Source organism: Ceratotherium simum, chromosome 17 (genome assembly GCF_057802395.1).
Source record: "Ceratotherium simum simum isolate JZ-2026a chromosome 17, ASM5780239v1, whole genome shotgun sequence".
Classification (NCBI taxonomy): domain Eukaryota; kingdom Metazoa; phylum Chordata; class Mammalia; order Perissodactyla; family Rhinocerotidae; genus Ceratotherium; species Ceratotherium simum.
In genome coordinates this window covers 60,486,340-60,540,937 of record NC_141916.1, presented here as the reverse complement: position 1 = coordinate 60,540,937, position 54,598 = coordinate 60,486,340, and the positions used below count along the sequence as shown (strand labels likewise).

Genomic DNA, 54,598 nt, shown 5'->3' with positions numbered 1-54,598 from the left:
CTCAAGGTGCGTGAGGAATGCAATCCAAATGGAAAGTGTGCTTCTGGGCACCAGGACCTCACTGGTGGGGGCCACTCTGCTGCCAGGTAGAGCCCTGGCTCCAGCAAGGGAAGAAACCATCACAGTATTCCACACTCTGAACATCCAACAAGTGCTTATTGGAAGCTGGGGAAACGTCACAGGAAGCTGGGTAGGCATCTGGACCCAATGACACCCACCTCCAGCGTTACTGGAGAAGAGAGATGGAGCCCGAGAGGCTGGTGGCTGGAAGGGCTCAGTTCTTTTCTCTGTCTTAGTCTGTTCCGGCTGCTATAACAGAACATCATAGACCGGGCAGCTTATAAACAATAGAAATTTATTTCTCACAGTTCTGGAGGCTGGGAAGTCTGAGACCAAGGCGCTGGCAGATTTGGTGTCTGGTGAGGGTCTGCTTCCTGGTTCACAGACACCATTTCACTGTCTCTTCACATGGCAGAAGGGCCGAGGGAGCTCCCTTTCTAAGGGCACTAATCCCACTCATGAGGCTCCACCATCAGGATCTAATCATCTCCCAAAGGCTCCACCTCCAATACCATCACACTGGGGATTACGTGTCAACTTAAGAATTTGTGGGGGACACAGACATCCAGTTTATAGCCACGTACTGTCTGGGACCAAGGCCTTGACAGCCCTGCTGCTACTGGGAAAAATCTCAAGAAAGAAAGAACTGCACAACTAGGAACTTCTTGACGTATGGTAACACGTGACTCAAAGTAACTACGAGGAATTCTTAGCAGAGTTAACAAATTTATTCATTCTTTTATTGATAATCTCTCTTTTATGTATACATATACATGCGTGTATGCGTGCACACACACGTACACCCGTGATATTTGGTTTCCTCACTTTTCAGAATCCTCTCCTACTCGCTGAAGCTTGGGGCTGCAGTGAAGGACTCAAGTATAGGCAAATGGAGGACATTCAATTGCAGAGGAGGACGGCGTCCCAGTGCACTCTTCGGGACACCCAGATAGACAGAAACCTTCAGTCTCTCCCAAGGAGGCACTTTGGGGACAACTTCTTCAAACACTGGGCCTTAGCATCTCTCCTCCAATGTCTCTGGACCTCAGACTCTAAGTACAGAATGACACACTTTCCTCTCCTATCGAAGGCCTGCCAGATTCTCATGCTCTCCCACTCCCACCTGCCACCCACCTCCCGCCCTGCTGTGGGTCCTCCACATCTCATACTCAATTCACTGTCATTGGACCACAGCTGGAGGGGAGGGCTCTCAGCTCCCAGTGCTTCCCGAGCTCAGGGGCCCACAGCCCAGGGGCTCAGCCAGGCAGCCCGAGGAGCTCCGCCATAGCTCTCCCAGTGACGGACTGCCCAAACGTGAGCTCCGGGTTTCCAAGTTTCCTCCTTGCTGGATGCTGTTAGGTTTCCCATCACACATTTCTATCCCGTCTCTTTCCAAAAATGATCTGAGGTGGCTTCTGGGTATGTTTGGCCCAGCCTTCTCCTCTGCAGGGCAACAGCTCATCATATTAAAGGAGTCCCAGGCCTTTGGGCTGATGTCTCCACTCCCAGCCTGGCCCACAAGGCCTTCCCCATTGGGGCTCTGACTCGTCTCCACCACACCTCCCTCCTTCTACTCCAGGATCAACTTGCAGGGCCCTGAGGGGCCCTGTTGCCACTCACCTGCCAGCCCTCACCAGATGTGCTCCGTGTCCTGGGACTGCCGCCTTCTCCAGCACAATCTCTTGGCCCAGGAAACTAGCTTCTCCTTCAGCTCACACATCACCTCCTCCAGGAATTTCTCCCTGGGCCAAGGGCCCCTTCTGGGTATTTTCATAGCCCTGGGCAGGCCTCCATTCAGCCTTTACATCTTGCATGACCAATCTCTGTTTACTGCCCCTTTCACTAGAGATGAAGCTCCTTGGTGGCCAGGGCCATGTTGGGTGCAATTTATCCTTGTTATCTCATATGCCCGGCATGTAGTACGTGCAAAATAAAGCTGAATGAATGAACGAATAAATGATGGAGACTTAGGGACACTCTGCCATTAGCTCCTGGGAATGGGCTCTGGATCCTTGTGGGGATGGAAGATGACCAGACGGTCACAGAAAGAAAAGTTAAAGGGATACCCTGGGATCAGAATCAAGATGTCTACATTTGAAAGGTATACATTTCACACATGAACATACATACATCTACAAACACACGTGTGCACCTGTGAACACACACATCCTTCTTTCAGCACTCTGGGTTTGGGGGACCCCTACGAGGCCGGCCTTTCCGGCTCCACACTGTCCCAGCCAGAGTTCTTCTGAAGCTCTTGGAAGAAAAGCTGTTGCTGGAGGCTTCTCAGGCTCTGCAGGTCCTCAGGAGAGAGGTGCTCGGCCGACTTCCCCAGGCCCTGCTCTTCCTCGTCCTCCATTTCCGTAAGTCCATCAGGGGGCTGCGGGGAGCTCCTGGAGATGTAGCCCTGGTCAGATTGCACCGACTGCCGCTGCTCCTCCTCGTAGGGCGTGTGTGGGTCTTTGTGGGCCACAGCCGGTCTCTCCCACCCACCCTGGGCCTGGCAGCTCAGACTCTGCTGGAAGAGGGAGAACATTAAGTCTTCAAGCTCCTCCCTTACATCCTCCGGGAGGTGGTCGGGTGATGCCGTTGGGGTGCTGCAGAGAGGGGGGTCCTCTGAGTCCACAGGGAGGAAGAGGACACTGTTCCGCTGAGGGCCACAGCCCTCCAGCAGCGGGCAGGCCTCATCGCCCTCCACCACGGCCAACCGGCTGGCTGCGCTGCTTCCAACAGCTCTGGGGACAGGTTCCACTGCCTGAGCTGGAGGGAGCTTCTCTACTGGGACCACTGCAGTTTGGAGCGTCTGGGCTGCCAGCTCCCCCTGGGGCTGAAGCTGAGGTTCCAGCCTTGACAGTCCTCTTCCTTCCTCGCCGACCAGCAGATCTACCACCAGGCAGCCCTCGGAGGCAGGTTCCCGCACCAGGGGCTTCTGCTTGACAATTCCTCCTCCCAGAGGCAGCAGTGGCTCTTCAAACACCTCTTCGTCCAGGGATGGGAGGTCCTGGTCATCTGCCAGGCAAAGGTTCTCACGATCAAACCAGTCAGGCCGCTGAGCCTGCCACTCCCGGAACCTCTCCACGGCTTCCTTGAGCTGCCAGCCGCTGGGGCTCTGCAGGTAGTTTTCACCTGTGAGCACCCCAACGCGGTGCATCCGGCCAGGTTCAAACATCTCCAGGTCCTGGATCCGGAAGTACACCTCCTCAAATCTGTCCATGAGTGCGTACCTGGGAGTGATGCTGAAGAGGTCGGGGATGTCACTCTCACTGCTGATGTCACTGAAGTAGCAGACGACGTAGGTGCCAAAGCTGGCTGGCTTCTTGAAGTCTGGTAGGATCATATTCATGGCCGCTGTGAAAAGGTCCCCAGCGGGCTTCCAGCGGTCACACCGAAGCTGGATGGTGGGTTCCTCCCAGCCGAGGATGGCCTGCCACTTGGCCTGCGTGCCTCGGGAGCACAGGATGATGATCTTGGAGTTGCTCTCTACCATTTCCTGCTTCTGGCGGCCCACCCAGGTCATGACCCCCACCTCTGAGATGACCTGTTCCTCCAGCAGGTCGAGGGCCACTTCGGTGCCGCAGACAGTGAGCAGGAACTGGGCGAACTTTAGGACCACGTCCACATAGAGGGGGTGGTCGGCAGAGTAGACAATCCAGACCTTCCTGGGCTTCAGTGGGGGGGGCGTCAGGCCAGCAGCAGGCAGGATATCTGAGGGAAACAAGGGGAGCCAAGCCCGCAGGCTCAGGTATGGGTCTGCGCGGAGCCTCACACCACAGCCCGAGGGCAGAGACCCCTGCTGGCCGCCAAGAGGGATCTGGGCCAGGCAGAGCTTGGCTCCCTCACCCAAGAAATGCAATGGGGCCTTCGAAGAAGCCAAATGTTGCTGTTTCGCCCATTTTGCTGCTGAAAAAAGAGTCTGGTGCCTTCAGGAAAAAGAATCTCTCTCCCTCACCTTCTTATCTGGCCTTTGGCCTTTAATTATCCTAATTAAAAAAGAAAAAAAGGCAAAAAAGCCTGCCTACAGAATAGCAATCTCTGTTATAGGGAGGACTTCTTTTCACAAAATATGGTACCTTTACCTTCCTTTCCTGGTCTAAGTGATTAAAAAAAATGTTATCCCAGCCTTGCCATTTGAGGTCCCCTCTGTTTGGGGTGCTAGACGGTGGGTCCTCTGAAGGCGAGGCCTCCTGAAGGGACTCAGGGTTATGTGCAGAAGGCGACCCAACCACAGAGCTCAGGAGACTCCACCCCGGACTTAAGAATACAAACACCAAACCCAGCCCAGCCAAACCAGGAAACACTGACCTGTGTTTTTGGTGTCATTACTGTATTTTTCATGACGAGACCCTGAAAGGAAAGAAATACATCAGAGTGGCTCTTTTGCAAGAGAAAAAGGGACTGGCTGACACAGGCATCTGATGGGAGCACTGCCCCACTGATATTAAAGGGTGAAGGACAGGGAGGGCTGCCCAAGGCAGTGGCTCGCAGACGCCTCTGGCCTCTGCAGGGAGACCCTACTGTGGAGTTACGCCGGTGTGGATCCCAGGTCTGCCACTGTGAGCTGTGTGATCTGGGAAAGTTACTAACGCCTCTGAAACTCAGTTTCTTCCTCTGTAAAATGGGTCTTTGTGTGGGGGATTTAACGAGATCATGTGTGCGAAGTGCCCGGTGCATTGTATGTACTCAGTCAGCTGGGGTCACAAGCATTCTGTGGCACTGACCCAGCCAGTTCCACGCTTCCCCCTCATTACAGTCCTGGTTCCTCCCGTCCCTGCAGTTTGGCCACCCGCAAGCTGACTCCCCACTTCAGGCAAAGCCCCTTCCCAGAAGTGACCCTGCAGGAGGCACAAATCTTTTTTTTTTGTGAGGAAGATCAGCCCTGAGCTAACGTCTGTTGCCAATCCTCCTCTTTTTGCTGAGGAAGATTGGCCCTGGGCTAACATCTGTGCCCATCTTCCCCTACTTTATATGGGACACCGCCATAGCATGGCTTAACAAGCAGTGCGTAGGTCTGGGCCCGGGATCCAAACTGAGAACCCCAGGTCACGAAGGCGGAGCGTGCGAACTTAACCACTACGCCACCGGGCTGGCCCCACCTCCTGGTATTTTTAAGGTGAGGAAAGGTAAGCAACTGCTCCCCTCAGAGATGCAAGAGTCAAGTCCTTGGGGATGCGGATGGGAGGAATGGGACGCACAGATGGCTGAGGACGACATGTAGAACCTCAATTTGCATCCCCACCTCCTGGGTCTTTTCCTAGAACTGTCAAAAGACAGTCAAATCACACGTGAGGTGTGTCCTTCCTCTCTTCACCCCGCCATGTGGGGCGCTTCGGGAAAAGGTCAGAGGTGCAGCAGTAGAAACTAAATAAAAAGCCCCGACACCCACAGAGAACTCCACAGTTTCTCGAGCCCTCACAGAGACGTGAGCGGATTTGACTCTCCCAGTAGTCCCCTGGGAAGGGCCCTCCCAACAGGTCTTCTCATGCCTGGTTTGGAGCTATTTCCACTGCACAATAATTAATAATGCTGAATACCTAATCCTGAGGAGCTGGCTACGTGTGGAAATGACCCCCCGGGTCACTGAGGAGACAGCCTAGGGTGGTGGAGGGGCAGGGAAGGCCCCTAACCTGAGGACCCATGTTCTCTCCTGCTTAGGGCCTGGCCACATACGGCTGGAGGGGAGAGGGAACTGCTATTTATTAACATCCACCAACAAGCCCTTCCTCGGCTCTATCATTTGATCCTCACCACAGCCCTGAGAGGGAGGCATTATTATCCCATCTTACAGAGAAGAAAACCAAACCCAAGGTTTGTTAAGCAATTTGCCTATGACTGCAAACCAGTGAGGCAGAGCTGGGATCCACACCCATGGGTTCCGGGTTGGCCCTGAGCCTTCTCTCTCACATCACGCTGTCCCTTGCTACTCTCCTTGACCTCACATGTACAAGTCTACGGGCTGCAGGATGGGGCCACTCAGGCTGCTCCACCTGCCTGGCTGATCATTCCTGATGCAGGGACACTCCACCCCAGCTCCTTCCAACCTGTTGATTTTAACAACAGTAGCTAAATATAATTGTGGCTAACATACATTGAGCAAGTATCAAGTGCAAAATTCATATGCATTATTTCACTTAATCCTTACAATTATTTTATGATGTGAGTATCATTATAATTTCCATTTTACTAGAGAGGAACCTGAGGCTCAGGGAATTAAGTAATTTGTCCAGATGGTAAGTGGTAGAGCTGGTATTTGGGCCCAGGTTCTGAGTTCTTGACAGCCGAGGTGTGGCCTAAGAAAGGTAATATCTGTACTTAGTATGAGACTAAAGGCTGGTATTGAAGGATGCCCTCCGGAGCACAGTCTCGCAGGGAACAGAGGGGGAAGAGGGGACAGGGAGGAGGAGGAGCAGGGGTAAAGCCCCAGGACCAGCCCCCCTACAGCCCCTGCTGCTTACCAGGGAGCCTCCAAGTCATGCAGACGATCAGCAGGATGACGGAAGCCACCAGCAGGATGGCAATGCCCGTGATGAACCCGTACACCCACAGTGGCATATCTGTGGCGAGCAGAACAGTGGGAGTGACGTGGCAGGGGAGGCCTGCTCTGCCACCCTGAGGTCCCCAGGTCCCACAGCCCGGCCATGGGCCATCCTCTCTGGCCCACACCATGGCACGCTGACGGTCTCACCCTCCCCTGGGCTGCGCCTTGGCTCAGCCTTGCCTGCCTGGCTCCATACAAGGCTGAGTCAGGGACTTCTCGTGTGGCCCCTGAGGACCGTTCCGAGGACTCCTGCAGCACTACGGGAAGGCGAACTGGGCTTACCTGGAATCGAGTCTGCAACGAGAACAAGGGAGAGAAGTATTCTTAATTATTAGCAGCAAGTACAGAACCATCACTGACATCCACTGAGGGCCTGCTGATGACCTTGGCCCTACCCCGAGCACTTCAGGTACTGGTTAAACTTAATGAAACTACTGATGTGAAACACCTGAGTTGTTGGTCTAATAAGAGATGCCCAACTCCCACTGGGGGCGCCAGAGCAACCTCTGTCGCTTTTCGATCAGCATCTGGCTGTAGCCGTATGTTAGACTGCGGACGGCTTCTGAAGGAGAAGTCTTCTGAAGGAGAAGCCGGCAGCAGTGCAGGGGAGGGAATGGGCTCAGGTCAGAACCCATGGCCCTGCCACTTCCTCAGTGTGTGATCTTGGACAAGTTATGTACCATCTCTGTGCTCAGTCTCCTCATCTATGAACCTGGGGGAAGGAACCTCCCTTCATGGTACTACGACTCACAATTTGTGAGAATTAAAAATCAACATGTTAAAGCCTTTGTTTAGTATGTGGTACAAAACTTTAACTCGATGATGATAACAATCCCCATTTTTCCACTCACAAATTTGAGGATTAGAAAGGTTAAGTACTTTGCCCAAGGCTACACAGCTAATGAAAGGCAGTCAAGAGTCCAACCCTCTGGTCTCTTTAAAGCCCCAAACTGTAGGCCTGAATAACTCCAAGTTTAATTAAACTCTGCTCCCACCCTTAGGACCACGTCACGGTTCACTCAAGCTGTTGACTGTCATCCACTCTCACGCCCAAGTATGTCCCAGGACAGCCACATGCTTCCTACCTGGAAGATCTGGGCTTTCTGGGCAGGGCACGGTCACGGAGTGTCTGAGGCAGTCGTTCAGACAGCTCCTGAAGAAGGGCTGGATCTGCGGGAGCGGGAAGAGTGGGCTGAGATGCGGGGAGACATGGGACACCCCCCCCCACTCCCACTGAGGCTTTCGTACTACGGGAGAGTAACAGACCCTAGTTGGCTACTCCAGGATCTCCAGCTCATCAGCAAGAGGGGGTCAAAGGACCCCTGCAAGGTGAGGCTGGAGGACGGGGCGGGACAAGGCAGATGAGGCCTTGTCAGGCAGGGAGTCCCAGACAGTAGCGGGCTGGGTCCTTGGAGAGAGCACGGGTCCCGCAGCTGCCCCCCTTCCCTCCCTGGCCCATCTAGCAGAAGCGCCACCTGTGCACACTCTCCCACCTGCACTTGGTGGCGGCAGCACCAATGAGAGTTGGGTAGGGTGAGCGTGACATTGGCCCGCTGGTGGAAATCCTCTGGTGTGGGCTGAGGAGAGAGGAGAGGACGAGTGAGGCTGGTCGGGTAAGAACCTGCTGTGTCCTGCTGAGGAAGCTGTGAGAACATTACCCCTGCTGTCCAGTGAGCCCTTGGCAAGCCACAGGGAGAAGTGCTCTCCAGGTTTTCTCTCCAGGACTCCGAGGCCCCAGGGCAGGGGCTGCTGTGACTCATGGACATATCTGGTGACTGGCATGCCCCTCTTTGCTTTGGCCGCCAGGGATCACGGAGACAACTCTGTGCTCACGTCCAGCAGCAGGGCACACATTTTCTGCACCAACCGCACCCTGGCTCCATCCTATTTCCTCACCTTTATTTCCCCTTCATCTTAATTTCCACATTTTTCAAATCCTCAAATCCTTTTTGGAATAAGTAGAATAAACCAAGCAAAACCAAAAGGCACATGTGTGTGGTGATGGACTGTAATTAGTCTTTGGGTGGTGAACATGATACAACCTATGCAGAAACAGAAGTATAATGATGTACACCTGAAATTTACACAATGTTATAAACCAATGTTACTGCAATAAAAAAAAAAAAAAAAGAGAGAACAGGAGAGAATGTGGAGTGGAGAAAGCAAGAAGGCCTGAGTGGGGGGCAGGTAGAGACCAACTCCAGCCCATCAGCTGTAGGATCAGCTGTAGGAGCAAGAGGACCCACTATACATCAGCCACACTGCAAGGAGAGGAGCAGAGCAGCCGCGGGGTCAGGACTGACCAAGCACAGCCCTGAGCACTGAGCTCCCGGCACCGCAGTGCTGTCAGGACGGTCAGGGAGACTGGAGGTGTGGAGAGGGGTCTGAGCTATGCCAGAGGGTTAAGAAGGCTGCATAGAGTCACCTTGGGTATATCCAATACATGATCGAAGCAGCTCTGGTTCTCCGTGTGTGGAAAACTGTTCAGCAGGATCTGGTAATGGGTAGACTCGTTCCACAGGGTGAAGCCCACCCGTAGCCGGTGGGCCTCTGGGGTCTCCACGGTGATGTTGGGATCCCACAGGCTGCCTGCTCAGGGCACAGACGGAGGCTGGGAGTTAGGAGAGGGCATGCGTGCATGCATGTGTGTGAGCACGTGCACACGTGTGCATGTATGTGTGTGTGCGACCAGGCAAAGCCCGCCCCAGCTGCAGTTACCTGAGCTCACGCACGGCGTGGTTATCTTCATCCTGGGGTCCATGCAGTCTGCGGCCCAGAAAAAAGTGCAACCATTAAGCGTCTGCCTTAGAAACTTGGCTTTTCCAGATCCTGACACCAGGGATAACCGTCTTTTCCCTTCTGGGGAGCCTGCTCACAGATGGCCCCTTCAAAGCAAGCTCCAGGACTGGACCGCTGCTGCTGGCCAGAGGTCCCACAGAATTGAAGGCTGACCTGGTTGTCTCATCTCTCCTCTCTCAGGGAACTTTCTAAATTCAAGTGTATTTCTCCTGAGCTTGCTTTGGGTGACCAAGGGTCTTGGTCCAGTCCCTTCTCTCCTCACCACGGCTTCCTCTCCAGGGTTGCCTCTGCCTTTTCACGGGGGGAGTACTTTGTTCTTCCATGGCAGTGTTTCTCAAACTTTGTGTGCATCATCATCAGTAGTTTCTGATTCAGTAGCTTGGGGTGGGTCCTGAGAATCTGCATTTCTAACAAGTTCCCAGGTAATTCGATGATGCCGCTGGTCCGGGAACTACCTTGAGGACCACCTGCTCTACAGTTATCTTCTTGATCCCCCTTCCCCAATTTCCTTGACTCTAATGTTTTCACTTGGGTTTAAGAAGACACATGACAGGTATGAATCACTGTGGAATGACAGGGACTGAGTCAGTCTACTTTAGGAACAGGGGAGGGAACTGGGGAGATTTGCTTACACAACAAATACTTATATAGCACCTACTATGTGCCAGGCACTGTTTGAGAAACTGGAGATCCAGTGCTGAATAAGACACAGTCCCTGCCCTCCAGAGATTACATTCCAGTAGAAAAGACCAAGAACAAACAGCATAACAATGTCATAATTATATCATGACAGTACAATGTCAGGAAGTGATGAGGAACATGAAGGAAAATACAGCAGGGTGAGCAGACGGTGTGGGTGCATGTGCACGGATGCACATGTATAGGGGCTGGTCCAGGGATGAAGAAGGCCATCATCATCCTTAACAAGCACTTCCTCGTCACCACAGGCAAGGCAACGTGTGAGGTTCTGGAGACTGCATGAACAGCTATGAGACCCAGACCCTGCCCTCAATGGGGCTGGGGTTCCAGATGTGGTTGGCTTTGAACAATGAGAAATATTGTAGGTTGTGGCTGAGACTCTCGGAAGGACAGAGAAACAGAAGGTGCACACACACAAAAAATGTTTTAGAAGGTAAACCTGGCAGTACTCACAGGCAGGATGGATTAGCGGGGGAAGAGGAGATGGCATCATACATGGGATGGTGTTAGATAAATGCAGGTAGGATGTGGTGTAAAGAGTGAAGAACAAGGTGATGGAAGCTGGAACTAGACTGGGAGCAGGGTTACAACTCTTCCGAGAGTGGCTTGTCTTCCTGGTACTTTCTGGGCAGATAGAGGGAGGGATTCCAGCTGCCATAAACCACTGGGGTCTTAGACCAACATCCACTCTCGGTGCCAACAGAGAACAGGCTGCGCCCTTAGGGAACAGATGCTGCAGCCACACACCATAGAGCTCCCCGTCCCTGGCGTCTGTTTGCTCTGTGGGTACCATGCACAAGGGCAGCCACCGTCCAGCTGAGCAGGGGCAGATGTCTGAGCCACCTGCTGGTTTCTCCTGCAGAGCCAAGTGGTGGAGGCAGAGGCTTGGGAGGGTGCTCTTACCAGGCACAAGGAAGTTCCTGGACTGGTGGTTTGGGTCCCCGTCAGGGATGGGCTTGGGCAGGTGATGAACAGTCACCTCATACTCCTGGCCAGGTTCCACCACAAAGTGACTGAAGGTAAAACGCCACTGAAGAGAAGGAGGAAGGGGAGGTTGGACAGGCCACACACACTTCTCACCCATCTGTGTCCCCCAATCCCACCCCCACCTGCCCCGAAAGATCAGTCAAAATTAAGAAGAAAACAACAATCACAAGAGCCAAAATCAGAGGCATCTGTAACTTTGTTTCCTCTGGTCTTTCCTGTCTATTTAAAAAAACCCAGGCCTGGCCTCCGCAGTAGATAGCAGTGTCATATGCAAAAGAATCTGGGGAAAGCTGAAATAGTCCTCCTCCCCCACCAGTCCCCTCAAACCCCAGAACGGTGGTGTGAGAGAGCCGGGCCAGAGCACTGGGGGCTATTGGGAGAGCTGGCATGCAAGATGCAGCTAAGAACTATTTGTTAAATGACTTCCTCCTTAAGTGGGAAAGCCAGGGATCTCTTGAGAATGTTCTGGAGCACAAAAGTGCAAAGGGAGGGCTACAGACAGCTCCACTCATCCTTGTGCAGATGTATTCTGGATGGTGCAGATTACAGATACTGACTTTGCTGCTGTTTTTTTTTTTTTTTTTGGCTGAGGAAGATTGGCCCTGAGCTAACATCTGTGCCCATCTTTCTCTACTTTGTCTACGGGACGCCACCATAGCATGGCTTGATGGTGGTGCATAGGTCTGTGCCCAGGATCTGAACCTGCAAACCCCAGGCCACCGAAGTGGAGCGTGCGCACTTAACCACTATGCCACCAGGCCGGCCCCCTGACCTTGCTTCTAAGTAGACCTAGGCGACTGGTCCTCACCATCCACCTAGCAGTCAGGTTTGTGGGTCTGGATTAAACATGGGAGAGGGGATCTCTCTTCGCTGCTGTGTTTGTGGGAGATCTGCAAATGGCCACTTTTTGCTGATTTAAACTAGCAGTTTGCAAACGAGTTTGCATCAGAATCACTTGGTGGGCTTGTTAAACACCCTCAGAGTTTCTGATTCAGGAAGTCTGGGGTGGGGCCCCAGAATCTGCATTTCTAACAAGTTCCCAGGGGATGCTGGTGCTGCTGGTCCTGGGACTACACTTTGAGAACCACTGCTTTAAACAAACTACAGGAGAATCAACATTTTACCATCTGGCTGTGGGCAACAAGATGAGCTGAAACTGCTGCGGAACTCACTCGATGTGCCCCACCCACAGACGTTCTCGGGTCTGTACAACGTTTTTCCTTACTGGAGGCAGGCCCCAGATTAATCTCAGTTTCGGATAAAGGTGGAGGGAGGGCTGTGGAAGTTGTCTTCCCATTCAACTTCCTTTACAATGAATAGGTAGGTAAGGTTGGAAGGAGCAGGGGGAGGCGTGTCTGGGAAGATTTCAAAACATGCCCTGCTCCTATCATCAGATGAACACAACCTGCTCTGGAGCTGGATTCTTACCCGCTTGTGATGATGCCTCAGTGTGGACAGAAATTCAAACTTGACACACAAACGTTCATTGGTGTTCAGCTGCAGGATAGATAACTCTGCACCCTCCAGGTAAAGGATGCTAGCTGAAGGTCAGAGGGAGGAGAGGAGATAAACAGATGCAGATCAAGGAAGACAAACTGCTGGGTGTGCCACTTCCCTGTCTGTTATGCTTGCTCACTCTTAAAAGAAAATCTGTCCATCTTACTCAACCCTCCACTTCCTGTTCCTTCCAGCTCACTCTTGGGCCTGAGTACCTACTGCCTTGCAGACACCTCCCAGCTGGACAAGGACCACTGATACTTGACACTGGGTAAAGGCAAACGCTTTGCAAGTTTGAGGCCAGGGCCTCAGCAGCATGGCGTGTCAAACACAGCCATGCCCATCCTTGGATGGTGGTCACAATCAGTAGGAGCTGGGGACTTACAGAGAACTCCCCCAGGCCCTGTTCACATGTCTGGGGCGCACTCTCATTAACCCAAATCTTCCTAATTCTGCAATACGACTCTCTATCCCCAAGAAGCTTCAGGAAGGGTGTTTTAAGAAGTGCCAGCCCTTAAATTAAGGGGAAAAGCAGGCTGGCAAATGTGTTACCATTTTTCCAGTAAATATTTGGTACTGAAGTCAGAGAATTAACCACTTGACTTTTTTTTTTCCCCAGGGTGATAAAGATTTTAGGCTGAAGGGAGGCCTTTCATGAAGGATGGTGGGATAAGATATCATCGTGGGTTAACGTCTAAAACACTGAAAAAGTATTCACTGCATGAAATGATGGCTCCTTTCAGCACTAAACTTGGGCCCTTATGTCTGAGCACAGGACTAGGAGCCCAATTCTGAGTCTGATGGGAGAGCTGAGTGTCTAGTCTATGGATTCACCTGGCAGACTCTTCTAGGGCCCCGTTGACATGCCCACTCACCGTCTGTCTGCAGTGTCCATTCAATGTGAATCACAGGGACTAGGTCTCCTTGCTGGGTGTGGGCAAAGTGCAGCTGGATCTGGATGTCTTTTGGGGATGAGGGGGTCAGGTTTGGAGGGTGGATCCAGCTGTCATCCAGGCAGGTGCCTGGGAGCCAGGAAAAGGAGAAATCAGAGACTTGCATGCTTTGCAAGAAGCAGAAGAAACTGCAAGAGACTGAAGCGCACAGACAAGATGCCCAGCAGTGGGTAGAGAGAGCCGGAACTTGAACAGTCAGGGGCCTGGGACCCTTGGTGCATTCTCAGTTTCACTGCCCTGCCTCCTCTTGTCTAATGCTCGTCTAGGGTCATTGCAAAGTGCTGAAGTCTAAAGGGCATTTTAGGAGAGAGGACAAAGCACACCACTTGGTTGCGAGATGAGGCAGCGGTTGGAAATGGGAGCACAGGAGGGATGGGGTGACGACAGAATTGCTTTATTTTCATATGCCAGGGGTCCCTAATTAGCACAGACACTTGAAATATGTGCTTCCTTCTCGAATCAAAACAAAATCAACACCATAGCTGTCTCTCTCTTTCCAGTGACAAGCTCTGGCAAATGAAATTGTATTACAGATACACAAGGGCAGCACCCTGGAGGGTACTTTCACAATCCCCATCACAATTCTGTTTCTCACTTCCTGACTTTTGCATAACGAAGAGGCTTGGGAGGAAGCACAGGTGCACGCACTCTAGACTCTCAAGGACCCCTCCCGCTGCAGGCTGTAACCCTCACCCTACACCAGAAGCGGAGCAGCAGCACTTCTGTCAGGGAGCAGCACGAGGTGAGCACCCGATGAACAGAGCAACAAGAGGAACACAAACAGATGACTTACTATTCTTGACTGTGCAGTTCAGCCCCTGTGGGAAAAAGGAAGAGGTCATTACAGTGTGAAAAAACTTGAATTCATAGGCCAGGCTCCAGACGCTCTCCCCGGCTCATTCTCCAGAATGAAATGCAGAGCCCTCCCTTCTCACTTTTGGGGGCACTCTCGGCGCGGGGACCACATTCTCCTCACACAGGAGGAGAGGCAGGTATGGTTGGTGACAAAATGGAACTGGTACTTTCAGAGTAACTGTTATGAGCTGGAAACCTTCCAACTTGAAAAGACACAGAGAGGGTTCCCTTGGGGCACCGGCCTGAAGAGGCCTCTAAATCTCTAGGGGCTTCCAGCCTTTGGTCTGGGTAACAGTGCTGTGAGAGGGGACAAAAACTACAGTCCCTGTCATAGGACCAGTTAGGAAGCTCACTGAGTCCCTACAAACCCCTAGGGAAAGTGTGCCAGACTGTTCCGGGTGATTTATAGATATTATCTCCCTAATCTTCACAGCACACCTACAATGAAGTACCCTTAGCTCCATTTTATAAATGAGGGAACTGAAGTACCAATATTATGTTATATTGCCTCCCAGTCTGGCAACATGTGTTGACTCTCTAACCCAGAGGAGACCCTGAAGGCCAAATGCAGAAGCCCCAGTTACAGACAGGAGGGAAATGGCATCACTGGGCTTAAGTTGGGCCCGCTGACTCTGCTCTGGACACACACACACACACACGCCCTGGAGGTGTCGCCTCACCACCACTCCCAGCTGACCGACTTTAGCTAACATGGCCAAGCCTCCATTTCTTCAATTGTAAAATCAGAATAACCGGAACACCAACTTCATAGCATTGTTGAGAATTAAATGATACAAATGGAAATAAAGATCATGGGCCAGGGGGTGGACTGATAGCGATGGTGGTGTGGCTGTACGGAGCCTTTCACTTTTCACATCTAATATATCTGTATTACAAAAAATTTCAAACAATGGGGATGTATTCATGTTTTACACAATTAAATGAAACAATACAGTGTTCAGCAGGCAGCTCACTAGAAGCCGTAAGAGAACCATGATGAGGAATTTTGCTGGCTGCAGGGCCCAGAGAACCATCGCAATGCCTGCTAAATGAGACAGTATTTGTCCAGTGTCTGGCACATAATGGCAGCTCTTTAATTACTGGCTCCCCTTCTTTAGAGCTTGGCATACAGTAAGCACTCAATAAATGGAAGCTAGTATTATAAGGGGTGACCTCCATACTTTCCGATTTGGCAGTGGAGCAAGGGACGAACTCAGGCTCAGGTGTTTCCAGCTATCTTTTTTTTTTTTTAAAGATTTATTTATTTATTTTCCCCCCAAAGCCCCAATAGATAGTTGTATGTCATAGTTGCACAGCCTTCTAGTTGCCGTATGTGGGATGCAGCCTCAGCGTGGCTGGAGAAGCGGTGCGCCGGTGTGCGCCCGGGATCCGAACCCGGGCCGCCAGCATCAGAGAGCACGCACTTAACCGCTAAGCCACAGGGCCAGCCCGTTTCCAGCTATCTTAACTGGCAAATGGACCAAACACGTCCTGTGGGGCAGAAAGTCCGATGTTGAAGCAGACCAGAAATACGATTTTAAGGACAATAGAGAGATGTGGTATATGCCTGTAAATAGGGTCTTGGGGTCAGCACCTGACTTTCTAAGAGGGAGCAGAGAGGCAGGACTAAAGATGGGAAGGAGAAGACCCTATGGCACCAGGGGTCATTCACAAAGTGGATGTAGGGACAGTATCCTGGAGCATGCTCAGGACCAAGTCTAAACATGCCACTTCGTCCTTATCCTCCCTTTCTGGGACACCAGTTCATATGCTCTCAGGGTCCAGATTTTCTGTATCCTGTCCAGCTCCTGGTGATTTATTCTCACTTAGGGCCATCACAGCCCTGCTAGGCATTCATCACATGTTCAACACAAAATCTACCTAGCTGCCTCTGCTCACTCTAACGAGCATCACTCTCCTGAATGGTGAGTAGACTATCACTCCTGAACACTCTCATTTCCTCTCCCACTTGAAACACCTAGGCCCGGGGCACAGATAACAGGAAACTGGTTCTTTCACCTTGAGATGGGGAGCTCTTCCAGAAAAGGAAAACAGATACCCATTTTGGGCAACTCCCTAGCATCCACTGGTAGCTACTCAAAAACCACCGCAACACGATGTGCGTGATGAAAGGCTCTTGTCTTCGCGTAGACCAAGAGGAAGTTCGGAGGGTTCGAAAATGCAGTCAGTTGATTAACAATGATGCTGGTGGGTGTCCTCCTCTAATTCCTGTGATTGATGGAACAGCCTGCTATGTCACCATTTAGTACTGTTTTTGGTCTTGGTTTTTGATAGTCATTGTACATAAATGTTTTCCTTCTACTACTATTTTGCTTAAAGATTTTTATTAAAACACTTCTGAACCTTATCAAATACCTCTTTAGCATTTATTTACATTATATAACTTCATAGATTTTTCTCCTTTAATTTACTGATGTAATGAATTATGTTGATAAATTTGCTGATAATGGACCAACTTTGCACTCTTGCAATAAATCCTACTTGGTTATGGTGCATTATTCTAGTGTATTCTGCTAGATTAAATTTGCTAATATTTTATATAGAATTGTTTGTATTTATATTCATAACTGAGGTTGGTCCATAGTTTTCTCTTTTTGTATACATTTATCAAGTTTTAGAATTAAGCTTATGCTAGCTTTAAAAATGGTTAACTCCCTCTTTTTCTGTGGTACTGAATGCCCATCAATAGGGAAAGGCTGAATATTGTGAGATCTAGTTTAAATCTGAAGGTCCATCAAAACAGAAATGGCGAGGGGCCGGCCCCATGGCTTTGCGGTTGAGTGCGCACACTCCGCTGCTAGCGGCCCAGGTTCGGATCCCGGGCGCGCACCAACGCACCGCTTCTCCGGCCATGCTGAGGCCGCATCCCACATACAGCAACTAGAAGGATGTGCAACTATGACATACAACTATCTACTGGGGCTTTGGGGAAAAAAAAAGGAGGAGGATTGGCAATAGATGTTAGCTCAGAGCCAGTCTTCCTCAGCAAAAAGAGGAGGATTAGCATGGATGTTAGCTCAGGGCTGATCTTCCTCACAAAAAAAACCAAAAAACAAAAAAAACCCCTGACAACCCAAGAATAACAATAAAAGTACATTTAGAAATATGGAGGCAAATGCCAGAAGAAACATCTATGAGAATAATAATGTGATGGTCTTTGGGAAACAGTTTTAGGGAGTGGTGGGGGTGGGACAGGGACCTGCTGTTTTTTGTTTTAAACATCTCAGTACCATTTTTAAAGGATCACCATGTTACCTTGATAAGGACTGATTAAAAGATAGAATTTTACCTATGATGTTACTCCAAACAAATGACAGGATTGAAAAGTGAGATAAACAAATGAAAACATTAATTTGTTTAGGGGAAGGAATAGTGGACCTGTTTTCCTTAAAATTTAATTTCTATATAGAATTTACACTAAAGTAATGTTTTTAACAATGTAAAAAATACATTCAGGGTCTTTGGATACTACTAAGCCAGATCGTGTTTTATTTCCCTCCGACAAATCATCGCCGATTTCTTTACTTCAAACGCCCATTTTTTATTTTTTCATTTTTATAATTTTTTCAATTTTCCCCCCCAAGCCCCAGTAGATAGTTGTATGTCATAGCTGCACATCCTTCTAGTTGCTGTATGTGGGACGCGGCCTCAGCATGGCCAGAAAAGCGGTGCGTCGGTGTACACCCGGGTCCGAACCCAGGCCGCCAGCAGCAGAGCGCGCGCACTTAACCACTAAGGCACGAGGCCGGCCCTCAAATGCCCATTTTTTAAAAACAGCAGGATCAGAATATTATTTATGAGCTCCCTGCTTGTGAATGGCAGTATGTTAGGCCTCCTGCCGAAATCTGAGAGGGAGAATGTTCATGACGATGAGGATGACGACGACAGTAGCAGCTAATACTTACTGAGCCCTTCTTTTGTGGCAGGCAGCACATTGAGCACTCCGTCTTTAATACTTTAATATCTCATTTAATCTTTACAACAGTCCTATGAGGTAAGCGCCACTGTCTCATTTCTACTGATGAAAACCTGAGGCACAGGGAGGTCAGCTAAGCAGTCCGTGGTCCCACAGAGCCGACAAAACCCATGCAGTTTTGCTCTGAACCCACGTTCTTAATCACTGCTATACTGTCTCCCTAAATAAAATAGTGAGGCCGAGAGTCTCTGTCCATAGCGGTGAAGATTAAAAGAAATAAAAGACTATATTCAACTCTGTGCTTTCAAAGAACCTCACCAAGTGCCTGGTAAGAAAAAGTGGGCTCTGAAGTCACATACAGAGCCCCACGCTCTCACAGGCTGTGTGGCCTCGGGCCCTCACCCAGCCTCTCTAAGACAGGTTAATCATGCCAGCCTGGCAGGCTGTGTGAGCGCTGACTGAAGTCACACGCCTTAACCCCACACAGGGCCTGCACAAAGCTGCAGGCGATTGTTAGCGCCCTTGCCCCGTTCAACGCCACACACCCCTGGGCCGGCGCCTGCACACTGCTGGCACATTATCTGCTCTCTCCATACCCCGGGAGGTGAGGGTCGCCTCCTCTTACAGACAAGAACACTGGCTCAGGGCGGTGGAGGGCCTGACCCAGGGCTGCAGGGTGGGTGAGGGGGGAAGCTCGACCCAGAGCCCAGGTCTTCTGACTCTCAGTCGAGTGTCCTCTGCCCTGCACTGCCTTGCTGCCTGCTTCTGGTGGCTGATGCTATCTGATGTCACACAGTCTCCAGACAGACGGCTAGCAATGAGCAGTCAGGGCGAGAAGTCGGGAATGTGCCAAGGAGCCTGTTAACTTTGCTGGTTCCTCTGCCAGCAGTGACCCCAGCCCTGACGGGCCGCATGCCTACAGCACACAAGACGTCCACATCACACAACTTTTTACACTCTGGAAGGTGGCATGGCCGAAAGCTTCTGGCAACCAGAAGATAAGGGTGAAACCAAACAGCTGTTCTACAAGTAAAAACCACAAGTGCTCAGGAAAATAAGAATTTGTAACGCCATACACCTCCTGTCTATAAAATTGTGTGTTAACACTCACTGACCAACTCCCAGTGGCTGTCTTTCCTCATTGGCTCTCCTCTGGGCTGGCAGCAGGGGAAGGGCCGACCAGAAGACTGACCAGGGAGATGCAATTATGGTTTCTCCAGCTCAATTTCTGTGGGGAACGCACACTCATCTGGGCTTTGAGGTGCTAAATCTGGGCAGCCGGAAACAGTGCTATGCCTGCTCTCAGTTTATCACTGCTTTCCAAGCAGAGCTAATCATTCATTCATTCCTTTGTTCTTTCAACCCACAAATATTCACGAAGGCTCCGCACCTGTGCTTGCAGCACTGGGCTAGGAACAGAGCAGGCATGTGCAAGGCTCCTCTCTGTCTCAGGAGACAGCCACTGAGAGCTAGAGCCAGCCCAGCTTTGGACAGACATTTATATTCTGGAAAGTGGTACAGCCCACCTTGAGATGGCTCATCTAGCCCTTTCACTGCGGGAATGAGGAAACCCAGGCACTGGCAGCCTGAATTGGCCAAAGTTGAAGGGATTGTAAGGGGTGAAGTCAGGATGCAAATCTAGGTCCTCTGAGGCCAAGTCTGTAGCTTTTCTTCCCTCACTACATCGTGTTGCATCCCCTAAAACACCAGCAGGGGGAGAGAACTCTGAAGGGTGTGGTTTCTTTCTAAAAAGACTAGTCAGTGAAGCAGGGAAGCTGTTGAGTTGCCTGTGAGCCAGGCGTATGCAGAGGCAAGTGGGAGGAAGGAAGAGCAGGGAGACGGTAGACACATCTGGCCAACAGGATCTCTCCCTAGCCCGCTCTGGAATCCTGCCCCTGCCCTGCTCCTGACTTTGAGTAGCTTCCCACTGAACAATTAAAGGCAAATCCTGTTAGCCCACCCTTCATGCATGCCACAATGGAGTCCCTACCTCCCTTTCTAGCTTCTTCTCTTACTTTCCTGCCACACAGACCTCCACTCCAGCCACACACCTTATCTTGCCCAACCAAGGGCCTTGGCTCAGTCCCTTTCCACCACCTGGAATGCTCCACGACCTCTGTTTTCGAGGCGCCCACCACCCCTTGGGGCTGCCCAATATCTTCTCTGTCATGAGGGACACCCAACTGGAAGACATTTTTTTTTTGCCTGGAATTCTGTACACACACTTGTTGTACAAAGAGCACTTGCCACAGGCTGCCTTGCACCACAGTGACCTATCTTCAAGCCTTCTTCCCTCCTGGATGATTTAAGTCCCCGGATGTTAGGGGGCCGGGCACGGTTCTTTATAGTTTCAGTTTCTAGCAACAGTACCTTGTATTTTGCAGGCACCGGGAAAATGGCCATCAAAAAATGAAGCCCGAATCCTAGATGGTAGAATACTTATATGGCAAGTCTGCAGGAAGGATCTGCTGAGCATATGTCCCCTGCTCTTCCCAATAGTGGGAGTCACAAGGTCATTTCCCAACATCATTCACATTAAAAAACAAAAAATTCTGCTAAACAGTCATTCACTCTCCACCCTCTTTTGGTAAATAGTCCATAAAATTAGATAAGGAGAAATATCTCTTTGGTTGTTTCACATCCTCTGACTCAAATACTGAGCATTATTCCTTAGGGTCGGTGGTGGTGGAGGGGAGGGGGATGAGAAAACCAGAGAGAAAGTGGAGGAAAGAGAGGACCGCTTAGATGGGAGAGGCTGTGGAGGCGGGCACAGCGTTTTGCTGTTTCTTTTTTTTTCTTCTTAAGATGGTCCTCCACAACAACGCCACTGCCCGACATGTGGGTGTGTCACTTCCTGTGGGCACAGCGGGGGTACGACTTGACAGATACAGAGCAGCCCTTATCCCAGATGCGGGTGGTGGTGGTGGAACTGGAGGGGTTGGTGTCTTCATCATCTGCCCCATCCCAGGGCTTCGCCCCTCTGGGGAGGTGTCACCGAGCTGTCCCGAGTCTGCGACCGCCCTCGGCCGCCCTCCGCGCAACTGTCCCTGGAAGGCTCCAGGCCACGTCTCACCGCTCAGGCCCCTCGGCCCTGCAGGCCGCCCGGCTCGCGCTCGCGGCTCTACGACCGCAGGGTTCCTCCCGGGGGAGCGGGGCTGAGATCCACTGGGGCCCCCACCTTCCACAGAGCGCCCCCTGACCGTCTGCCGTGCGCCTGCGGCCTCCTTTCAAGGGGAGGCTTCCGGGGTCCGCGTCGGCCTCCCGGACTCGCCGGGGCACGGCGGGGGATCTGCAGGGTGCGCGGCGTGCAGGCCGGTCCCGTCTTGCCTGGTTCCTCCGATGGCCCCTTACCACCCCCTTTCCAACCAGCCCTGTCCCGCCTCTTTGGCCGGGCCCTGCGCCTCGGTCACCTTCCCCAAACTGTGGGGCGACGGCGGAGGTGTCACTCCCGGCTCCCGCCCAGGACGCCAGTTCAGGTTGTGCAACACGCGCAGCGCGATCGTTTTTCCCCGCAAACTCCCTCTCCTCCGGGTCCACCCCGCAACTCCCGCCGCTCCGACTGTCGTCCCCAGTGCCCCCAGCTCTTTGTGCCCAAGCCTGGGACCCCCAGCGCAGACTTCCTGCCTGCCCTGCTCGGGACACCTGAGCCCCGGCCGCCGGCCCCCAGCGCCCCCCGCCCCTGCGGCCGCAACGTCCTCGCGGCGCCAGCGCCTCCGGGACGCGTCGAGGTCTCACCTGCTGGGAGCAGACGGGCGCCGGGTGGTTCAGGAGCCGCGGGGAGGCGCGACCCGGGGCCAGCCCGCTCAGGAGCAGGAGCAGCAGCCCCGGCGGGGGCCCCGGGAAGACGGGCGGCCAGCGGCGCGGAGCACCCATTGCCCCAGCACCTTGGTGGAGGGCTCGCGGCCCGGGCGGGGGGCGCAGCGAGGGCACGCCCGACTTCCCCTCGGCCGAGACGTCCCGCCTTGGTTCGCCCTCGCCCGCTTCCGGCTTCCAGCCGGCCGGGCGGGCCGGGCCAGGGGGCGGGCCTTGCGCCGGACCGCCCCCGGACCGCCCCCGGCGCGCCCGCCTCCCGGCGTCCCAGGTGCGCGCTCCGCCGCCCGCGCTCCGGCCCGCACCGCCCCCGCCGCGCCCGGGCCGGCCTCGCTCCTTCCGGAGAGCCGGAAAGCTTGGCGTCCGTCCTTTCTGCTCTGCTGTCGCTCCTCGTCAGACCTCTCTTCTTTTTCTCCTCGGTCTTTTGACATCAGACCCCGACCCGAGACTCCAAGGAGGTCGGTGTTCTCCGTCCCCGCCTTGCCGGCCGCCTTGCTTCTCTCGGGCAGCGGCAGCGCGGGCTCCGACGCCGTTCTCCGCGGGGCGCGGGGGCGGGGCGCGGACAGTCTTTTCCCGCACGTGTGGCGCCAGCTCCGGGAGACTGACTTACCGGGGGGCAGGCCCCTGGTCTCACCATTTTGCGTCCCCACAGCGCCCCAGGCCGCCGTGTTTCCCAAGGGGCTTGCTCTGAAGGCCTGTCATCGGCTCATGACATCTGGTCAGGCTCCGCTCTGAGGGTTCGTCCTCTAGAGCGTGTGCTGACCGACCGCATCCTCTCCGCTCCGGACCGCTAGCACCGCTCTGAGGCCGGCGCGCCTTTCCCCCTGGGTTCCAGCCACTGCCCCTCCGCGGACCGTCCTACACGCTCCTGACACATGTACCTTTGAAAACTGCGCTTTTTAGCCTCTTCCCCTCATCCTAGACCCACCGTCGTGCGCGTTTCCCTCCCTATCAAGTCTAAACGCCTCTGCCTGGCCTTTGACGCCCGCGGAAGCCGGACGCTCGTAGCTTTTCCCTGTATTTTCCACCCGCCCGGATTGGAGCTCCCGGGGCTGGGGCGGTGGGCTTTCGCACTGTCCCCGCACCCGCCACCCGGTTGCCGCTGCCGGCCGGCCCCTGGTGACCATCTCGGTCAGGCCCCGCTGCCTCGCAGGACCCAGCTAAGTTAGGCCTAAAGCTCCGTGGACTTCAAATGTCTTTGCTTGTTTATTTCTAAAAGAATTTTGGAAAACTGCATTTCTCATACACTTTTAAGATGACATCTGAAATTTTTCAGCCTAAGTTTAAATAGTAGAGGATATAATTGTTATTAAAATTTGACATTTGTAGCAGGCAGCTTCTAAGATGGCTCCCACGATCCCACGTCCTGGTATTCACGGCCTGTTGTGTCTCCCTCCCTTTGAGTGAGGGCTGGGCCTAGTGACTTGTTTCCAACAGTAGAATATGAATAGAATAAGACAAAAATGGTGGGACGTCGCTTACAAGATTAGGCTACAAAAAGACCACGACCCTTGGTCGCTCAGCCTCTGTCTGGGTTGCTGTGAGCTGCCCGGTGGAGGCGCCCAAGTGGGGAGGAACAGCCAGTCAGAAATTGAGATCGTCATTTCACAGTTACAATTATTAGCACATAATTGATCAGAATAATGTAAATATGATACACATTTTGATAAGTAATTATTAAATATAACAAACTGTTATTTGAAATTCATTTTTTCTGAGATGAATGATTTTTCCCTCTTAATTAGTGCCTGTATCTGGGGGCAAATACTACTTATTCATAGAATGAGTCAGTACTCAGCGTTTAAAATATTTTAGATGTAGGCCTCGAAAAACCTCGTTTACATGAATAATTGTTACACTAGTTTTGTCATAACCATGTTACTCAATTCTTTGACCTCTTTCTGAGTTATATGCCAAAAATCACGTAGCCATCTGTCACCAAATATTTTTAATGGTTTGGCAGCTGAAAACTTGAGTCTTCCACAGTTTTGGGAATGCAATATCTGGAACCCACCTGACTTGAAAATAGGCTTCTTCAAAAGCCTATTAGACACCAGTATTTGGGGTTGTTCCTCTATTTAGTGCCTAGGGGCTTTTTATGCCTCAGGGCTGTTGAGAGGCCTGCCTTTCTTTTGAAAGTGAGAGAAGGGCGAATGTGAACAAGAGGTGGAAAGGAGAAGACCCTTTACCCACACCTGACCCCTTGACAGCTGGCACCTTCCTAGGCAGGTAAGTTCTTGAAAGAGGACACAGGGATGTTGAAGTTCTGGAAATCCGTTCCCTTTAAGCTGGGATCAGCAAACTTTCTGTAAAGGGTCCGATCGATCGTCAATATTTTAGGCTTTGCCAGCCATACAGCCTCTGTCGCAACTATTTAACTCTTCCCGTGTAGCACAAATCTGCCACAGACGATGAGTAAACCAAGGAGTATGGCTGTGTTCCAATAAAACTTTATTTATGGACACTTACATTTGAATTTCATATAATTTTCACATGTCCCAAAATATTATTCTTCTTTTGATATTTTCACACAACCATTTAAAAATGTAAAAATCATCTTAGCTCCTAGCTGGTAAAAAAACACAGGCCGCAGGCCAGATTTCAGCCACAGGCCCTAGTTTGTTGACCCCTGCCCTAAAGTATCCATGTAGTGTGCTTCTTGGAAAGTCTTCATGTAATCTCAGAGGAATGTGTTTGAAATTGCCATTTAGTTTGAAATTGCCATCCTAGTTCTCAAGCCTGGCTATGTATTAGAATTGCATGGGGTACTTTAAAAAGTACCAATGCCCGGCCTCACCCTCTCCTTACTGATTCAGTTGGTCTCAGGTGGGGTCCCAGTAGAGGTATTTTTTTAAGTTTCCCAGGTGATTCTAATATGCAGCCTGACTTGGGACCACTGTTCTAATTGCCATAGGCTCTACACAGCTCTCAGGGCACGATGCTGCTTTGTGCTACAGTTACTGTATTTTATCCAGTTGAAAACATCACCACTGTAAGATAAGGTCCAATTTTAAAGATTTTAGAATGTAAAGAAATGGGTGTCTTTGATTGAATGAAATATGGTCTTGCCTTCCCTACAAGACTGGTCCTCCATAGTGGCAAGGATCCTAGCTTCCTCACCACTGTGTTCTACTCACCCTTCAGTGCTTAGCTGGGTAGGAGGTGTTGAGGACATACTTGTGTTACCATACACAAACACAGGTTCTTTTACCTGCCACATGAGAGGGGCCAAAAATAAAAAACTGGAATGCCAGGCTTACGGCAAGGAAAGGGGCTTTTATTATTGAAAGGCAGCCAGACGAAGAGATGGGAGCTAAAATTCAGATTCCCCTCCTGGAAGGGAAAAAGGTAGGGGTTTTTATTTGGGGTTTTAGGTAGGGGAGGGGGAGCCTGTGGCCTTGCTGGTTGGCGCCTTCCCACCAGCCTGTGTTTGGCCTTGTGAGGCTACTTGCAGGGAGGGGGATGGTGAGACAAGAATCTGCAGGTGGGTGTCCTTGGTTGTCTGCCTTGGTGGTGGAGGGTGGATCTGGCACCAGGAAGCGGAGTTGGGGTCTGGGAGCTTCAGTTTCTTGATATTCTCTGGACATCAGTTTCCCTGTAATAAACTTCAAGGACGGTAATGAGCCAAAACTTGAGTGTGAGCCCAGCATGAGGCCACCCGGGCTTTAACAATTTGTATCTTCTATTTGCCTTGTGAAGCTCAGGGATATAAAGGTTAAAGAAATGGATATTTACATATGAATATAACTTAAGGAAGTAGGGAAAGGGATGGGTGCTTTTGGTTTTAACCCCATATAAGCTGGGTTTAATGTAGGGGAACCAATATCAGGGCCAGTATCACTTGCTGAGTGGTCATTACCATTGGGCTGCTTGGTTTATTGCATGCTTTCTGGATTCTTACTTTTCTCTTCCCTTCTTCTCTGCCCTGACAGAGCCTCATCCTGCAATATAGTAGATGCTCAATAAACATTTGTGTATTCATTGACTGATTATGAGAGGAGCAGTAGGCTGGTATTAAGAATTGGAGTCTGGTAGAAGTTGGAGAACTTGGTGGCGTCTTTGGCTGTGGAAAAAGGGGGATGGCCACTGCTTCTGTTCCTGGACAGTGGGAGGGGGGACAGAGTATCCTTTGCCATGAGGAATATGGGATTAGAGTCAGGAGATAAGGAAATAGCCTCTGATTGACTGATATTTGTCTCCCCGTTGTCTGAAATCATGTGTTTGCTTATTTGACACTACCTGCCCACCCCCTCCTCTGCTAGTGTATAATCTCGATGAAGGAAGGAACTGGGAGTCGTTTTCCACTATATTCCTAGTGCCTAGAACAGCACCTGTCTCGTAGCAGACAATCAATAAATATGTTTTGAATAAATGTGTCAACTGAGGTTTGCTAAAGCTGGAGAGAGTTTCTATGTATGGAATAATTATTTACAATAATTGATATTTTAATTACTATTCACTTACATTAAGCTGCAAAATTTATTTTTTATTATTATTATTTTTTAAAGTCAATAAATTTTTATTTAAGTAATTTCACACGTTGTGATTCCTTCCACTGCCAGTCCCCTTAGTTCCTCCAAAGTTTTGAGTCTTCAAGATAGTCCTTTTAAAAAGAAATTTTGCTCAATCCACGGTTGTCATGTCAGTCAGTTCATGATTCTTTTAGTTGGGCTTCTTTGATTTCCACTTGAATATGAACATTCTTTAAAAATTCCCCACATGTTTAGGGTCAGAGTCGATGGATCTGCCTGGTTCTCAATATTAGACAACCTCTAAACATGAGTTACGTTCAAATCATATTCACTCCTAAGCTATTACACTCTAGAATAGTACAGATCTTGGGATATGCCAAAACCTAAAGCATAAGACATAAGTCCAGACGTGTTTTCAAGATAAAAACCTAACAAAGAAGCCATCTTTGTTTCATGTCAATGTTAAAATTGGAATACTAAATCAATATAGCCAAGACTTGCCTTATATCCTATGCTCTTTAGTTGTCAATCAGTTCCCCAGCCCCCATTACTTTATTCTGCTTTAGATATGTTCCTTCTTATCTGTATCAAAACTCATACTCAACAATGAGCTCTGGGTTGCAAAAGAGGGTTTATTTTTTGCACCTGTCTGTAAGTCTTTGTCCACAAGTTAAACAAAAACAAACACAAGTGCTAAGCTGCAAAATTTAAATCCTGTTTTTCTCAAAATTTTAAATTCACTTACAAATCTTGATAGTCCAATTGTTAATCTAGTGATATTTATATAAAATAAGAATAATCGCTTTTACTTGTTCTTTGATTCATGTGCAGTTAACTCATAAATTTAAGATTAAATCATCTTTAAACATTTAACACCACTTAAAACTTGATTAGTTAAATTTCCTTAGACAGTTCAAACCACATCACGAATTTTATATGTCTGCTTCTCTCAAACACTTCAAATGCTGACCAGGTAAATCTAACAAGCAAAATATTTCTAAGCATTTGTCACACTTACAGGTCTAATAAACTACACTGTTACCCAGCTATAGCTGGTTATTGCAGCCGTGGTCCCTGCCTGTCCAGACCTCCTTGAGTGATCCTGTCTCACACTGACAGAGCTTGGTCACTGGAGTTGCTTTGGCCAACAGGACAATAGCAAATGTGACCCTCTGGGAGTTGCTCGCTCTTACTGTGTTTGGAACCCTTAAACTCCCAGGATTAGCTGGGGCTAATCTACTGGAGGATGAGTGACCACGTGGAGCAGAGACAAGCCTTCCCAGTTGAGGCCCCCCGGACCCATCCACCTTCTAACTACCCACATGGACCTTTCAGCCGGACCCTTTAGCACTAGCTGGAACCAGGCCAGACCAGAAGAAGCTGATCAATTGACCCACAGAATGGAAAGAAATAAGAGAAAACTTGAACCACTAAGTTTAGGGTGTTTTTTTATGTAGAAGAAGCAAACTGATACACAGACTGAAATCCTTATTGTAATGGGCCTTTTCAGGCCAAAGTTTTCTCCTTGAAACCTGGCCCATCCATCCATTTTATAACAGAATCTCTTTCACAACTTTTCTTCCTGATTTGAATTGATAAGGTAATGAACCCTTTATCCAGATTGTAACTAATTACTTCACCACTTGATTGGATTCCACACTCTTCTAATATTTCACTTTCTTTTATCAACTCTCATTTGAAAATCATTTATAGATATCTCCCCCATGGTCATTGGGCCAATTACCCTTGTAATGATAAATTTTGATCTTTTTAAACAAAGAAATGTATTTAATACTTTCTTGACATAATAATGCAATGCAATACAATTAATATTAATACTAAGGTAATAACAGAGAATAACATGATCATCATTAATATATCCTGCAAAATCATCCTTTTCATGAGTTGAAATTTTCTTCTAGTACACGTTATGTTTTTATCCCTTCTGGAATACTGTTATAGGCAGATAATTTTTCTCAGATTTGTTCCAATGAAATATAATGATTATTTCCTTTTTATTGTTGAAATTGTAGTGTCTCAGCCAGTGGAAGATCCTTTAAGCTTGCTCTTGTCTTCTCAGTGCCATTCCAGATGGTCTGAAAGCATCTTGCTTCCTGGGAATAAGATATTTTAGGCAACAAGGTATGGAATTAGCTACTTTTCACCAAGCTCTGGTTCTTTTAGTGATGTATTAGAAACCCCATTTAGGGATCTAGGGGTGCATATCAAATTGTTCCATGAGTCTGAAATGGGTGATTTTGCTGTGGGTCAGTTTTAGTGATAGAGCTAGAAAAGTTATACTTTTAAAAGGTAAAGAGTTCCCAATGATGTTCCAATATAATTCCCACTTAACCTAATCCTTACATGTTGTTCTGATATAAAAATATTTTTAAATTATTTTATTTGCAATATATCTAAGTTCAATACAACATTCCCAACTAAATTCAGCAGAAGTGGGAGTTCCAAGTTGCTAAACATATCAGTCACATTTTATGGGACAGATTGGAAGGTGGAGAAATATAACCTAAGGGGAGAATTCCATCAAATTCTAGAAATGATTATTGCCTGGGAGGCAAATAAACAGATGTATGGGGCTTTCTTGCCTAAACCACTTATCTTCTCAGCATAGGGGCTTTCTAGAATCCTGATCATCAGAATGTGGCTGAGGGATGTCAGCACCATTCTTCTCGGAGATATGTTCTTAGCAGGGATGGAAATTGCTGCTTTTCTATTTCTGTTTCTAAGAGGAATTAGAATTAGAGCCAGAGAGAGCTATTGGAGGCAAAAAAAAAAAGCATCCAGTCCAGGGGTTGTTAAGCTAAAGTTCATGGATAGGCTCTAGGAAGTCTGTAAACAGCTGGACATAATTTGCAAAATATTTATGTGTGAATGTGCTTTTCCCTGGAGAGAGAGTTCATAAATTTCATCAGATTCTTGAAGGAGTTTTGGTATTAACAGAACCATACCAAACCACCACCACCAGCACAGCAAAACCACAACACAGATTTAGTCTAATCTTTCCACTTAATGAAAAGTAAACTGAGGCTCTGTTGGAGTAAATCACTTGCCTGAGGTCACACAGTTAGTCAGTGGCAGGGCCCAGGGTAGAGAGAGAGCCGGGTGGTAGGCTTGGTAAAGAAGTTAGAAGTTCTGAACTCTTAGACTGGGGTTCTTCCTCTTACATGAAGCCAGAGTAGGGAATCATTACATCCAGGAATAATTATTAAATTTATATTTTAAAAAAAGGGAACATTGAGATTTGAAGGAAGAGAGGGAAGGGATGCAGATAATGGAACAGAAATAATGTTGGGAGAAATTGAGCAAGATGAGTCAAAAGAATCAGAGGCTGAAAACAGAAGTGATGCCTGTTTGTGAGAGAGAGAGAAAGATGTAGTGACAGGTATAGAACTACGTGCAAGTGCTCGTCAATAACATGGCTAGAGAATGGTGGTCATTGAGAAGGAAGTAAAATAAAAATATTTGAGCCAGCCCTGGTGGCCTAGTGGTTAAAGTTCAGTGCGCTCTGCTTTGGCGGCCCGGGTTCAGTTCCCAGGCATGGAACCACGCCACTCATCTGTCAGTAGCCATGCTGGGGCGGTGGCTCACATAGAAGGACTTACAACTAGAATATACAACTATGTACTGGGGCTTTGGGGAGAGAAAAAAAAGGAGGAAGATTGGCAACAGATGTTAGCTCAGAGCAAATTTTTCCCAGCAAAAAAAAGGTTCCTTAAAAACAAAACAAAAACCTCATCTTTAAAAAGAAAGTGTAGGGGCCGGCCCCATGGCTTAGTGGTTAAGTGCACGCGCTCCGCTACTGGCGGCCCAGGTTCAGATCCCAGGCGCGCCCCGACGCACTGCTTGTCCAGCCATACTGAGGCCGCGTCCCACATACAGCAACTAGAAGGATGAGCAACTATGACGTACAATTATCTACTGGGGCTTTGGGGAGAAAAAGGGAAAAAAAAGAGGAGGATTGGCAACAGATGTTAGCTCAGGGCCGGTCTTCCTCAGCAAAAAGAGGAGGATTGGCATGGATGTTAGCTCAGGGCTGATCTTCCTCACAAAAAAACAAAAAAAAGAAAGTGTAAAAACATTTGCAGAATATTTCTCAATCAAAATCCCACCAGGCTTTTTCATAGGAATTATCAAACTCTAAAATTGCCAAGATTCTAAATTTTTTTTTTGAGGAAAAGTGAACCTCTACCACTACCTCACACCATACACAAAAGTTAATTCAAGATGGATCATAGATCTGAACATAAAAGCTAACACTTTAAAACATCTAGAAGAAAATATAGGAGAATATCTTTGTAACTTTGGCATAGATAAAGGTTTCTTAGGACATAGAAAGTAAAAACCATCAAAGAATAAATGATAAATTAAACTTAATAAAAATTAAAAACTTCTGTTCATCAAATGCCCTGTTAAGAAAGAAGAGAAGACACAGGGAAAAAATATTTTGCAAGACATATATCTGACAAAGAACTGATATTTAGAATATTTAAAGAACTGCTTAACTCAATAGTAAGAAGACAACTCAATTTTTAAAAATAGACAAAACATTTCAATAGACACTTCACAAGCTAATATATATGAATAGCTAATAAGTGCAAAAAAGATGTTTAACATCATTATTCATTAGAGAAATGCAAATTAAAACCACAATAAAAAACCACTACACATCTACCAGAATGGCTAAAATTAAGAACACTGACAACACGAAATGTTGGCAAGGATTTGGAACAACCAGAACGTTCATACTTTGTTGGTGGGCATGTAAAATTATGTAGTGATTTTGGAAAAAAGGTGTAGCAGTTTCCTAGAAAACTAGACATATATCTGCCTTGTAACATAGCTATTCCATTCTTAGATGTTTACTCAAGAGAAATAAAAAACTTATGTCCACAAAAAGACTTGTATAAAAATGTTCATAGATGCTTTATTTATAATAGCCCCAAGCTGAAAACAGTCCAGGTAGACATCAATAGGAGAATGGATAAATGGTGGTGATGTTAGACACAATAGCATGATTGAGTCTCAAAAATGCTATGTTGGTAAAAGAAGCCTTACCCAAAAGACTGCATACTTTATTATTCCAATTTATAAAGCTGGATAGTTGAATAGCAGGCAAAACTAATTTATGGTGGCAAAAAAAATCAGACCAGTGGTTGCGTCTAGCGGATAGGGATCTAGGACTGACTGGAAGGGAGTATGAATAGAATGGCCAGACAAAATACAGGATGCCCAGTTAAATTTTTAATTTCAGATAAACAATAATTTTTTAGGGCAAGTATTTCTCATGCAATAGTAGGGGCATACTTATACTAAGAAATTATCCATTCTTTTTTTTTTTTTTAAGAGTGCATTTACTCATTCAATAACTGTTTACTGAGCACATTTTTTTTTTTTTGAGGAAGATCAGCCCTGAGCTAACATCGTTGCCAATCCTCCTCTTTTTGCTGAGGAAGACTGGCCCTGAGCTAACGTCTGTGCCCATCCTCCTCTATTTTGTGTGGGATGCCGCTGCAGCAGGGCTTGATGAGTGGTGCGTGTGTCCGTGCCCAGACTCTGAACCTGCAAACCCCAGGCCGCTGCAGTGGAGCGCGTGCACTTAACCACTGCGCCACTGGGCTGGCCTCAGAAATTATCCATTCTTTATCTGAAATTCAAATTTAACTGGGCATCCTATTATTTTTCCTTCTAAATCTGGCAACCCTAGACATGAGGGAACTTTTTAGAGTAATGGTAATGTTTTTATATTTTATAGAAGTTTAGCTTACATGGGTGTATATGTTTGTCAAAACTCATCTAAAGGCACATTCAAAATTTGTGTATTTAATTGTTTGTAAATTTTATCTAAAAACTCTATGAACAAATATTGAACTCTAGTTGATGCTATGCATGCTGAAGGGCTAAATGTATTGATGTCTGCAACTTTGTAAAGCATAAATAAGGTGGATGGATAGAGGAATGGATAAAAGGACAGATATGTGATAAAGCAAATATCATAAAATGTTAATTGTAGAATCTAGATGGTGGGTATATGGGTGTTTACTGTACAATTTTTCAACTTTTCTTTATGTTTGAAATTTTTCATAATAAAAGAGGAAAAATTCAAAGTTGTCTTCGAAGTTACTTTTAAAACGTGAGGCACTGATTTGCAAGGAAAAGGCATGGACGTAAAATGTCCCATTACTGTAAGACTCTGAGAAAAGCCTCACCTTGTTTTTATGGGGCTCAGGGAGGATTGCCCTGGAAGTGGACCCAGCTGTTCTGTTGTAATTCAGAATCTCCAACTATCACTGGAATCTGTAATCCATCTCAGTCCCAAAGTTTGGACCCCAGCCAAACAGAGATGGTAATTCTCATCTCCTTGGTCTGGTAAGTATAGATACTCTGTTCTGAAGGTGTAGAAATAAGCATAGAGATAAGAAAAAAGTACATTGAATCCATATTACTGCTTTGTGTTAGGCTTAGAAATAAATTTTGAAACCATCATGGTAATTTGTAGGTATTGTTCTTGAGGCATTTGAAATATTTAAGAGAGTGTCACATAGAGAATCTAACATATTATACTTGTGATATTAATTTGAAACATTTAAGAGGATTTGATGTTAATCTTGTGATGTATTTTGAAATTTGTAAAAAGTTGAAGGATAATAGATTTGGATAATTTGAAATGTGTTTAAGAATCTGATTACTTTTGTAATCAGTGTTCAGATTTTTAAGATAATTTGATTTATGGAATCTTTAAGACTTAACAAGGTCTAGGAAAAGAATTTAAATGCTTAGGATGGTTTTGTTGGAAGGAAATGTAAGTCTGTCGTGTTAGGAGTTTGATGAACTTGAGAAAGTAAGTACATTACTTTCCTGGCTACAGTTTGAAATGCCTAGTCAACCTAAGTAACCAAGCTTATTAACATATTTTCCTAAAACATAGATATTAAATACCTTTTGAAGAATTCTATTGTTAGCTGCTAAGATAAAACTTAAAAAACATATACCATTTCACAATCAAAGTGGTTTGGGGAGTGGGGGGTGAGGGAAGGTCCCATCTGTTTCTTGGAATCTGCAAGGTTTTTTGAAGAAATGTCTTCTGAGAAGGGCCCTGAAGAAGGAGAGAGTGGGCAGGAGAGAGGGGCATTTTAGGCAAAGGAAACATTGAAAGGAAAGGCATAGAGTTTTTCCAGGAACTGCGAGTACGCAGTCAGATGTGATGGGTCGTGTAGGAGTTACAGTAGGAGAGGGAGGCTGCTTAACTCCTTGGGCCATGAGAAGCCCTCGGAGTTTGCTGAGCAGGGACTCTGCCCCCGCATACTGGTAGCAGTGCCGTGTAAGGTGCACTGAAGCATGGGGCCTGAGTGCTAGAAGATCTGTTCAGTCCTTTGTCTGCTTTTTTGTGCATCCATCCGCCCACCCATTAATTCCCTCACACGATCTTTCATTTATTTGAGCCTTATGGATCAGTTACATTTGCCAGGCCTGTGCTCTGGAGACTCACAGATGAAGGGATATGGTCCCTGCCCTCTAGGAGCTCACTGATAAGTGGGAAGGACAATGAATAGATAACCAGCAGGTGGTACATACTTGAACAGCGGTATGCCCAGGCTGCTGGGGCCCCTAATGCAGGCTTGGAGGACTCGCTGTTCTAAGACACCGGGAAGAGTGCCCTGGAGAAGGCTGGGTCCTGGTTACATCGCCTCCGTCCACATAACAGGGGGTGACTATCTAGGGTGGTGGCAGTGAGCATGGAAAGGAAGAAATGAAGGAACTCACTCTTTTCATCGTTCTATTATAAAATTCCAAACATGAAGAAAAGTTGAAATGACAAGTAAACCCATAGTCCCACCACCTCAATAGCTAACACTTTGTCATATCTGCTTTTCCTGTATCTGTGTATGTGGGTGTGTGTGTGTTTCAGGAACACTTGAAAGTTGTAGACATCAGGGCACTTGACCCAAATATATTTCAGCAAGCATCTCCTGAGAGTAACGAAAGCCTACTACATAAACATGATCCCTTTATTACACCCAAGAAAATTAACCATAACCCCTACTATTCAGTTTATATTCACATTTCCCCCATTGTGCCCCTAAACATTGCTTTTCTTAAACCAGGGTTCATTTAAGTTTCACATATTGCGTGGGGTTGTTATGTCTCTTTAAGTCTAGGACACTTCCCTCCCCTCTTTGTTTTTAAAGTGACATTGAATATTCCACATTTTCTATTTGACTGACAGTTTCCTTGAGGTGTCTCTTAGCATTATTTTTTCTATTCCCTACACTGCCTGTAAAGTGGAGTGGAGTCTAAAGGCTTGGTTTGATTCAAGTTTGACATTTTCGGCAAGAGTGCCTCCCCGGGGATGCTGTGTGTTTCCTATGAAGTCACGTTAGGAGGCCCATTGGGTCAGGTTGCTCCCACGATTATTTATTTTACTTATTTAAAAAAAATTTTTTTAATTGATGTCAAAATAGTTCATAACATTGTGAGATTCCAGCTGTACATTATTATTTGTCAGTCACCATATAAATGCACCCCTTCACCCCTTGTGCCCACCCCCCAACTCCCTTCCCCCTGGTAACCACCAAACTGTTCTCTCTGTCCGTGCATTCATTTATCTTCCACATATGAGTGAGATCATACAGTGTTTACCTTTCTCTGTCTGGCTTATTTCACTTAACATAATACCCTCCAGGTCCATCCATGTTGTTGCAAACGGGACGATTTTATCTTTTCTTATGGCTGAGTAGTATTCCATTGTATATATATACACATCTTCTTTATCCACTCATCAGTCGAGGGACACTTGGGTTGCTTCCACTTCTTGGCTATAGTGAATAATGCTGCAGTGAACATAGGGGTGCATGAGCCTCTTTGAATTGTTAATTTCAAGGTCTTTGGATAAATACCCAGAAGTGGGATAGCTGGATCATAAGGTATTTCTATTTTTAATTTTTTGAGAAATCTCCATACTGTTTTCCATAGAGGCTGCACCAGGTTGTGGTCCCAGAAGCAGTGAATGAGGGTTCCCTTTTTCTCTACGTCCTCTCCAACATTTGTTGTTTTTTGTCTTGGTGATTATAGCCATTCTCACGGGTGTGAGGTGGTATCTTAGTGTTGTTTTGATTTGCATTTCCCTGGTGATTAGTGATGTTGAACATCTTTTCATGTGCCTGTTGGCCATCTGTATATCTTCATTGGAAAAATGTCTGTTCATATCCTCTGCCCATTTTTTGATCAGGTTATTTGTTTTTTTGTTGTTCAGATGTGGGAGTTCTTTATATATTATGGAGATTAACGCCTTGTTGGATATATAGTTTGCAAATATTTTCTCCCAGCTGGTGGGTTGTCTTTTCATTTTGATCCTGGTTTCATTTGCCTTACAGAAGCTCTGTAGTCTGAGGAAGTCCCACTTGTTTATTTTTTCTTGTTTCCCTTGTCCGAGTGGACATGGACTTCAAGAAGATCCCTTTATGACCAATGACGAATAGTGTACTGCCTACATTTTCTTCCAGGAATTTTATAGCTTCAAGTCTCACCTTCAGGTGTTTGATCCATTGTTGAGTTAATTTTTGTGTCTGGCGAAAGCAGATGGTCTACTTTCATTCTTTTGCAAGTGGCTGTGCAGTTTTCCCAGGACCATTTGTTGAAGAGACTTTCCTTTTTCCATTGTATGTTCTTGGCTCCTTTGTCGAAGATTAGCTGCCCATAGATGTGAGGTTTTATTTCCGGGGTTTCAATTCTGTTCCATTGATCTGTGTGTCTGTTTTTGTACCAGTACCATGCTGTTTTGATTACTGTCGCTTTGTAGTATGTTTTGAAGACAGGGGTTGTGATGCCTCCAGCTTTGTTCTTTTTTCTCAGGATTGCTTTAGCTATTCGGGGTCTTTTTTTGCCCCATATGAATTTTAGTATTCTTTGTTCTATTTCCATGAAGAATGTCCTTGGGATTCTGACTGGGATTGCATTGAATCTGTAGATTGCTTTAGGTAGTATGGACATTTTAACTATGTTTATTCTTCCAATCCGTGTTCATGGGATATCTTTCCATTTCTTTATGTCATCATCAATTTCTTTCAATAATGTCTTATAGTTTTCATTGTATAGGTCTTTCACCTCCTTGGTTAAATTTATTCCTAGATATTTTATTCTTTTTGTTGCGAGTGTAAATGGGATTGTATTCTTGAGTTCTCTTTCTGTTAGTTCATCGTTAGAGTATAGAAATGCAACTGATTTTTGTAAGTTGATTTTGTACCCTGCAACTTTGCTGTAGTTGTTGATTATTTCTAATACTTTTCTGATGGATTCTTTAGGGTTTTCTATATATAAAATCATGTCATCTGCAAACAGTGAGAGTTTCACTTCTTCATTGCCTATTTGGATTCCTTTTATTTCTTTTTCTTGCCTAATTGCTCTGGCCAGAACTTCCAACACTATGTTGAATAACAGTGGTGAGAGTGGGCACCCTTGTCTTGTTCCTGTTCTCAGAGTGATGGCTTTCAGTTTTTCCCTGTTGAGTATGGTGTTGGCTGTGGGTTTGTCATATATGGCCTTTATCATGTTGAGGTACTTTCCTTCTATACCCATTTTGTTGAGAGTTTTTATCATAAATTGATGTTGGATCTTGTCAAATGCTTTCTCTGCATCTATTGAGATGATCATGTGGTTTTTATTCCTCATTTTGTTAATGTGGTATATCACATTGATTGATTTGCAGATTTTGAACCATGCCTGTGTCCCTGGTATAAATCCCACTTGATCATGGTGTATGATCTTTCTAATATATTGCTGTATTCGGTTTGCCAATATTTTGTTGAGGATTTTTGCATCTATGTTCATCAGCGATATTGGCCTGTAATTTTCTTTCTTTGTGTTGTCGTTGTCTGGCTTTGGTATCGGGGTGATGTCGGCTTTGTAGAATGTGTTAGGAAGTGTTCTGTCTTCCTCTATTTTTTGGAATAGTTTGCAAAGGATAGGTATTAAATCTTTGAATGTTTGGTAAAATTCTCCAGAGAAGCCATCTGGTCCTGGACTTGTATTTTTTGGGAGCTTTTTGATTACTGTTTCATTCTCTTGTGATTGGTCTATTCAGGTTCTCTATTTCTTCTTGATTCAGTTTGGGGAAGTTGTATGAGTCTAAGAATTTATCCATTTCTTCTAGATTGTCCAATTTGTTGGGATATAGTTTTTCATAGTATTCTCCTATAATCCTTTGTATTTCTGTGGTATCCGTTGTGATTTCTCCTCTTTCATTTCTAATTTTATTTATTTGAGCCTTCTCTCTTTTTTCTTGGTAAGTCTGGCTAAGGGTTTGTCAATTTTGTATATCTTCTCAAAGAACCAGCTCTTTGTTTCATTGATCCTTTCTACTGTTTTTTTGGTTTCAATTTCATTTATTTCTTCTCTAATTTTTATTATTTCCCTCCTTCTGCGGACTTTGGGCTTTGTTTGTTCTTTGTTTTCTAATTCTGTTAGGTGTAGTTTAAGATTGCTTATTTGGGATTTTTCTTATTTGTTAAGGTGGGCCTGTATTGCTATGAACTTCCCTTTCAGGGCCGCTTTTGCTGCATCCTGTATGAGTTGGTGTGGTGTATTTTCATTTTCATTTGTCTCCAGATATTTTTTGATTTCTCCTTTAATTTCTTAAATGATCCATTGGTTGTTCAGTAGCATGTTGTTTAGTCTCCACATCTTTGTCACTTTCCCAGTTTTTTTCTTGTAGTTGGTTTCTAGTTTCATAGCGTCATGGTCGGAAAAGATGCTTGTTATGATTTCACTCTTCTTAAATTTATAGAGTTTTGCCTTATTTCCCAACCTATGGTCTGTCCTTGAGAATGTTCCATGTGCACTTGAGAAGAACGTGTAATCTGTTCTTTTTGGATGGAGTGTTCTCTATATATCTATTAAGTCCATCTGGTCTAGTTTTTCATTTAAGTCCACTATTTCCTTATTGACTTTCTGTCTGGATGATCTATCTATTGATGTAAGTGGGGTGTTAAGGTCCCCTACTATTATTGTGTTGTTGTTGATATCTCCTTTTAGGTTTGTTAATAGTTGCTTTATGTACTTTGGAGCTCCTGTGTTGGATGCACATATATTTGTAAGTGTTATATCTTCTTGGTGGAGTTTCCCTTTTATCATTATATCTTGCCCCTCTTTGTCTCTCATTACCTTTTTTATCTTGAAGTCTACTTTGTCTGATATAAATATGGCAACACCTGCTTTCTTTTGTTTGCCATTAGCTTGGAGTATCATCTTCCATCCTTTCACTCTGAGCCTGTGTTTGTCTTTAGAACTGAGATGTGTTTCCCGGAGGCAGCAAATTGTTGGGTCTTGTTTTTTTAATCCATCCAGCCACTCTTTGTCTTTTGATTGGAGAATTCAATCCATTTACATTTAGAGTGATTATTGATATATGAAGGCTTAATGCTGCCATTTTATCTCTTGTTTTTCAGTTGTTATGTATTTCCCTTGTTTCTCGTCCCATGTATTTTGGACTGCTAATTCAGTTTGGTGGCTCTCTTTGATGGTTTTCTCAGTTTTCTCTTTATTTATCATTTGTGTCTTTGTTCTGATTTTTTGTTTAGTGGTTACCATGTGCTTTCTATAAGAGATCTCATAGATGAGATAGTCCATTTCATGATATCCTCTTGTTCCCTTAGTCTAAGCAGGTTTAATCCCTTTCCTCTTCCCCTTCTAAGTTGTTGTTGTCACAACTTATTATGTTATGTGTTGTGAATTTGTGGTTAAAATGAAGTGATAATATTTATTTTTGATATTTTCTTTTCCTTTATCTTTAGAATTATAATTAAGTGTTTGCTAATCTGTTCTGATAGAGAATTTCAATTTCTGATTTTGTCTGCCTATTTATCTGCTTGCTCAAGGCTTTGTAAACCCTTTCTTTCTTTCTTTTTCAGGTATGAGGGCTTTTTTGATCAAATCTTGTAGGGGGGCTCTTGTGGCAATGAACTCCCTCGGCTTTTGTTTATCTGGGAAAGTTTTTATTTCTCCTTCATATCTGAAGGATATTTTCACTGGATATAGTATTCTTGGCTGAAAGTTTTTGTCTTTCAAAATTTTGAATATATCATTCCACTCTCTCCTAGCCTGTAAGGTTTCTGCTGAAAAATCTGCTGAAAGCCTGATAGGGCTTCCTTTATAGGTTATTCTCTTCTGCCTTGCTGCCCTTAATAATTTCTCTTTATCATTGACTTTTGCCAGCTTTACTAACATATGCCTTGGAGAAGGTCTTTTTACATTGATGTAATTAGGAGTCCTGTTGGCTTCTTTTACATGTAATTCCAGCTCTGTCTCCAGGTTTGGGAAGTTCTCAGTTATTATTTCTTTGAACAAGCTCTCTGTTCCTTTTTCCCTCTCTTCTCCCTCTGGAATACCTATAATCCTTATGCTGCGTTTCCTAATTGAGTCAGATATTTCTCAGAGAATTTCTTCATTTCTTTTTAGTCTAAGTTCTCTCTCCTCCTCCATCTGAAGCTTTTCTGTGTTCCTGTCCTCCAGATTGCTAATTCTATCCTCCATATTATCAGTCCTGTTGTTTAAGGACTCCAGATTTTTCTTTATCTCATCCATTGTGTTTTTCATCTCTAACAATTCTATTTGGTTTTTCTTTACAGTTTTGATCTCTTTTGTGAAAAATTCCCTCTGTTCAGTAATTTGGTTCCTGATTTCATTGAACTGTCTTTCAGAATTCTCTTGTATCTCATTGAGTTTTCTTATGATGGCTGTGTTGAATTCTTTGTCATTTAGATCATAGATTTCCATGCCTTCAGGATTGGTTTCTGGGTGTTTGTCTTTTTCCTTCTGGTCTGGAGTATTAATAAATTTCTTTATACCATTTGATGGAGTGGATTTTTGCCGGTGCATAGTGATAGTTTCTGGATGCAGATTCTGCCTGCTGCCACTTGGGGGGGGGGGTGCAGGCGCTGTGTAATCTGAGCCCACTGCTGCGATCCCTATCAGCTGTGCCTGTCCAAGCCTGGGTCACTCCTTGGGATTGCAGTGGCTCTGTGGGGTCTCCCCACAGGGAAGTCACGTGGGGGACTCAGGGCCACTTCCTCCTGCTCCCACAGACCCCGGGGGTTGTGCTCCCTGCTTCTGGGCCACAGCGGTACTATGAGTGTTCACGGCAGCTGGGAGCTTGTTCTCTCGGACTGGGATCTCAGCCACCCTCTGCTCCTAGGTCACACCAGCCATTGTGCTTGGTGGGTGGGAGCTCCCCTCTGGGACTGAGCCAGCCACTCCCTGGGACTGGGTGGGTTTGTGGATTGTCCCCCCAGACGAGAAAGTGATCACATGGAGGCTTGGGGCCACTGCTGCCAGCTCCTACAGTCCCGCTGAGACACGCTTCCCCCCTTTGGGGCCACAGCAGTACTATGGGTCTTCACGGCAGCCGGGAGCTTGTTCACCTGGGCGGCAGCTCAGCCACCCTCTGCTCCTAGGTAGCACCGGCCTTTGTGCTTGGCAGGCAGGGCTTCCCCACTGGGTCCAAGCCTGTGCCCCTCTCTGTGGGCTGTGTGGCCCTGAGGGCTCCCCCACTAGACAGGGAAGTGATCACATGGGGGGCTCAAGGCTGCTGTCACCTATTTCCACAGTCAAGCTGAGGTACGCTGCCACCCTCGAGGCCACAGCGGTGCTATGCTCCCTCCAGCTGGGAACGTAGTTGCACATGTGCGCTGGGCTGCCTGGGGTCCAGAGGGTGCTCACCTATCTCCACTGCCTCCTGGAAGGGATAGTCCATCCACCTTCAGACATACAGCTGCTTGGGTCTCTCAGGCGTCCTGGTATGTTGTGTGGGTATCCTCCGCTGATTGATGAATGTCCTTTTAGTTATATTTCAAAGGAGGAGAGATATAGGGAACAGCTCACTCTGCCATGTTGCTGACATCGCTCTTTTTACTTATTTTTTAACAGCTTTATTGAGATATATCCACATATGACACAATTCACCCATTTTAAGTGTACAGTTCTGTGTTGTTTAGGAGTCATAGTCACAGGGTTGTGTAACCACATCACCACACTCTGCCGCACTATTATTGAGGCTAACTGTGGTCACCTGGTTAAAGTGGGGACTACCAGTGAAGAGAGACATTTTAATTTCACTGAGATTTGTTGAGCTCTATGAGCCAAGCCCTCCATGGGAGCACCAGACTCAGAAAGGCCACAGGATTGAGAATTTAAGATGCTCCACGTGCCCTTTGAAAGCACAGCCCCAGTGCGGTGGTGGGGACAGAAGTCAGATCCCAAGGAGAAAGTGGGTGTTGGGGAAGTGGAGCCCCCACAGGGCTGACTTAATTTATGAGGTCTTAAAAATCTTAGGAAAGCCAGTGCTAGGGTGGTGGCTTGAAGGGGTAGCGAGTGACCCTCTGGGCAGTGCTGAGTGCAACTTGGGGAGGTCACCACCCCTTTCCTCTCCCTTCTATATCCCTGTGTTCTGGAACTTGCTGCCCCATGTGCTCATCTCTTCTAGCCCCTCGGACTATAGTTCTGGGTTTGTACAGAACAGCTTTACAGACAAGCTCAGGCCCAGGTGGTGGGGGACAGGAGGAAACCAGTATTTACTGAGTGCTGACCCGATGCCAGGCCCTGGCGTGGCTTCCCCCAGGTTATCTCATTTAATCCTCACAACCACCTGTGAGGTGGGTATGTTGTAGAAGAGCAAACAAGTCTGGAGAGATGAAGCAATTTACCCAAGGTCATAGAGCAGGTTTTGTGTGCATGAGAATTAAGTCTGAAGATCAGTTTTGAGGAAGATGGCAAAGTTCTGCTCTCCCACACCCTCACTACCCCATTCTTGGCCCTCCTTCAGTCCTTGGAACTCTCCTTTTCTTCCCAGTCTCACAGCCTCTTTGGCCTCTCTTCCTTCTCTGCCCAGCCTGAATTCAAGGTTGGTCACATGAACCCTCACCAGCAGTGAGCCAGGCAGACTGTCTCTACTGACCTGGGTTCGGGACTGTGATGGGGACCACCAGAGTCACCTGAGCTCAGGGCCTGCATAGCGCACAATCCCGGGAAATGCCGCCAATGATGGACTCCATGTGAACGTGCCCTCTGGTGGTGTGAAGCACACAGCGTAAGCACCTGTATGTGAGGTCCCAGCTGAGGTTTCTTTCTCCCTCCTCCTCCCTCCCTTGCTTCCATCCTTCCTTCCTTTCCTTTTTTGTTTTTTTCAGTATGGAACCAGCAAACAAGATGTGGCAAGGACATACGTGAGATCAAGGGTAGTCAGTGTGATTAGACCTGGTTACCTGGTGCATCCTTGTTCCTTGTGGAGGAGGCATACCTGAAGTTTGTTATTTCTGCAGTCTACACAGAGTGAAGAATCTTCTAGGCCAGGGGTACCCAGAAGCATAGGCCTGCTGCTTTTTATACTGTTTTTAGGCTAAAAGATATCAGGAACCCAGAACCTTCTGTTCGGTACAAATCTCTAGAGAGTATACTTGTCAGTCAAGGCTGTGGTGGCCAAGCCACTTCCAACCTAGCGTAGGTTGCCCTCCAGCTCACTGGAAGGTTGGAGTGTGTGGCTGTGTCTTACCTTAAGAGCCTCCATTTCCCAGGTGATGGCTATTTGGTCTGCCTTCATATTTGTCTGATGGTTTCCTTGCTGTCTCCCTTAGCATGATTTTTTCTGTTCCCTTGCAGTTCTTCGAGTGGAGTGGGGCTCACCAAGTCATGCTCTTAGGGCTCCCCAGCTACCTGTGGGAGTCAATCCCTGAGTCAGGACGCTGTTGCAGCAAGATTATCACCAGGAGCACTGCGGGACGGGGACGCCCAGTGTGATCCCTCTCCCTCCTCCCTGGCTTTGGTTCTCCAGGGCAGTATTCCATAGTGGTGGCTAAGGGTCCCCTCTCTTCAGAGCAATTTTATTGTTAGATTGCAACTCATATTGTCCTTGACTTTTTTCAGCCACCCATTCTATGTTCTCTCAGTTCTTTGAAATTACCCAATTCTGCCCAGCTGCCCATTCTTGGATCAGGTATTAGTTGGATGTTAGTTTGGCTGAGGGCAAAAGACATCCAGAAGAATGTTGACTTAAACATTGTATTTTTTTGCATGTAAAAGTTCAAATTGGTATGGAGATTCTTCACAAGGTCATCAGCGGGCTAGGCTCCTTCTGTCTTTTTATTGCACCATCCCTGGGGGAATGTCCTGGTCTATGTCGGGGGATAGCATTTCAGCCAGTAGGAAGGGGGAAGGCAGAGGGGAGGGAGAGCCCTGCCCATCTGAGTGCACAACCCAGAGGTGCTCATCTCACTTCTGCTCACATCCCATTGACCAGAACGTTTCTGGCTGCAGGAGAGTCTGGGAAATGTGGTCTTATTCAGGGTAGCTGTGTGCCCACCTAACAGTTCTAGTCCTATGGAAAAAGGGCAGGATGGCAATGTCTGCCTCAGGCTGTGCTCTCAGAATGCCATTTCCATAGGTCTGGGCTTTGGGGCTGGTTATGAAACAATATTCCCCTCTCCTCCTGATAGTCTGAATATATCTCCTCCCACCATCCTTCCCATGTGGGGCTAGAGTTCAAGAAGATTTGTCCAAACCGTCCTAGAGGGAAGGTGACTTTGAGGTTATGGGGTGCTTATGGTCTGTCCAGAGTGTGCCATTCCCTCAGACAGGGAGCTAAGCCTCAACTTCACAGATCCCATAGTCCCTGCTGCTGAAGTGAAAAAAAGTACTTAATGGAGTAATGTCCACATCTACCCCTGCATCCACCCCTCCATTTTGAGCCACCACAGGAGGTTGAATTGAGAACATGCCCCTTTTCCTGCTGATGGCTCTTGTACGTTCCTCCTGCTTTGGTAGAAAGCATGTCCTCTGGCTTAGATTGGGGATAGTGGTGTGTATTTGCTTCTCTGGAAGTCTATTCCATCTTTTATATACTTCTGCTGCCTCCTGTAGATGGTTTGATGGGTAGAAAGTCCAGCTGTATCCTGAGGGAGGGCCAGTTCTGCACATCAAGGATGGTGATGTGAGTTCCTTCATCAGAGCAATAGTTGTGGTTTTCCCACCTGCCAACCCTTGGTCGTTGGCAAGGACCCCCACAGTTGCAGCAGCAGTATCCACTCAAACAACACAGTGACACCATGACATGAAAATGGTCTCCCAGTTATGGTATATTGATTGCGTATATACCATGTGGTTCTGGTATGTTGTTGCTCACACCGGCTATATAGCTATGAGACCTGTACATTATCTGTTGGTCAGATGAAGGCCTGTTTGGGTCCTGGCCTTGTGGGTGCATTATGAGGGGTAAACAACAACCAAGATGCATCCTGGCACTGTCACTGCTTCATCTTTTGATACCAGTCATGATCTCATGCCCAGAGCAGCACGGTGACATGCCTGCAATGTCCTGATTCCTTATAAACCAGAAATCCTCCAGGTGAGACAATCCATCTGAGCATTTCAGTGGCTCAAGGGGGCGTCCTTATTAGATGAGCACCAACTTGCTCTTAAATTTGGGGTATTGGTTAGCTCTGGTTTCACCACAGCTCCTATCCGACAGGAATTCCCCTTGATGATCTAACCCTGGGTCTTCAGGCCCCTGAGCACTCTGTCATCCCCATTGTGATGACCCTAGAATTTCTGTATATATTCCTCCTGGCTGCTGATTCAGAGACCATGGGTCTTATTGTCTGGGCCCTCTATTCATCAGAGTACACACTCCTGTCACAGACCTGGCTCTTGGTGGCCTGGTTTATTTCTGGGACAATGTGTGACATGATTTTATTTAATTCAAGCTAGGGCACTGTGAAATACATCACCTTAAATACCTTTCTTGGCCAAAGTGGGTTATCACTTAGTATTTACTTAGTTACTTATTCAGCTCCTCTAGGCCCTAGGGATGCCATAGAGAACAAAATAAAGTCCTCATATGTACTGGTGTTAACCTCCCTGATCCTTTGTGTCTTTGACAAGGTGGTTTGACGAGCGTTAACCACCTCTGATGGGTGGGGCAATGTGACTGGTTTCCAGGGTGCCTGCCTCACAGCACGCAGGGTGGGCCTCCACGCTGACGCTGCAGCCTGGTACCACCTCCCCCAGCTTCCCACAGTGTCAACTTCTGCTGCTTTTTGAGGGGTCTGTTTCCATGGCAGTCACCCCCTCACTTTGCTCAGGCTCACATGCTGGCCTCTGGAGTGAGGGAGTGAGGAGGTGTCCTCTGAAACACCTGCTCTAATCAAAGACCTGTTCTTGAGATGATGGAGGTCACCTGGAACGCCTGAGTTCTCATGTCCAGAGCCCTGACATTGCTTCCCCACCCTCAGCCCACTTTCTTAGTACCGTGATGTGGGCTCCCTGTCTCCGGGGGTCCCAAGGTTAGGGCCTTACCCCTGGAGCACAAATTCTTGTGCTTTTGAGGTCTTTGCTGGGGCCCTAGGGATGCACATGGACCTCTTCACTCCTTCTTTCTCTTTCTCGTGTACAGTAGGTTGTTGCTTTGGCCTCAGGTGCTGGGTTTGACCCGCTGACTGTTTTCTCCTACTCGTCGTCAGTTTCTCTTCTGGATGGTCCCCTCCCTGGAGCTGGGCTGGAGACTCCGCAGTCCTTGCATTTCCCTTCTCAAACTCTCTCCCGGCTCACTTCTCCCTCTTCCTGTAGTTGTCAACACCAGAGCAGTCAGAGCTAGGAAAATGGAGTTCAGGTAGAGACGGGATTGAGAGGGGGCTGGGCAGTTCTATTGGAATACCTCTTTTAAATTCGGAGTTCATTAGGCCCACAAACTGCCTTCAGCTCCCAGCCCTGGGCTTGTAGGTTGTCCTGATGTCCGGAGAGTGCTACTGGCATTTAGTTCTCCTAGGCCAGGGGTGCTAACCAAGTGACCAATTCATGGAAAGCTCCACCCAAAATGCAGAGAGTACCCCTGCTGAGAGCCCTGCCCCAGCAGCCTGCTCCGCTCCAGGAAACGCTGCCTCCAACCACAGCCCTTCCTGCCCCTTGCACCTCAGCTCATCTAAACCCTCAGGACCAGCCCAGCGCAGCCCACAGGGGACCTCTCCCACAGGGCCCAGAGCTGAGGGCCTTCTCAGGCTGTCTCCATAACAGGGTGTGAGAGGCTTCCGCTCACTTTAAACTTTCCTTGTCCTTGTCTTGAACCGCAAGGTCTTTCAGACAAAATTCTGCCAACATCTGCCAAATGCGATCTACCAGCCACAAAGCCTGGGCCAGCTTTGATGAGAATGGTAACATGGTTGTTTTCGCTTCATTTTATTGTCAAACCAGCACGCAGGCTGTGCAGAGGCCATTCATGAGGCCAGGGCTAGCAGTGGTGAGGTCGGTATGGCTCCCAGTGCCCTCCTCATTCCTCAGGATGGCAGAAATGCCGCAGTCATAGCAGCCTCAGGGAGAGTAGGAACCACCAGGTCAGATCCTCTCAAATTGTCTACACCCCTGGTTTCTGTCGCTCTCCTTCTACCTCCCTGACCATTTTGTCTCTTTCCTTTGTGGGCTTCTCTCCCAGGCTCTGTCTCTGTCCAGAGCTGGCACACCCCTGGTGTGGGTGGTAGGAAGAATTTAGGGACCTGGGTGGTCGGAGGGCAGTATGAGTCCTGGGCGCCCACAAGTTACCAAATGGAAAGCGGGGTGAGGGGTATGAGGGCCAATTGCCTTTATGAAATTGCTAATATTTGATCACTTTTGACCTGTATAAACAGCGATTTCATGTGGTTGACACTACAGCTTCAGAAATTGCTTTTGCAGGGCCTGTGTCCAACTATACTTTAAATAAGGCTATTAGAAGCTTAGGTGGCTTACACGAAGGCAACCAGAAATAGTTAAATCAGAAAAGGCTCCTCCTTACAACTAGTGCCATTGCCGTTCCAGAAGGCAGGGATGTGCTGGAGTCTCGTGTGAAATCAGATACAGCCAGGAGGCAGCTCTGCTCCCACTGAAGAGTTTACAGCCCACCTAAAATCTCCCTCACTGTTGAGGAGGAGAGCAGTGCAGCTGCTCTCTGTAGCTCTGAGACTGGGAAGCCCGTCTAGGGTAGTTTTTCAGAGCATGCCCTGAAGCTCCATCGCTCCGTGGGTCTGCACAGCAGGCTGTGAGGAAGAGCAACGGCTAGGGCTCCAGGAATAGGCTTGGTAAAGACCTGGTACTTCCAGGTAAGTCCAGACAGTTCTCTGCAAAACAAAGGCTTGATATAAGGAGGCCTGCACTAGAGCACAGAGGATGAGTGCTTACTCTCTGTGGGGTCTCAGTCACATCAAACTCTCGGAGCCTCAGTTTCTTCATCTGTAAATGGGGATGATAATACCTACCTCTTAAGATTGTGTATTGGTTTGCTAGGGCTGCTACAACAAAAACCACAGATGGCTCACCAAAATACTGCTGGGTGGCCTAAACAACAGACACTTATATTCTCACAGTTCTGGAGGCCAGAAGTTCAAGATCAAGGTGTCGGCATGGTTGGTTTCTGATGAGGCCTCTCTGCTAGGCTTGTAGACAGCTGCCTTCTTGCTGTGTCCCTACATGGCCTCCTCTCTGTGGGTGTACAGAGAGAGAGATCTCTTGTGTCTCTTCCTCTTCTTATAAGGATACCAGCCCTCTCAGATTAAGACCCCACTTTTATGACCTCATTTAACCTTTCTTACCTCATTATGGGCCCCATTTCCAAATACAGTCATGTTGGGGGTTAGGGTTTCAACACATAAACTTTGGGGAAACACAATTCAGTCCATAACAGACTGCTTTGAGAGTTGCAGGACATAGATTATACTGTGAATATGGTAGCTCTTTTGATGTGGGTCATAGAAGAGGTCAAGCAGGCTACAGCGAGTCTGGCTGATGGAAGAAGAAGATCTGAACAGGCCAAGACAAAGATAAACCCCCGGACCCTTGGTAGAAGAACTAAAAGTCAGTACTACACCCCTACTCTGTATTTTCAATATTTTACTGCACCTCTCTTTATGCTTAAATTATCTGTTTAATAACTACCCATGGTTCTTTTGTCTTGATGTCACTCTCTCCCTCACCTTCCTACATTCAGTCAGCCACTATAGATGTCCCTTGTGTACAGTCCCCACTTCCTATGAGTTCAGGCCTCCACTCTTTACGGCTTAGATATTAACAGTAGCTTCCTCTTTGTCCTTTTGCCTCCATTCAATCCAGTCCACTCTCACACCACAGACAGGCTGATTGTGTAAAGTGTAAAATCAATCATGTCACCTCTCTACCTGAAATGTTTCAATGACTTCCTGTTATTTTTAGAATAAACCCAAACTTTATAACAGGCTCCCAAGGGCCTCATTGTACGTTCTGGCTCCTGCTCATCTCTCCAGCCTCATTGCCTGCCAATCCCACTTTTTTCATTCTCTGACCCAGATACCTCTGCATTACTGCCAGGCTGCTCTGCCCACTCTTGTCCACTCCAGACTCACTTTTCAGATCTCAGGTTCCAAGTGACACAACCCAGAAAGCCTTTATCTGGAGATCGGTAATGGATGTGCTCACAGGGCACCCATTCTCCCTGTCCTGACGGTCCTCTCCCCACATTGAAATCGCCTGCAGCCTCTCTGTCTCCCCTTCAGGCCTCTGGGAGGCGGCTGCCCGCGTCTCGGTCTTGTTTACTGTTGTAGCCCTGGCACCTGGCATAGCACTGGCACATGGTAGATGCTCAGTAAATACTGGTTGACTTAACTAATTCTCCTTTAAAAACCATTTTTAATATTTGTACACCCATGTTCATAGCGGCATTATTCACAACAGCCAAAAGGTGGAGGCAACCCAAGTGTCCACTGATGGATGAATGGATAAACAAAATGTGGTATACACATACAATGGCATATGATTCAACCTTAAAAAAGGAGGGAATTCTGACGCAGGCTACAATATGGATGAACCTTGTGGACATTATGCTCAGTGAAATAAGCCAGCCACAAAAGGACAAATACTGTGTGATTCCACTTATATGAGGCTCCCAGAGTAGTCAAATTTACAGAGACAGAAAGTAGAATGGTGGTTGCCAGGGGCTGGGGGTGAGGCAGATGGGGAGTTAGTGTTTAATGGGTATAGAGTTTCAGTTTGGGAAGATGAAAAAGTTCTGGAGATGGATGGTGATTATTTGCACAGCAATGCGAATGTACTTAATGCCACTGAAAAATCGTTAAAATAGTAAAATTTGTGTTATGTATATGTTACCGCAATAAAAAAAATTCCAAAGGAAACAAATAAAACCTCCAAGTAATGCTGTAGAGAGAGAGAGAAATGGGCCAGGTGGGGCCCCTGTGGGAACTGTGGTCAAGATTCAGGAGCCCAGCTGCTGGCGGCCCAGGTTCGGTTCCCGGGTGCGCACCGATGCTCTGCTTGTCGGCCCATGCTGTGGCGACGTCCCACATAAAGTGGAGGAAGATGGGCACGGATGATGGCTCAGGGCCAGTCTTCCTCAGCAAAAAAAAAAAAAAAAAGAGGAGGATTAGCATGGATGTTAGCTCAGGGCTGATCTCCCTCACAAAAAAAAAAAAAAAAAAAAAAAAAGATTCAGGAGCCCATAGTGGGCAGATGAGGTTAGCAAGTCCTCGTAAAGGATCCCGCCTTAGCCAGGATTATTGCCTCTGGATGTGCCTCAGGCTACCCTCACACCTGCTCGAGACCCTGCTGCTGCTCATTTCTTGGTTCATTTCAATTGAGATGATTAAAATAAACACTCAGGGTTTTATGTTCCACTCTGCTTAGAGTCTATTCCACCAGGCGCCTGCTAAGGAGGAGTGCCTTAAAAGAGATTTCTTCGTAGCTTTGGAAATGAAACATCATCTAAGCACCCAATGGCAGACTGTTTTCCAAAGATGACCACAACTGTGTCTCCCATCTTGCATGATTTTTGCAACGAGACCCTGCTTCTTCTCTCATTAGATGGTGGGGTCGATTTCACTTCCCTCGAGTCCAAAATGGCAGAAGTGACATTGTGTGGCTTCCAAGGCTGGCCTCTGAGAGCAGTGTAGTTTCTCTCTGGGGGAGCCAGCCACCATGCAGTGAAGAAACTGGAGATAAGAGATGAGTGATGAGATGGCACAAGCAACGAGAGAGGCTACACTGACATGTGACATGTGAGTGAAACCTTCTTGGACCTTCCAGCTCAGCCCAGCTGCCATCTGACCGTAACTCCCTGAGACGCCCCTGCTGACCCCGGCTGGAACAGAAGAACCAGTTAACTGGGCCCTGCCCGGACTTCTGACCCATAGAATCATTAGAAATGAATAAGTCATTGCTGTTTTAAGTCACTAAGTTTTGAAGTGGTTTGATACTCAGCAACAGGTAACCAAAACCATCCCTCCTACCAAATGAAACACTAGAATGTATCATTGTATCACAGAGACTGCACTACATCCCCCATTCTCGTGTTTATCTGCTGTGAAAATATTAAAATAGATGAAAACAATAAATCCACCTACAACTCGGCCATTCCAGTACGTCCCTGTTTGCACTTTTCTGTCCACTTCTCTGGTGGTCTAGGGTGGGCACACAGGGCAGCAATGTTGTGTTTGTCGAGCACGTAAAACTGCAGTGCTTCCCTCTCTTAGAGTTGTGTTTGTCACTCACACATTCAACAAGCCTTTATTGAGAGCTGCTGTACGCCAGGCACGGAGGATTTACAGCTAAATGACTGCATACTATATTTTTTAATATTTTGACCTTAATTTACATAACCATTCCTTTGAAATTGCTCTTTGAATTGAACACAAATTGATCCAGGTGTTTCTTTTCTTGTCTATTTATAAATTTTAGCTCCAAAGACTTTATAGTAGCTCACAATATGACCTATGGTATCAAGCCATAAAAATAAAATTAAAATAAAAATTATCAGAGGGCCGGCCCCGTGGCTTAGCGGTTAAGTGCGTGCGCTCCGCAACTGGCGGCCCGGGGTCAGATCCCGGGCGCGCACTGACGCACCGCTTCTCCGGCCATGCTGAGGCCGCGTCCCACATACAGCAACTAGAAGGATGTGCAGCTATGACATACAACTATCTACTGGGGCTTTGGGGGAAAAAAAAAAGGAGGAGGATTGGCAATAGATGTTAGCTCAGAGCCGGTCTTCCTCAGCAAAAAGAGGAGGATTAGCACGGATGTTAGCTCAGGGCTGATCTTCCTCACAAAATAAATAAATAAATAAATAAATAAATAAATAACTGTTTAAAAAAATTATCAGAAAAGGAAAATAAATATACCATGAACTTAGTGTAATAGAATTACTATAATTGAACATGTAGCTCTGAGACTTCAGGCATGGCAAAAAGAAAACAATGAATTAGTCATTCCCATTGCTTGATTTAAAGTGAGCACATAATTTTTCTAATGGAGATGGAGATTCTGACTTCTCCACACGAGAGGGGATGATGGACCAGCAGCAAGGAGGTGGAGACAATATGGGTAGACGGTCGTCTCTTTCAAGGAGCTTGGCTGTGAGGAAGAGCAGAGAGAGTGTGTTGAAGGTAGGTAGGGGCAGAAGGATACTGATGGGAAGAATTCTGCAGAGAGGCAGAAATTGAGGATTGAGGGGAGAGGGGGGCTGACATGGGGCAGGGTCCCTGGGAAGGCCTGGGATGGGATCTGGGACTCACGTGGAAAATGAGGGCGGTTCCTGGCTGGCGATTTCTGTTTTTTTCAGTTTAAATGAGATGAAAGTGTGGGAGAGAGGGGTTGGAGGTTTGAAAAAAATAGGAAAGGTACCAGATACTCCTTGTTGAATCAGCTGATAGTCTGTTCTAGGGTCAGACTGTTGGGGCATCTGAATCCAGGAACAGACAAAAGGAAAAGGACAGATCTTGATAGGAATTTCAACAGGGGTCCTGGCTCAGTCTTCACAGCAGGCACCTGACCCCCTAAAAACTCTCCCTTCTAACTGTAGGAGACCTGGTCTGAAGCTTCTCCTACACCTGCTCTTCTGCGAGTGTTGATTCGGAGAGACCATGAAGACAGGCCGGTGGCATAGCCAGTGGGGCAGCTGGCTGGGAGATTCTAAAGGGTGGAGCGGTTGGTGAGCAAGGAAAGGATTCTGGTGGAACATGAGGCCTCAAGTAGGAGAGGAGAGAACAAGTGGGGCCTCAGAGCTGTGACCACAGAAGTAGGGACACGGGGGCTCCAGACAGGATCCGATCTGAAGAAGCTAGGCTGCTGCATGAGAACAGCAGGCTTTTAGTCACCGTTTGACATATGTTATTGGAGATGTGCTCTTGAATTTGAACTGACTGGGATTCAGCCACAAAGCTGTCGTGGAAGGAAGAAAGTCAAAGAGCTGTGAGTCCGGACACCAGCAATGTAATTTTCCACGTGAGTTGGTGGGTGAGAGTAGGGACCCACCATGGCTCTCCCCCTTTCTTCTCTGTCCTTTCGGGGCCATGAGCTTGTGAAACAGGCAAAGTCCAAAATTCAGGCTGCCAAGTTAGACAATTCTGGTTCTAGTCCCTACGCCTTCATTTACTCAGCTGCATGATTGCAGGGGCTTACTTAACCATTCTGATTCACAGTGTTCTTGTCTGTTCTCAGTTCTTTTATCTTTCGCTGTTAGCTCTGTAAAAAATTGAGAATATTTATACCCATCTCATAAGGTTGTTCTAAGGAATAAATGAGACAATGAAGGCATAACTGTCAGTTGATAGCAGAGTGCCTGGCGCATACTGAGTGCTCAGTGCATGTATTGTTTCTCCACGTTCCCATCTACCCTTCAGCTCTGCGATCCTCTGCCCTCCTCGGCAGGCTACCCCCTCAGTCCTGCGGCCACCAGCTCCCTCTGGAGGCTGCCTCTCATGATTGCTATGTTTGGACTGTTCAAAGGTGACCTGATACTTGGGGGTAATTTAGAAATATTGCTGAGTGTCAGGTACCTTTAAAGAGACTTTTCAGCACGAGCTGTGACAATTTTTCAATAAAAACCCAAAGCATTTTTTTCAAAACCCAGAAAATAACAATTGTTGGCAAGGATGTAGAGAAATTGGAACCCTTGTGCACTGCTGGTGGGAATGTAAAATGGCAAAGCCACCATGGAAAACAGTGTGGAGAGTCCTCAAAAAATTAAACATAGAATTACCATACAATCCAGCAATTCTACCTCTAGTTTTATACTCACAAGAAGTGATTGCAGGGACAGAAACATATTTGTGCACTCGTGTTCGTAGCAGCTTTATTTGCAATAGCCAAAAGGTGGAAACAATGCAAATGCCTATTGATAAATGAATGGAAAAACAAAATGTGGTACAGCATATACATACAATGGAATGTTATTCAGCCATAACAGGAAGGAAATTTTGACACATGCTACAACATGGATGAAACTTGAATACATTATGCTAAGTGAAATAAGCCAGACACAAAAGGACAAATATGGTATGATTCCTCTTAGAGGAAGTGTAGTCAAATTTGTAGAGACAGAAGGTAGAATGGTAGTTTCCAGGGGCTGGAAAGAGTGGGGAAGATGGGGAGTTATTGTTTAATGGGTACAGAATTTCAGTTTGGGAATATGAAAAAGTTTTTGAGATGGATGGTGGTGATGTTTGCACAGCAATGTGAATGTACTTAATGCCACAGAACTGTATAGTTAAAAATAGTCAAAATGGTAAATTTTGTGTTATGTATATTTTACCGTAATAAGAAAACCCAAAGCATTTATTAAATATTCTAAACCTCAAGTTAAATGATTGGTCACTATCATTTATACGAACATATGTAAGAGAGGACAAACACTGACAATTACCCAAATTAAGCTAATACAAATATTTAAAATGTTTTGTCCTCTGTAAAGGTAATGTATCTAAACCACCAGCACAGGGCTTGCCGTATTTAGCCAGTCAACAAGTGGTCAATGTTTCTATTATTATTATAAATAAATAATGGTCAAAAGGACCCTCTGGAGAGTTGTGGATGAAATAAAAGTCATGTGTAAGAAAGAAAAGGGAATGTTCTACTCCTTTTCTCTATAGTCTTAGGAAATTTCCTGGCAAAGATACAAAGGATAGAGATTGCCATAGGGCTTCTAGAACAG

The 54,598-nt window shown here is 47.0% G+C and overlaps 1 protein-coding gene and 1 non-coding gene across 2 annotated transcripts; both read right to left on the bottom strand.

Moving 5' to 3' along the window:
- Nucleotides 1–778: 778 nt before the first annotated feature.
- On the bottom strand, nucleotides 779–22,286 carry IL17RA (interleukin 17 receptor A). Its single transcript, XM_087442976.1, has 13 exons — nucleotides 22,058–22,286; nucleotides 14,324–14,348; nucleotides 13,453–13,599; nucleotides 12,509–12,621; nucleotides 10,997–11,123; nucleotides 9,314–9,361; nucleotides 9,021–9,184; nucleotides 8,089–8,172; nucleotides 7,681–7,765; nucleotides 6,878–6,889; nucleotides 6,513–6,611; nucleotides 4,363–4,404; nucleotides 779–3,765 (listed from the first exon to the last, which is right to left on the bottom strand). The coding sequence occupies exons 1-13, from the start codon at nucleotides 22,193–22,195 to the stop codon at nucleotides 2,261–2,263; spliced, it is 2,589 nt and encodes an 862-aa protein (XP_087299102.1). The 5' UTR covers nucleotides 22,196–22,286; the 3' UTR covers nucleotides 779–2,260.
- Nucleotides 22,287–27,171: 4,885 nt separating this feature from the next.
- LOC147914841 (small nucleolar RNA SNORA40) lies at nucleotides 27,172–27,299 on the bottom strand. The gene has a single exon (XR_015555034.1). It is a non-coding gene; the product is annotated as a small nucleolar RNA SNORA40 (small nucleolar RNA).
- Nucleotides 27,300–54,598: the final 27,299 nt, after the last annotated feature.

What these genes read in the sequence shown, in the direction of transcription:
- IL17RA (XM_087442976.1), bottom strand. Translation starts at nt 22,195, where the DNA reads ATGGGTGCTCCGCGCCGCTGGCCGCCCGTCTTCCCGGGGCCCCCGCCG. An exon ending in ATGGACACTGCAGACAGACG is followed by an intron (nt 12,622 to 13,452) that starts GTGAGTGGGCAT and finishes TCTGACCTTCAG; the next exon opens with CTAGCATCCTTTACCTGGAG. An exon ending in CATGACTTGGAGGCTCCCTG is followed by an intron (nt 4,405 to 6,512) that starts GTAAGCAGCAGG and finishes CTTTCCTTTCAG; the next exon opens with GGTCTCGTCATGAAAAATAC.